Below are 71,394 nucleotides of genomic sequence, written 5' to 3'. Positions count from 1 at the left end.
AATTTCGCGGGCTGCTTGGCCCTGCCCCTAGGAAACCCGCCAGAGTTCCAGAGTGACAGAGTTCCTGAGTTCCTGAGTAAGAGAGAGTGCTTGCACTGCCGCAAAGAGACAGCAGAGTTCTGTTTGGTGATTAGTTTGGTTTAGTTTATGAATCGTTGTTCCTGAATAAAGAATTACAGCTGCCCTGCCCAGCCGTTGTCCCTGCGTCTCTGTTACCCGCCCATGAAGCTAGCCCGGCCGGCTGGAGCCAACGAATTTTAACAACAGAGTGGAGGGTAGAGAGTTACGTTTATTTCTTTTGGAAAGTTTCAGGTTAACTCCTACCTGGCCTAAAGAGCTCTTCTTCCACCTTGGTACCCAGTTCCTATCCTTTTCCAACTGAGCTCGGCGCAAGTTGACTGGTTACAGACAGGACTGAAAAGCGCACAGGTTGAAGGGTTACAAACAGAATCAAAGAGTAGAAACTAATTGGTTACAGAGTCCATCAAGGTGCAAGTACAGAATCCACCGAAGCTCCATTGGCTACAGATAGAATCTGCCGAGATGCATGGATTTGTTAGATACAGAGTCAGTCAGAGTGTGTGGATTTTTTCATTTCAAGTCCAGTCTGACTCCACCTCTCCCGGTCACTACTGTGGATGAGGTGGCAGGAGAGGTTGCTGGCAGCCTGGTGCTAGAGTCCAAGTGGAGCTGTCCTTCTCTTGGACTTGGCTCTTTCCTGCTCTGCTGTGTTGGCTACATCCACCTCTGGATTTGGATCCCCTGCTTTGGACTCTTGGAGTTGAGGGGTGGAGGTGGGGTGCAGAGACATGCTATTGAACAAAAAAGGGTCAGATAATTTGGTTTCAAAGTTCAACTTTGTCACCTACAAAGAAATCTCTGTTTGTTTTAACAAGAGTACTGATTAGCTCTGGTTTGTAGTAGTGCTAGGTATTGAACCTGGAACCTCAGAGCTTCAGGCATGATAATCTTTTGCATAAGAACTTCTGCACCACTGTGTCTTCACTTGTGAAAACAGTCATAACAAACTGACAAGGCTGGCGTTTTGTGAGGTTGAGAGAAAGATGTTTTTTAAAAAATGCATAAGGTCACGTGGTGCAAAGCGCAAGGACTGGTGTAAGGATCCTGGTCGCTTCACGGGTGATGAAGCAGGTCTGCAGGTATCTATCTTTCTCTCCCCTCTCTGTCTTCCCCTCCTCTCTCCATTTCTCTCTATCCTGTCCAACAAGGATGACATCATTAACAACAATAGTAACTACAACAACAATAAAACAAGGGCAACAAAAGGGAAAATAAATAAAAAAATTTTAAAAAAGGAAAAATGCATAAGGTAATAAAAAAAGAATACTCTTGGGGATACAGTACATGGTGATGGGGGAAGATTTAAGTTAGTGGTGAGAGTACTATGAAGACACCTGCCACTAGGAGATAAAAAAATTGAACTCATGTGGCAACAACTGTCTTGTAAACCATTATTTCCCCCAATAGAATGATTTGGAAAAACAATAAATAATAAAAACAAAAGGTAAAAATTTGAAAGAGAAAAAAATACTAGGGGCCAGGTGGTGGTGTACCTGGTATAGTGCACACATTACAGTGCACATAGACCCAGGTTCAAGCCCCTGGTCCATACCTGCAGGGGAAAAGCTTCAGGAGTGGTGCAGTAGGGCTGCAGGGGTGTCTCTATCTCCTTTCTACTCTATCTCCCCCTCTCTCAATTTCTCTCTCTATATCCAATAATAAATGCATTTTAAAAAATTACAGGCATTAAAAAAAGAAATATTTTATCTAACAGTCAAGGTAGTTTGGTCATTTAAAAAAAGGGGAGGGAGAAATATCACTAATAATATAAGTCCCTGGCTAGATGTTTGGTGCATAATAGGTTGTCAAGAAACATTCCCAGACAAAGTTTGTTGGGGCTTATTTAAGTATAAGGAGTAGGGTGAGAGCATGTGGGGACTCCAATGACTTGTTCACTTACTGATGCTCCAAAGGAAGTCAACACTTTGGGGTAGTAAGCTACAAATGGTGTGTCATTCCTCGGAACCCTCCAATCAGGAGTAAGCAGCTGCACTTGTCTCTGGTCTGCACAGGTATCTACAGGTGTTCTTCATTGGCTGTGGCCACTGGGAAGCATCCTCTCTGAAGCCTGTGTAGTTAAATCCACACGTGCTAATGGTTAGTTGGGAAGTGGTCAAGATTTTGTTTCAAGAGGAACTTGAAGAGTATGACAGTTTATGTAAGACATCTGGCACACAGGCCCAGAGAGAGAACATGGAGGGAAGGTAGGGCATAAAAGAGAGAGCTAGAACTGGTACACTGTCTCAAAGTGCCCAGGCATGTTTGCTATTCTATTTTCCTGGGACAAAGTTTAGACAGTGCCCTTTGCTCACAAGGTCTGGGCCATATGGAAGTGACAACCTTTTTTTCTTAATTTTTAACCTTTATTTATTTAATCTATTTTAAATAGAGACAGAGAGAAATTGTGAGGGAAGGGGGAAATAGAGCGGGAAAGAGACAAAGAGACACCTGCAGACCTGCTTCACCACTCGTGAAGCTTTCCTCCTGTAGGTGGGGACAAGGGGCTTGAACATGGATGCTGGGGCACTGTAATGTGTGTGCTTAACCAGGTGCGCCACCGCCTGGCCTCAAGTGACAACCTTTGTGGAGAAGCATCTTCTAACACAGAGGACTGTGCAGTCATGAAACAAAAGTAACTCATCACAAGTAGGAAGTGCTTGGAGAAAAAAATCTTGTAAGGTAAAAATTCTAAAATGTTTATTTATTTAGATAGATATGACCAGTGATAAATTGAGATGGGGTTGGGAGAAGGAGAGAGAAAGGGAGACACCTACAGTTACTGCTCCACCATTCATGAAACTTCTCCTTTGCAGGTGGAGACTGGGGGTTTGAACGTGGGTCCTTGTATTGTACATTATAACATGTGCACTCAACCAGGTACATTGCCGTCTGGCCCTTCAAATTCTAAAGACTAAACATTTTAAAGGCAATAATAGAAGTGATGGAAGAAGAAGATGAAGCTGTGAAAAACCAGAATGAAGGGCACCAAAGTAAAAACCTTGTGATAAGCGGGAAGGTGGACATACGGCTTCCTGGGCCGGCGGGGGGTGGGGGTTGGGGTGGGGGTGGGAGGTGGGATGGGACACAATCTTTGGGTGATGGGAATGGTGTTTATGTACACACCTATTAAACTTTAGTCATATAAATCACTATTTAATTAGTATGAGGGGGGGGAAATTGTATGTCTAACAAAGGGACTTTTCAAAGTTAACCCAATTACCAAATAATGTGATAACAGTAACTATCCATTGTCTTCTTGAACCCTAAGACAGCAGGAACCTCACATTTCCACTATAGAGCCTAAACTTCCCCCAGTCCTGGGACCCTAGGGTAGGGCCCACTTTCCCGTATGCTTCTCCCAATTCTTATCAAATAATATTGTATCCACTGACTGCAGCCTAATCAATGCAAGGAGTGCCACCCCAGCACGCTTCACTTCAGACTGTGTCCAGAGACTTCAGTAGAATGACAACCCTTCAGCTTCATCACTCGGGTGAGACCTTTCCTTTCATAGTATTCTCTAATTCCATCCCAGGTGGTTCACTTCCTAACAAAGTCCCAAAACTTACATATAGACAAGGTTCCAGGAGATAGAGCATATATGTTCACAGGTATCTATAAACTAGGGCAAATATATACCTGAAAGCAGTAGTACACTAGAGTTTGCAGTGAGTACCCCCCAACACTTCATCTCCACTATTCCAACCTTTGGGTTCATGATTCTTCAACAATTTGTTTGGCTTTGTATGTTAACTCTCTTTTCAGCCACTAGGTTCCAGATGCCATCAGGATGCCGGCCAGGCTTCCCTGGACTGAAGACCCTACCAATGTGGCCTGGAGCTCCGCTTCCCCAGAGACCCACCCTACTAGGGAAAGAAAGAGACAGACTGGGAGTATGGATTGAGCAGTCAACACCCATGTTCAGCAGGGTAGCAATCACAGAAGCCAGACCTTCCATCTTCTGCAACCCACAATGACCCTGGGTCCATACTCCCAGAGGGATAGAGAATGGGAAAGCTATTGGGGAGGGGATGGGATATGGAGATTGGGTGGTGGGAATTGTGTGGAGTTGTAGCCCCCCCATCCTATGATTTTGTTAATGTCTCCTTTCTTAAATAAATAAATTAATTTAAAAAAGTAAAAACCAGAATGATATAAATAATAACATGGAAAATAAAACCAATATAAGGAGGTTCAATATCTGACTAATTAAGACTTTCTAGAAAATGGGGGTGAGAGGAGGAATGATTAGTAAATAATAATAATAATAAAATTTCTAGAAGTATAAACCTTGAATTCACATTGGAAGAATCTAGAGAATTTCCAATTTGGTAAATGAAGACACACAGGATTCTCAAATCAGAAAAGCTCTGAGCCTATGGAGGAGTGGGGCACTTGACCTCCCTTCTCTATGACTCTGCACCCCCAGATTCTATAGGAGGAAGACCCTGAAAAGAACTTTCTTTCTCTTTTGCTCCCTTGTTGCCATACTCTTCTGCCCATCCCTCCCTTAGTTGGGCCCAAACCCTTGGCTTGTGCCTTTCCCTGGGCCTCCTTTCCCTGCCCTTGTCCACCAGCACCCTCAGGGTCCCTGCCAGCCAGCCTGTGGGAGAACCCCTTATCTCTACCCATAGAAGGGCCCCATGGATGCAGACAGCTCCATGTGACTGCAACAGGCAGATGTTTCCTGCCCCTCAAAAAACACTGTGTCAGTGCCCACAGGAGCCTCAGAGCTGGCACCTCCTACTGGGCCATGGGTCTCCTCCACCTGCTGCTGCTGCTGTTGCTGGAACTAGCAGGTAAAGTTCCCGTCCCTGCCCAGGAATGGCTGGCATTGTCATGGCAACAGGAATGCATTGGGCCCACAGGAGGGTCTTGAAGTCTCAGTGTTCCTGTGCCAGGCAGTAGTATGGGGAGTGCCCCTTGGCCCAGATTCCCACACCCTTTCTTCCCTAGGCTGGGGATGGGCTGGCAGCCTCCCTGAGATGCTGAAGGCCCCGGAGGGGACCTCCATTCAGGTGCAGTGTCATTACCGGCCCCAGGATGCCAAGGTACGGAAGGTCTGGTGCAGGATCTTGCCAGAGGGGTGCCAGCCGGTAGTGTCCTCCACAGTGGATCGCAGGGTCCCAAAGGGCAGACGCACGTTTCTCACGGACCTGGGGGGCGGCCTGCTCCAGGTGGAGATGGTCAACCTGGAGCAGGAGGATGCCGGGGAGTATGGCTGCATGGTGGAGGGGGCCTCAGGGCCCCAGATCGTGCACACAGTGGCTCTGACAGTGCTCCCTGTGGGTGAGTGACCTTCCTCCCTCCTGCCCTTCAGACCCCTCCAGCTGGTCCTGGGTCCTTGTGGGGTGGGAGTTTCAAAGGAGAGGAATTCTGAGGAGACAAGCTTTGACAAGCTTTTTAGGGAAAGGAAACTAAATTGGTTGAGAAGTTTGAGATAAATCAGCCAGAAAAGGGTCTCCTCTCTTCTGCAAATGAACCTTCCACCCCCCAGGAAATAGGATTCAGTTTTTCCAGCTGTGACCTCCTCCTTCAGTGTCCCCCTCACTCCCAAATATTTGAAACAAAGAATTTTTTATACAGTCCAATTTTTTGTATTTCTGTCATAGTGGGTTTGCTGACTGAAATCGGACTAAATTAATTGTATAAGTCTTCAGTGAGCATCTGATCTGTATTTCACCTCCAGGCACATATGGCCTATGCCTCAACTGCTACTATTTATCCAGTCTTGAAAGTGGAGAGTGTGTCCTTCATGTTTAAGTCAACATTCTCAACCCTGTCTTCAGGGTATTTTACAGTTTTAATTTTCATAACTTATGATTTCCTAGTGCCCAATTATTTATATGCATTTAATTTATTTACTGCAGAGACAGAAAATGGAGAGGGAAGTGGGGATATAGAGAGAAAGAGAGACAGAGAGACACCTGCAACATTGCTGCATCACTCACAAAGCTTCTCCCTTCAAGTGGGGACCAGGGGCTTGAACCTGGGCCCTTCTGCATTGTAACATGTACCATCAACCAGGTGCACCACTGCCCAGCCCTTCTAATGTCTGCCTAACCTTTTATTCAAAGTAAATTTTTTAGAAAGATGAGACAGAGGGAAGGAGGGAGAGACTGAGGGAGAAGGAAAGACACTTTGGCAGAGCAGCACTGCCTGTGAAGCTTCTCCCTGTAGGTGCTCCCCTGAGGTGGCCAGGCACTCAAACCCACGTCCTCATGTATGATAGTAAGTGCACTCTACTTGGTGACCCACCTCTGGGCCCCCTCAAGTACCTTTTAAAGTGTTATTATTTATTTTTTTTTTAGAAAAATAAGATGTTATACACACACACACACACACACACACACACACACAATTTTTTTCTCCCCAGAGCTCTGGCTTTTGGTGATTCAAGAGATTGAACCTGGTACTTTGGAGCCTCCAGCATGAGAGTTTCTTTGCATAACCATTACACTATCTACCCCCACCCTAGAATACATATTTAGAGAAAGTGTATGTGTTCTGGAGAAAGTTAGTTACCTGTGGAGACAGGGGAGGACACAACCTTTCCATGTGGGTACTGACTTCTTTCTTTCCTTAGTCTTCCTTTCTTGCATGATTTGTGTCCAGTTACTAAATAATAAGCTAAGGAAGGCATTTTCCCCATATCTTGGGTTTTTTTCTATTTGTTAATTATGAGGATAGGCTATGCTGCCAGAAGAGTCCCCCTCATCTCACCTCATGTCAGGGTCTATTATTATTACTATAAACATAGTCCTATTGATCCCAAACAACTTCTTTCCCTTTCCTTTCCTTTCCTTTCCTTTCCTTTCCTTTCCTTTCCTTTCCTTTCCTTTCCTTTCCTTTCCTTCCTTCCTTTCTTTCTTTCTTTTTTTTTTCCTTTGCCTCCAGGGTTATTGCTGGGACTCGGTGCCTGCACCATGAATCCACTGCTCTTGGAGGCTATTTTTTTCCCCCTTTGTTGCCCTTGTTGTTTTATCATTGTTGTGGTTTTGTGGTTTTTATTGTTGTTGTTATTACTATCATTGTTGTTGGACAGGACAGAGAGAAATGGACAGAGGAGGGGAGAGATAGACACCTGCAGACCTGCTGCACTGCTCGTGAAGCGACCCCCTGCAGGTGGGGAGCCGGGGGGCTCCAACTGGGATCTTTGCACTGGTCTTTGCACTTCAGGCCATGTGCACTTAATCCACTTAGCTACCACTTGACCCCCCCCCCCTTTCTTTTTTCTTGACACTCTAATGTCTTGTGACTTGAGGTTATAATTGCTAAAATGGAAAGTTGGAAAAATAAACAAATAATAAATAAATAAATATCAGACACAGAGAGAGAGATGCATTGGAGAGAAGGAGTGGAGGGACAGGAACCTGTAATGGGGTAGGTTCTGGGGTGGGTGACAGGTACTCAGGCAGGTTGCACATGGTCTCCAGGGAGGGGGAAGGGTGGAGGCAGCCCCGGTCAGTACTTACTTCAATAGTGGTACAGGAAACAGGACATACAGAGCAAGGTTGGGGCCACAGCATCTTCAGTTCCCTGTGTATTGTTTGGTGGGGGGCAGGATTAGAGAGGGAGTAGAAATGGTGAATCTCTAAGAACAAGGCAGGGCCTTCATCCAGAAGAGTCTAGAAAGGTAGAGCTTGAGTCCCACCACCAGAAATGGAGTCCCTTGTAGGGATGAAGGCAGTCTTGTCACTAAACCAAATCTTAGGTTACAAAGCAAGGCCAGGGCTGCTGGCATTGAACCACATTAGGCCTGAGTGAGAGTGTCTTAGATTCTGAGGGCAGAGCTTGGGGTGGGGCTTACCATGGGCTGGACGCTCAAAGCCTAGTTAGAGACCACTTGATGAGAGTCTGGAATAAGATCACCACTGAGGATCAATCAGAGAAACCTATTCTGGGGCTGGGAGGGGAGTGGGGCTTAGATGACTCAGTAGGTGTCTCCACCTGACCAGGCTGGGGTGTGTATATGTGAATGAGAGAGAGAAAGAGAGAGAGAGAGAGAGAGAGAGAGAGGGAGAGAGAGGCTGTGTTAAAGAGAAATGCAAAGGAGAGGATAGGAGATGGCAGGAGTGGGAATATAAGGAGTGACATTCTTGGAATCCCAGAATGAGGGGATTCCCCCCCAAGAAATATTTCAAGTCTCTTTGTGCTTCATTACATTTTCTTTTTTGACAGGACAGAGAAAAATTGAGAGGAGAGAGGAAGACAGAGAGGGAGAGACATCTGAAATACTGCATCACTACTCATAAAGCTTCCCCACTACAGATGGAGACCAGGGGCTTGAACCTGGGTCCTTGCACGTGGTAACATGAGCGCTTACCTGGGTGCACTACAGCCTGGTCCCTGCTCTTTTGTGTTTCTTATTGAGGGGCTCTTCTTCCTTGGCTCCACTTCTCTACTTTTCAGACCCCCAACAGGCCCTTGGACTCTGCCTATAATGTATGTACTTGTTAAATATTTTGTTCTGACAGAAGTGGCAACACACAGGGTGGACCTTTCAAGCAGTGCCAGCTCCGAGAGACCCAGCATGGATGACATGAGGTACTGACAAGAACTCTATTTGGGTGTCTGGCACAGGGTGGCAGTAGAGATAGGGTTATTCAGAGCCTCAGGACTAATGCTGAGGGAATCCTTCTGTTTGCTCACACCACTGGGGAGCTTCTGATTCAGCAGGTAGACAGACAGACAGTCCTCTGTATCCCAGTTCAGCAGTGGCTGCTTGGTCTCACTGGGTCTTTAAGCAGGACATCCTGGTCCTGTGTTTCTGCACCGCCTGATCCTGCCCTCATCATTCCAACCCCAAAGTCTCCCTCTACCTCCCAGCCATGCCTCACCAAGAATGTATACCATTTGTGCCACTCCCTGCTCGGTGATTCCTTGCCAGTAGCTCTCCACTGGTTTCAGGGCTAAGATCTCCTGTCCTTTTTGTCCCCCAGCATCCCCTTGCTCTGGGGTGCAGTGTTCCTGCTGGGCCTGCTGGTGGCTGCAGTGGTGGTGTTGGCTGTGATGGTCAAAAGGAAAGGTAGGTGGCTGTTGACCCATCAGCCCCAGTGTGTCTCCATGGGTCCTATCACCTAGTCGTAAGAGATGAGGTTAAGAATCTAAGTTGGCTTCCCCTACAAATGGAATTGTCTAGGCTTGTAAGGCCCCCAGACTCTAGAATTTCTAGAACTCAGGGGAGGAAGGCAGGTGTAAAGAGATTCTGAGAGCTGGGTGGTGGTGTACTTGGTTGAGTATATTTATTCAAGCCACCGACCCCCCACCTATAGGGGGGAAGCCTTGTGAGAGATGAAGCAGTGCCACAGGTGTCTCTCTCTCTGTCTCTCTCTCTTTCTCTTCCCCCTCTCAATTTCTGTCTCTATCGTAAATTTAAAGGGGGGGGCGGTAGCAGAGCTGGTTAAGCACACATGGTGCAAAGTACAAAGGCCAGTGTAAGGTTCTGGGCTCCAGCCCCTGGCTCCCCACCTGCAGGGGAGTTGCTTCACAGGCACTGAAGCAGGTCTGCAAGTATCTATCTTTCTCTCCCCTGTCTTCCCCTCCTCTCTCCATTTCTCTCTGTCCTATCCAATAACAACAATAACAAGGGCAACAAAATGGAGAAAATGGCCTCCAGGAGCAGTGGATTCATAGTGTAGGTACCAAGCTCCAACGATAACCTTGGAGGAAAGGTGAGAGGGAAAGAGAGAGAAAGAGGAGAGACTGACTGACTATGAGAACTGGTCTGAGGAAAGATTGTGACTAAAAAGGATCGGGGCACTGACTGGAGGACAGGCGATGGGAAGAAGGGAGTCTCAGCGGGTGGGAGATTGCAGGAGACTACAGGGGGTGCTACAGCCTTGGTGGTGGGAGTGGGGAGGTCTGACCTGGGAAAGAGGTTTCAGAGGTTTCTGGGAGGAGGAAGGGGATAAACTGCATCCATACAGGAAGCTGACTATGCTGTCCCCCAGGGAGCAGATTTGGTTCTTGTGGCCGATTCCAGAACTGCACAGTCTCAAACATGGTGAGAGACCTCCACAAGTCAAGATTCCTCAGATCCTCCACCTGCTGGGCTCACCCAACAAGTTCTAGGACAACAGGGATGGAGAAAGAACTAGGGGCCCAATAGTGACATAAATTTCCTTCTTAGATGTTGTAAACATGACAATAGTCTCCCACCTTCTCAGATTTGGGAAGAAACTTGAGGCTTGGAAATCAGCCAGGTGGAGCCCTCTTGCCTATTGACATGCTCAGGACTAAGGAGATGAGCAGCCCAGGGATGCTTCCTATCAAATGGAACTGGGGCAGAGGGAGGCATCTGTCTTTGTTTGACCTGCTTGCTTTCATTACAGGACCCCTCCTCAGAGGTCCACCACATCAGTGATTCTGGACTGGCCGTAGCTTTGCCCTCGGATATGCCCTATGTCAGGCTTGACTCACCACCTTCCTTTGACAACACAACCTACACCAGCTTTCCACTTGACCCTCCATCAGGAAAATCCCCACCCTCAGTTCTATCCTCATCTCCCCCTCTGCCTCCTAAGGCCTCAATCTGCTCCAGTCCTGTGACACATACCACTACTATCATTTCTGGAGGGGACCAGGGTGGAGGGATCTCCTGTGAGTCAGCCAAGGATCTGCCGAGTAGCCTGGGTCCACCCAGCTAAGCTACTCACCACTCTGCATGGCTTAGAGGCCACCCCTGGCCTTATAAAATCATCCAGCCATCACCAGATCTTAAGGTAGCAGAGTAGCTCAGGGACTTTCGGATTTAATCTAATGTCTTGACTTTCCTGATCTGGAAAGTGACACTTGGATATAACTGAGGTGTCTTGGGAAGCCTTACATACTGGTTCCTCTGCCATTAAACCACTCAGCTAAATAAAAACTAAGTGATTATATATGAATTGATTATATGACTGAAGGAAAAGGAAAGAGTCCGTGTTTGCTATTCACATGGCCTAGGAACTACAGTCAAGTGTAAATGGAAGCCAGTTCAAGCTGGGGGTAGGAGAGCCTAAGGTCTGTGCCAGCTTCCTTCAGAAATGTTTTAATTTGAAAGTAGTTGCCCACATTGAGATGAGAGCTCTCAGTGGAGAGGATGAAGTGCTCGGGAAGCCAATCTTGTTCTAAGCAAGGCACAAAGAGGTATTCACTATCTTTAGGGACCCTAAACTTGGTCTAGACAGCTCAGAGAAGAGACAGACAGGGCTGCTGCTTGGAGCTTCTGCTGTGTAGCCTTGGGGTGCTATTTTCAGGGAACACTGGCAGGATGTGCTGAGCTTCTCCTGATAGAGTTGCAGCTTCAGACAAAACCTAAATTTACTTCTGTTCTTTATGGAGGGAGTTCCCCTAAGATAATGGGGAGTTTCCTGGTGAGAGGCAAAATGGGGGGGGGGGCGGGAAGGGGGGAAGGAGAATGTAGTAGAAGGGCAGAGTAGTCTAAAAAGAAATCACCCAAGGAAAACATACATTGGCTTGAATGTATTATGAACTTTTTAGAACCTAACAAAAATGAAAGTACATTCAAGAGAACAAAGGAAGACAATCAACTGACCAAGAAAACGAGAGGAGGACAGAGGGTAGATAGCATAATGGTTATACAATCAGACTTTCATGCCTGAGACTCCAATGTCCCAGGTTCAATCCCCTATACCACCATAAGCCAGAGCTGAACAATGTTCTGGTTAAAAAAAAAAAAAAGAAAAAGAAAAAGAGAGGGGGAAGGGGAATGTGTTAACTCCATTATCCTTCATGATTGGAAACCAGTGAATACCAGCCAAGGTTAATAATAAAAATAGCCCCAATGCTAAAAAGCACTGACATCCTAAATTTGATAAGGGCCCAGAGAGATAGTTCACCAGGTAGGACATGTTTCTTTGTTATGCACATAGCGTAGGTTTGAGCCCCAACACCACATGGGAATTCCATGGCAGCAGGGGAAGTGCTGTGGTGTCGCTCCCGATCTCTCTCTATCCAAATGAAAACTGGAACAGTGAAAGTGCACATGCATGAGGTCCCTGATTCCACATACACACAGAAATTAACAAATAACTATAAGAAACTTAAGAGTCAAAGAAAAGAAAGGCAGCATGTTGGGTCAATGCCTTTAGGTCAGAACCTTTAGAATCTACCTAAAGGAATTCACAAAAGGAAATTCACATCCCGAGCAAGAATCATGCATTTTATTCAAATAGCTAATTAATTTTAAAGGTAAAGTTAGAATAATAAATAATGAATCCTTTTAAATAAAATTAATGAGACTAAATGTTAGCTAACTTAGTCAAGATGATGAAATATGGAATGACGGGGAAGTAAGTAGTCACAGACAATAAAGAGAAAAAACATGGTGATATTCTGTATGTGTGATGGTGATAGATTGGGAATGACTGCAGAGGAACCTGAAAAAGCCTTTTTGTGGTACATTTCCACATATATGCCCTAAATATACAAAGTCTATAAAATTCAGCAACTAATTTTTAAAATATTTTTTATTTATTTATTTTCTCTTTTGTGGCCTTTTTTAAAAATTGTTGTTGTAGTTATTGTTGTTGATGTCATCGTTGCTGGATAGGACAGAGAGAAATGGAGAGAGGAGAGGAAAACAGAGAGGGGGAGAGAAAGACAGACACCTGCAGACCTGCTTCACCGCCTGTGAAGCGACTCCCCTGCAGGTGGGGAGCCTGGGCTTGAGAACCGGGTTCCTTACGCGGGTCCTTGAGCTTTGCACCACGTGCGCTTAACCTGCTGCGCTACGGCCCAACTCCCAATTAATTTTTTTAAAGAACAGATATCTGAAGAGACTCTTCTCCAAAGATATTATAGATGGACAACAGCACATGAAAGATGTTCATCTCTCACTACTAAGGAAATGCAAATCAAATCAAAATGCAAAATCAAAAAAATCAAAAGAGAATGACTTTCATCCAAAAGACATGAAACAAGAGTTGGAGACGGTATAGAAAGAAGGGAACGCTGACATGACGTTGGTGGGATGGAAATTGATGGTGTCACTATAAACAACAACATATAGAATGTTCAGCCTTTAAAAACAGAGCAACCCAGGCAGTTTCACAGTGGGTGAAGTGTCAGATCATCAGCAAAACATATGCTAGAGTGATGCTCTAGTTTTTTCACTCTCACGCATAACTCTTTAAAAACTTGAAAACAGATATCCATATGACCCAATTATTCCACCTCTGGCTAATTAGCTGGAAAGCACAAAAAGACTAATTTGAGGTGATCTATACATTTCTCTATCATCACAATGTTAGCTACAATAGTCAAGAACTGGAAACAACTGGCAAATAGGTAAAGAAGATATGCTATGTATATATACAGCATGGCTATAAAAAATTAAATTATAACAGCTGAAGACACCACTATCCCATTTTTAATAATGAGTAGAGCAAGAAAAAAACCAAGTAAATAGTAGGCATGAACAACACATAAAGCCAGATCTACCAGACATCTGCACATCACTCCTTAGAAGAACATGCACTCTTCTTAGATGTATGTGCTGTATTTTTTAGGATATGCTATATATTAGACCATATAAGTCTCAATAAATTTTGAATAAAATCATACAAAGTGTATGTCTTGACTATATTGAGTGCAACATTAATAATAAAAGTAAATTTGGGAAATTCACAAATATACAGAATTAAAAACACTACTCATAAATAGTGGGTTAAAGAAGGAAACAGAAGAGAAATTTATAAGTTTGATAAACCTATGGGGGGTACAGTAAAATCTGTGTTTAGAAGAAAATTTATAGTTGTAAACACTGTATTAAAAAATCTCAAATTTTAAATAGCTTGACCTTCTGTATGGGAAAAAAAATAAATGAAATATCAAACTAAGCCCAAAGCAAGCAGAGAAAGGAAATCAGAGCAGAAATAAGTAAAACAAATAACAGAAAAACATTAGGAGCAAAGCCAACAAAGCCAAGAGTTGGTCCTTTGAAAAGATAAACAACACAGATAAACTTAATGAAGGACTGGCCAAGGGGTTGGAGGGCAGAGAGAAAGAAAAAAAGGAAAAAAGAAGACTTATTATTAAAATCAACAATGAAAGTGGAGGATATTTATCAATGACTTTATCACACAAAAAAGATTAAGGAATATACTCTGGACAATTACATTTTAGATAAACTAGGTGGAAGGAGCAAATCCTGCAAAGATAGAAATGGCTGAAATTGACTCAAGAGGAAATAGAAAATCTGAATCAATTAATATTTAATTTGTTTACCTACTACTATAAGAGATTAAGAGAGTTAGTCACTACTTTAGAACAATTCCTACAAAAAAGGAACCCAGTCTCAGTTAATTTCACTAGTGAATTCTACCAAACTATGAAAGAATTTCAAAACCATTTCATTAGTTCTTCCAAAAAAGCAGTAGAGGCAGAAATACTTCCATACTCTAAGACCAATACTAACTTGACACAAAAACTAGAGAAAGATCACAAGAATGTTATAGACCAACAGGATTGTAGATGCAAAAATCCTCAACAAAATCCTAGCAAAACAAACAGAGTAAAAAATAGAGCTAAGAAGGGGGATGGGGGTAGATAGCATAATGGTTATGTAAAGAGACTCTTATGCTTGAGGCTCCAAAATCCCAGGTTCAATACCCCCTGTACCACCATAAACCAGATCTGATCAGTGTTTAAAAAAAAAAAAAAAAAGCACTTCCCCTCTCTGAAAGAGCCAGGCAGGGAGGGAGACAGCTTAGTACATTAGAGCAGACGACTTGCATGCTTGTGGGTACATGTTTAATCCCTGTCATTGCCATCTGCCAGAGGCATGTTGCATCTCAGAAATTTTTAAGAGTACAGAAAGAGGTTAGATGAAAATGGGTGAGAAAAAAAAAAAGGAAGGGGCAATAGTTAAGGGATGAAAAGGAGAGAATAGGGTAGGAGAAGGAAAGGAGAGAAAAGCTAACAAGAAGAGAGAAAGAGCAGCAGCCTGGGAGGTGGTGCGATCAATGGTTAGAGCTTTGGATTCTCAAGCATCAGGTCCTAAATTCAATCCCTGGCATTGTATTTGTCAGTGAGGCTATGGCTCACTTTGTCTCCCCTGTCTTGAGTTAATAAAGTGTTGGCTTGTTTTTTTGTTTGTTTGTTTGTTTGTTTTTTAAGGAAGGAAATGTACAGGCTAGGCCTCCATTTCTTAAACATCTCCCATCATGTCCTTGAAATTCTGACCTTGGCATTTGAGCAAATTATTAAAGACATGGTAGTGGAGAGCTAGCTTACTAGGGACCCAGGAATTCTTAGTAGATAAAAGAATATCCTAGAGAACTTAAGTTAGAATCCCGGCTCCATCATTTTGTGACTGTGTTTCTTGGGTAATACTGGGATATAAACTTACTTCACAGAGTTAAATAAGATTTAAATAATGCAATTCAAGTACTTAGTATAATGACTGGCACAGAATAAGTGAATTAAGTGGTAGCTAGCATAATGTTAGCTAACTGACTATGAACACTAAATGACTGAGTTACAAATCAGTGGGTAGGAAAAGAGATAGCATACTGGTTATGCAAAGAACTTTTATGCCTGAGGCTCTGAGGTTCCAGGTTCAATCTCCTGCACTATCATAAACTAGTGCTGAGCAATGCTCTGTACTTTCTGTGTGTAGCTCTCATTAAAATAAAATGGTAAGTTTCCCAGAGCCCCAACCTACTAGGGAAAGAGAGAGGCAGGCTGGGAGTATGGATTGACCAGTCAATGCCCATGTTCAGCAGGGAAGCAATTACAGAAGCCAGACCTTCCATCTTCTGCATCCCACAATGACCTTAGGTCCATACTCCCAGAGGGATAAAGAATGGGAAAGCTATCAGGGGAGGGGATGGGATATGGAGATCAGGTGGTGGGAATTGTGTGGAGTTGTACCTCTCTTATTCTACGGCTTTGTTAATGTCTCCTTTTTAAAAAAGGACTGGCTTAAGCATCCCAGTTCAAGTCCCTGGCTCCCCACCTGCAGGGGAGCTGCTTCACAAGTGGTGAAACACATCTGCAGGTGTCTATCTTTCTCTCCCCCCTCTGTCTTCCTCTCCTCTCTCTATTTCTCTCTGTCCTATCCAACAATGACATCAACTACAACAACAATAATAGCTACAACAATAAGAAACAACAAGGGCAACAAAAGGGAGAATAAATAAATAAATAAATAAATATGTTACAAAAAAAAATCAGTGGGAAGATCAAGGTCTGTGGAAGAAAGGCCAGATAAAGGCTAAACCTAGCAGCTTCTAAAGAAAGAATACAAGAGAGCTAGAGTTACATACTACTGCCAATTTCAGTTTCATGTGGAGATTTCCCAGTCACAGAGTCAAAAGAGAAATTGATTACCACACATATGTACTTCTCAAAAGATTCCTTGGTTATATTACCACATCTACATTAAAGCTAACAAGGAAGCACTGAAATACTCACACTGTCATCTTCCTTAAGTCATGGCATCTATAGTAGATCTTTCCATCTGCTAGTGGAACAGGTTCATCTCAAAATCTCACAGGCTTCTGGTCTGCCCCTGGCTCTAATTTCTGCCATAGTTATGCTAATGATTCTTATAAGCCAAGAAAGACCAAAGTTTCAGGCTTCAGAAATATAGACTTTTATTCTGATGAAGATATAGTGGTGAATGTAATAGGATATTTAGTATGTACACTATACAGTATCTTAAAAAGGAGGATTTGGGGGCATTTCTTTGTGCTATGTTCAGTAATTGAATCATGGCCCCTTTGGATGACTGCTTTTGTTTGCTTTAACATATATCTCTTGAATTTCTTGAATTCCATATTCTCCTTGGTATCAGTCATGCTGTCAAATTCTGAAAGCAGGAAGAAAGAATTACCACAAGCACCAGTCTCAGCAATTAGCAATTCAACTCAGTCCTCAAAAATAAGGAGATTTGTTAGGTCTCACGGCAGTAAGTTCTTCTTTCCTCTCTTTTTCTTTCCTATATCTTACACTTACCTTTAAGGATATTACAACCTAATGCTTAAGGTATTTTTTCCTCCTTTAGTACTGTTTAGTGATTCCAAGGGGATAATCTAGCAGCTTAACCTGGGATCAAAGAGAAACTTTCTGTATCTAAGGGCTTCTGTAGCCCAAGGGTTATATATGGTAAAATAAAAAGCTGTGAGAAGTTCTATTATCTTTTAACAATGTAAAGAATCCTTGTCTGTCCAGGCTGGGTGAGAAGATAATAATTACCTTTGGAACAAGGGCTAACGCCTTAAATCTGTGTGTTCCTCCTTATTGTGAAGGTATAGCATTTGACTGCTTCAGTAAGTCTCAGGCCAATTTTTTTTTTAAATCTTTCAGACAAGGTTCCAAAAATGAATGCTTACTCTATTCCTAGATGTCCTTCATAGAAATGGTTTTCCTCTAGGAACCCTTCCTTTATCCAAATCGAGCTTATGTCCAAAGGATCACTAATGTTAGTCAAGGACATGGGCTTTCTCTCTTCATAACTCATTACAGAGGCTTTAAGCTGAGAGACCCACTGGTGATAGACAGGGCAGGTGACGCATCGAGAGAAGAACTCCTTGAAGTAGTACTGAAAGGAAAAGAAGGTCCATTAGGCCAGGGATCAGTATATACTTCCCTCTATTCAGTCTACCAGAACCCATAACACCCCCCACTTAGCATTCTCACTCAGGGCTGGGGGAACAGGGCAGGGCTACTGATGGTAAAGTAGGCCCAGCAAGTTGGGTTTTGAGACACAGAGAAAGTGGAGTGTTTTAGGATCAGAGGGCAAAGTTACAGGAAGGTGTTTCAAATTATAGCCTGAAGCAAAGCGATGTCATTGAGAAGGTTTAAATGTTAACATTTCAATGGCAATGGGAAAGTTATGGGATTCAGTCCTGATCTGCGTGCAAGAGTATCTGGGAAGGTACATGAAGTAGGTAGAAGGGGCAGGGAGGAAAAGAGTAAGGGAGTGATGCAAATGGCAGAAGAGTACCACATAGTGTAAGTAACCCGATGAGTTAGGTGTTAGTAGGAGGACTAAAAGCAGAAAAACTCATACCTTGAGGGTCTGGCTATGAGCCTTTAGGGAAATATGCCTTAATAAACACTTTGGCATTTTCTGTAACATTAAAACATGACACTCTAGGAATCGGACAAAGCTATGTGAACCAAACAGTGAGGCGTCTGTTCTTTTCACCAACTGGCAAGCCTTGGAGAAGTGTTGCTTCAACTGGTACCACTGTGAGTCTTGGGCAAACCTAAAGAGAACGAATCACAGCTCTCAGCAATATCCTTTGCTTCCCTACCTATCATGGCTCTTATATTAAACTTGACTTCTTTATGGCTCTAAGATCTGTTGGACAGTTAAAATTGAAGCATTGGAAAGTGGTCAAGACCTTGCTGCTTCTGATCACACAGGGGCAGAGTGGAAAGGAGCTATTATTACACCTTTCCTCACATTGTAAGTCCCTTATCCTCCAGCTAAAGTGACCTGTAAGAGATCTAAAAGGGTCTTCTTTTGAGATCCATACAGTAATAACTGAGACATTGAACAATAATTGTAGGGGGCCAGAAGTTGGCACATCTGGTTGAGTGCACATGTTAAAATGCACAAGGAACTGGGTTCAAGCCCCTGGTACCCACCTGGAGTGGGGGGGGGGGGTCTTCACAAATGGTAAAATAGTGTGTGTCTCTCTCTCCATATCTCTAGTCATGCATGCCTGGAGAAAGTGACTAAGGTTACTACTAAGTCACATGCAAGGAGACTTAAAAGGAGATCATTAGTATTTATTCAGCTTTGCCACGAAATTAAGCACTTAAAAGTAGCCTCAGACTTAATTCTCAACCTATAGGTTTAAACCTGTTAATAGACAAGAAAAGTCCTTCTAAAACAATAGAAGTATTTAGAAGTGGGCTATAGATGTGGAATAGAGCTCCCTAAATAAAGTGAAAAGCTATGACTTTAAATGACTTAGGGTGTCCTTACATTTCTCTCCTTTCCCACAGTCCCTTTGTAAACCTTTGCTGCCCCATATTACCACATGGCCAGAGAGGAGTAGACCCCCAGCATGACATTGTTCTGAGAGGTTAGAATGCAGCTGTGCTCATAGTGTTGAATGAAACGCAGACACTCACTGAAGGGACGATACAGGAATCCTGTGGGCAGAGAAAGTAACCAAGCTAGTTTGAGTTATCAATGGAGGAGCTGGTAGAGTGTATTGTGTGTGTGTGTGTGTGGTGCAGGACGTGGGGGAGGGTGGAAGGGGCAGCAATATCTCAAGCGCAGATAGCTCTGAATTACAACATGGTTGTAGACTTTTAAGAATCCAAGGGCTAGGAGCACAGGCTATGCCCTAGGGGCAGGTTCATGACTCTTTGTTCCAAACCTAGGGCCTCAATGAGGCCTGGATTTCTCAGGAGCACAGCAGAGCCCTACACAAGATTTACCTTCTCCATGGAGCAGCAGGTCTAAGCAAGCAGAATAGAAGCAGGCCAGGCCAAGGACATCATGACCCTGGGAAATGAGCGGCCACTGACTCTCCAGCACATGGACACACAGATCAAATCTGCCAAGAGACAGAGCCACTGGCACCAGTCAGGGAGAAGGGAGGATATTGCAGGAGAGGGGAAACTGCATACTTTTAAAGCAGCCCAAGAGTTCCCAGATGTCATCTCCATGTTTACATAGTTTCTATGCCTGGGTCAGACCTGTTTTGAGTTACAAATCCCTACCTCCCTGCAGAAGGAAAAAAAAAAAAATAGGGGACTAGGTGGTGGCACACCTGGTTGAACACACAGATTATAATCCACAAGGACCCAGGTTCAAGCCCCCAGTCCCCACTTGTAGGGGAGTAGCTTCACAAGTGGTAAAGCAGTGCTATTAAGTCTCTCTCTCTCTCTCTCTCTCCCTATATATATATATATATATATATATATATATATATCCATCCTACTACTCCCTCAACTTCTCTATCTATCCAAAATAAAATCAAAAGGAATGGGTTGGGGAGTAGCATAGTGGTTATGCAAAAGTCCTCCATGCCTGAGGTCCCAGGGTCCCTTATCCAATCACAAACACCACTATAAGCCATAGCTTAGCAGTGTTCTCTCTTTGTATCATTATCTCATTAAAATAAAAAATATTTTTTTAAAAAAGTAGTTGCTGCACTATGCATTTCCTCTTCCTCCCCCTCCCACCCTCCATGACAATGCTTCCTGGAGTGACAAGAAGGGAGAGAGCGAGCCTGCGCTGTAGAAATAGAATATCTGCTTCTCTACTGGGAGATCCTGCCCCCCCCCCCCTTAGGCAACACAAGAGATAGAAAATGATCTTAATACTTCTTTTTTAGAAATGCAGATCTGAAGAGAACGGAGAGAACTAGATTCTCCAAAGCTGGTTTCTTGATGTATCTGCATATCTCTTGAGCTTGAAAGCCTAAGAAAGGTAATAGAGAGCACTGTGTAAGGTTTGAGTCTGAAGCTGGTCTTTCTAAATGCCCTAGGTCCACCAGCCCCAAGCCCCTTTACCCAGCTTGATGGAGTAGTCAAGATAGCCAAGGCAGAGCTTGGTGTAGGCTAAGGCCTGCAAGAGCTGGGCTGTGGCCAATAATCCTTCCCTGGAGAACCAGCACAGGCTGCTTTTCTGAATGGCCATCTTCTCACAGCGTAGCCAGTTTTCCCTGTCACCCATGGTCTGGGAGAACTGGGAGAGGGCCACATAGGTAGAGACAACCTGTGGGGCGACAAACACAGGGCAAAAGATTCCAACTGGACTTTCACAGTACAATTCCATTTTGTCCCTTTCCTGACGAGAACCCACTCTGGTGCCTTATTGTTCACTCAGTCAGGACTCCTTTCTGTGTCCTTGCTACCCCCTCACTCCAGCGGTAAAGACATGATCTTTTTCACTCCTGTATTGCTGGCTTGGTCATTCACACTATCTTTACTTTAAATAATCTACCTTTTCTACTTGCTCCTATCCACCTCCCTTTTCGAGTCCAAGAATTTTCTCTTTAAAGCACTGACCAAACTATATACCACTTCTGTGTTTTCTTTAATGAAGGCCTCTGGTTCTTGTCCTTTAAACTTCAGAACTGCTCCCTTGATCTTTATCATAACCAATGTACATTTGACACAGCAGATGATTCTTCACTTTTAAATTTTGATAAAAGGTGAGAGAGGAAGGAGGGGAGAGAGACGCAGAGAGGAGAAACACCTACAGCACTGCTCTACTGTCTGTGAAGTTTCCCCTTGTGCAGGTGGGGATTAGAGGATCGAATCTGGATTCTGGAGCATGGACACATGTGCGCTCTGCAGGTGTGCCACCACCTGGCCCCAGTGACTCTTCTACAACACTGTCTTCACTTCACATCATGCTCTCTTGGTTTTCCTCCTGTCTCCCTGGCAACTTCATAGTTTCCTTGGCTGGTGTTCCCTTTAGATGCTGAACTCTTGACACTGGGGCTGTTAACTCAGTTCTTTTCTTTCTCGCTGCCTTGGTGTTTTCATCCATTTGCTGGCTTTAAATACCATCTACACACTGATGACTCTCACGTGTCTATTTCCAGTCCAGACTTCTCCTGTCAACTTCACACCATTACAATCAGTTGCCTACTCAACACTGCCACCTGAAGTTACACATGCTCCAAATCTGACTCCCAACCTTCAACCCGTATCTGTTCTATCTGCACAATTCCCCCATTTTAGTTAAAAGTATTTCTGAGGGAGGCAGGTGGTGGCACACCTGGTTATGTGCATACACTATAGTGCACAAGGGCGCAAGTTCAAGCCCCTGGTCCCCACTTGCAGGGGAAAAGCTTCATGAGTGGTGAAGCAGGGCTACAGGTGTCTCTGTCGCTTTTCCTCTCTATCTCCCCTCCCCTCTGAATTCTCTTTGTCTCTATCCAGTAATAAATAAATAAATTTAAAAAATAAAAATAAAAGCATATCTGCCCTTCTAAAAGTCCAGGTTGTATCTTTTATGATCATTCTTGATAATTCCTCCCTTCCATCACATCCCATACTCTCAATATTCCTCCCATACCACTTCCTTTGCCACCGCAACCATCCAAGCTAATCGTCTCCTCCCTGTATAGCCACAGTAGCCTCCTAACGAGCCTCTCTGCTTCCTCTCTGGCCTCTTTCAGATTAGTCTCAATATAGTAGTACTGTGGCTTCTCTTCCCAGAATCTCCCAATGCCCTCCCTCTTTTTTTTTTAGAGTTAAAATCAACCCTTCTCCCTTCCTCCCCGTTTGTGGCCTACAAGGTCTGCACCATCTGTCATCCACTCTTCCCCAGTCTCTGAGTCATCTCTCCCACTCTAGTCACACTGGTTCCTTCACTGTTCCTCAGACAGAGGACATGCTTTGTGAACTGAGTCCACTGCCTGGGCACTCTTCTCCAAAATAAACATGTGGCTTTCTTTCTTTATCTCCTCTATACATTTGCCCATGAGTTACGTGCTCAGTGACACTTTAACCTAACTGTCTTAAACTGTAAGCCTCAGCTCCTAGAATCTCATGTCTTCCTGCCTCCACTTTCTCCACTAGATTGCTTATCATGCAGTATACTAATATGCTTTATTTATCCATTACCTATTTCCCTGGAACAAATGTTAGTGTCTGGCCCATAACAGGCATTCATCAAATATTCTTTTAGCAAATGGATAGAGGAAAAATGTGTAAACATAAAAAATTATGGAGACACATTTCCCTTCCTTCTTTTCCCCCCTAAGTCAGCAATTCTAATTTTTTTTTTAATTATGAGGCTTCTGTATCTGATGAAATCTATGTCCCCTTCTTTACTTTCCACCACTTCCTAAATGCTGAGTGGTAGTTTGTTTTTTCCTCTAGAGCATTACTCAGCTCTCGCTTATGGTAGTATGGGGTACTGAACTTGGGACTTTGGAGCCTCAGGCATGAAAGTCTCTTTGCATAATAATTATGCTATCTAGTCCCACTCCCAAATGCTGTTTGAATACACACAAAATTGTATTATTATTATTATTATTATTATTATTATTTAATTTCTTATCTTTATTTATTTATTAGGTAGAGACAGTCAGGAATCAAGAGGAGAATGGGAGGTAAAGAGGAAGAGACAGAGAGACACCTGCAGCACTACTTCACCACTTGTAAAGCTGTCCCCCTACAGGTGGGGACCGGGGCCTTGAACCTGAGTCCTTGCACATTATAACATGTGTGCCCAACCAGGTGCACCACCACTCACCCCCCTCCCCCACAAAATTTTACATTTAATTTAAGGAGTTCATATATAGCATCCCTCCAGGAAACTCATCTACAAATTGAAAATTAAGAAACATGCTTAAACACATGGCAGTGGTGTCTGCTAAGTCTGATTAAAACCAGCCACTTGTCAAGGCCTCTCCCCCTGGCATTTTAAGTTTCTGCGTCAGGTCCAGAAGTGAAGAAAGGTCTTATTTACCTCGGCTTCATTTACCAACTCCTCAACTAAATTCTTCTGCATGAGAGTGGCAAGGCAGGCAAACCTGCGGCTGCTGGCGGTGGCCTCCAGGTTATAGAGCTGCAGTAGCAGGGAAAGGCAGTGCACCTGCTGCTGGAGAACTGCCAGCTTCTTCTTACTATTGTGAGCAGTTGTTATAAACACAGGGTGGTTAGCATACCCTTAATTTCCAACAGGGTCTAACTCCCCCACTCCACCCCACCCCGTAACAAATCCAAGGGACTCATGCACAGACTTGCAAATTTGGAAATGTTCCTGGGATCCCATGACTTCTAGCCCCACATGCCTTTTAAATTCATTCCTCTTGCCCATGAAAAGTTCAGACACCTTTTTGGTTTAATTTTATTTTTGTTTTTAACTAGAGCATAGCTCAGATTTGGCTTGTGGTGGTGCCAGAGGCTGAATCTTCTGGAGCCTCAGGCATGAATCCTTTTGCATGGCCATTGTGCTAATTCACAGGTGCAGCACCAGCATTTTATTAATTTTTTAAATTATCTTTATTTATTTATTGGATAGAGACAACCAGAAATTGAGAGGGAAGGAGGAGATAGATAGATAGATAGATAGATAGACAGACAGACAGACAGACAGACAGGGACCTGCAGCTCTGCTTCACCACTTGAAAAGCTTTCCCTCTGCAGGTGGGGACCAGAGGGTCCTTGCGCATTGTAACGTGTGCTCAACCAGGTGTATTTTTTGGTTTTTTTAAAAGTCTTTCTCTTTGAATTCCTGTTTTGATTCAATGTAGTACTTATCTATTATTGTAGTTCAGTAATTAGGTATCAATATATTATACGTGAGATTAAATTACTACTTATATGAGCATATATTTATATATAAATATTTATCTGTGTGTACATACACATATCTTTATGTGAGACAGGGTAATGTCGCACTCCAAAACCACAATAAGTCTGCATTCTGCTACATTTAATTGACTCTTTGTGTGTGAGTGTGGGTGTACATGAGTGTGTTTGTGTGGCATGTATGTGTGCCAAGCACACAACACAGTAAGTTAGGAGAACTAGAACTGTCTATTATATGCTTGAAAATAGGAGCTTTAGGTAAGTTTATACAAAACTCTAGACTGGATCCCTGTTAGAAGAAAACAAGGAAAATTTGATCAGGTTTCTCACTTCTCACTGGGGTTGTTTGGTGACTGGCTCAGGGAACAGGAACGCCAATACTTCTCAAGGAATGTTTGGAAAAGGACACCAATCCAGGTCCAAGGGAAATTCCTTTTCAGCAGTCGAAGAGCCTGCCTGGCCAGCTTTTTGGCCAAGGTGATCTGCCCCATGTTGAAACAGACCTGGAGATGAGAAAATGAGAAACAGTAATGTAAATGTGAAGAAGAGTACTATGGGCAGGGCTCTAGAGATAAAACACTAGCTCTTTTATCGTGTGGTGAATGCTTGCGGGCCACAGACATGCTTGAGTGAGCTGAGCAGGAGCAGAGCTGCAGTTGTTTCTCTCTCTCATAAAATAAAAATAAATAAACCTTTAAACAGAGAAGTAGCTTAGTCAGTAGTGTACACTACTTGCATGTATGAGGTCCTGGGTTTGATCCCCATCAATAACATATGCTAGAGAAGTGCTTGGGTCTTTTCCTTCCATACACATGTGAGAATAGAGAAATCAATTTCTCTCTGTCTCTATCCAATAATAAATAAAAATATTTTTTAAATATTAAGAAAAAGAAATAATAGAAGCTTACAGACTGTAATACCAGTCAGTAATTACCAGAAGGAAATAGGGAGAAGGATGCATAAATAGGATAAAAGAAGTAAATTATATGGTGAAGGACAGACCTGTACTTTTAGAAGCATACTCATGTAGTAATATATTACTTAATACAGTATGTACCTATATCAATCCTTTTTTCTCTTATACATATTAATTTCCAATGATACACATCTGAAGCATAATGCAATGTTATTTCAGTACAAGCACAGTAAACACAAAGAAAAAGTAAAAAGAAAAGAAAACAATTATGGTATAACTAACTATACATAGTAGTTGGAATTTGTATCAATTTTCTTCATTATGTTGCAGGTATTCTTTCAGTTTGTACATACTACATATATATTTTGAATTTGTATAACCCACTATCACATTCATCAATGCACACAAAACAAAAAGGTGAAAAATCATAGCATATGCCTCCAGGAGGAAGACCCCAAACTTCAGTGTCAACCCCTGCTCTCACCTCTGACCGGAGAGAGCAGAAAGTGGCCTCCTCAAACTGACAGATCTTCACCTTGTGTTTTTTGAAAAATGAGAATGCTGAAGGCTGGCCCAGAAGACTGCTTGCTTTCCTCAAATAGAAGAAGGCCTCCAAACAAGACAAGGGATGGGGAAACTGGGTTAGGATGCACTGATGCCAGGGCTGTGAAAGTTAACAGTAAGGCTATAATAGTCCTGACCATTGGGAGTCAGAAATGGGGAGCTGGGCTGCAAGAATAGGACTTGGGAGCAGAGTGGACAATGGCTCATATGCATATGTTCTCACTGCCACATTCCCACTACACTTTCTCCCTGAGCCCTCTTCTCCTCCCACCTCTCTTCCACATTCCTCCATTACTCACTCCAGCTTATATGATAGCAGGAAACCTCAAAGTCCTCAAGTGAAAGGGGTCACTTTAGAGGAAGACAGCATAGCTTACTCACCATGTAATTATCTGACAGGTCCAAGGAGGCAGCAGCAGCCTCCAACAGGTAATAAAATGCACAGCTGTTTTTCCCGATGACTAGGCAATGCTGGGTTAGGGGCGAGAGCACTAACTTCAGAATATCCTCACAGTGACAGGGCTTTATGGTCAACTTGGCTTTCTTAGGGCTGGTATATGCCAGTTTTCTGCTTACTTGATCCAGAAACTCTTCCTCTGTTCTTTGTGGAGAGAAGGTGAAGAACTTAGAGAAGTACAAAGTAGCTGCTCTTGTTGGGGTATTATCTCAAAGCCATTTTTTTCTAAGAATCGTTCCTTACTTCATTAATTTTAGGTCTAGCCTTATCCCCTATCACTCTATAAAAATCTGAAAGTCACAGATCTGATACATTCTGATAGAACCCTAATAAGGGGCTGAGGAGATAGCATAACAGTCATGTAAAAAGCTTTCATGCCTGAGACTCCAAGATCCCAGGCTTGATACCCAGCACCATGGTAAGACAAAGCTAAGCCATGTTTTAGTGACCCTATACCATGTATCTCACTAATACAAAACAAACAAAACAAAACAAACAAACAAAAAAACAAAAAAAACGGAACAACCAACCAAAGAAACTCTATTAGGGATTTTTTTGAAACCTAAAGTCAGTCTAAACACCTCGTCAACTAAATGGGGGAAGACTACATGTGAAGAGTAAAGAATGAGTAAAGAGTCCAGTGGGGTCAGATGGTGGCGCACCTGATGGAGCACACCTGCTACAGTGCACAAGGACCTGGGTTCAAGCCCCTGGCCTCCATCTGCAGGGGGAAAGCTTCATGAATGGTGAAGTACGGCTACAGGTGTCTCTCTGTCTCTCTCCCTGTCTATCTCCTACTCCCCTCTTGATTTCTCTGTTTCTACCCAAATAAAATTTTTTAAAGAGTCCAGATGCTTTCCTGGTCTACAGATAAAGTGAGTGCCCCAGTTTAAAGGTCTGTGTGTCCCACCTTCTAGACCTTCCCATGCCCACACTCAGCATCTCCGTCTACCTGTAGTGTTTACTCGTGAAGGCCTTTTGAATTCTGGATGACTTTGTCTGGAACTGAAAAGTATCTATAGAGAGAAAAGGATGGTCATCTGTAATTATCCATGTATACATTAGTGGAGGGCATTTAGAATCCCTGACTATTTTCCCTCTGCGGCTTAGTTAGTAACTTAATTGCCTCTTCCCATTACAAAACTCATAAGTTACAGTTTAATGTTAGCCCTCACATAAAATTGATACTGTAATGGCAACTATTTGATTGAAATAGTAATTCCTTTTATCCTCAGACCACTCAGACCAGTTCCTAATTTCCAGGAGGCAATCAGTATGTGCTAAAGGAATGAGTAAAAAACAAAAAGCAAAACAAAACAAGCCTGATAGCCCAGGAGGTGGCATAGTGAATAAGGAGTTGAATCTCTGGCATTGCATGTGACAGAATGATGTTCTACTGTTCTCTCTCTAATAAGTAAATACATCTTTTAAAAATTTAATATGTCCTGAATAGACATACTGACCAGTGGAATAGAATTGAGAGCCCAGAAATGAGGCCCCACACCTATGGACATCTAATCTTTCACAAAGGTGCCCAGACTATTTCCCCAGACTAAATGGGGAAAGCAGAGTCTCTTCAACAAATGGTGTTGGAAACATGGGGTTGGAACATGCAGAAGAATGAAACTGAATCACTGTATTTCACCAAATACAAAAGTAAATTCCAAGTGGATCAAGGACTTGGATATTAGACCACAAACTATCAGACACTTAGAGGAAAATATTGGCAGAACTCTTTTCCACATACATTTTAAAGACATCTTCAATGAAACGAATCCAATTACAAAGAAGACTAAGGCAAGTATAAACCTATGGGACTACATCAAATTAAAAAGCTTCTGTTTAGCAAAAGAAACCACTACCCAAACCAAGAGACCCCTCATACAATGGAAGAAGATCTTTACATGTCATACATCAGATAAGAGTTTAATAACCAACATATATAAAGAGCTTGCCAAACTCAACAACAAGACAACAAATAACCCCATCCAAAAATGGGGGAGGACTTGGACAGAATATTCACCACAGAAGAGATCCAAAAGGCCAAGAAACACATGAAAAAATGCTCCAAGTCTCTGATTGTCAGAGAAATGCAAATCAAGACAACAATGAGATACCACTTCACTCCTGTGAGAATGTCATACATCAGAAAAGGTAACAGCAGCAAATGCTGGAGAGGGTGTGGGGTCAAAGGAACCCTCCTACACTGCTGGTGGGAATGTCAATTGGTCCAACCTCTGTGGAGAACAGTCTGGAGAACTCTCAGAAGGCTAGAAATGGACCTACCTTATGACCCTGCAATTCCTCTCTCCTGGGGATATATCCTAAGGAACCCAACACATCCATCCAAAAAGATCTGTGTACACATATGTTCTTGGCAGCACAATTTGTAATAGCCAAAACCTGGAAGCAACCTAGATGTCCAACAACAGATGAGTGGCTGAGCAAGTTGTGGTCTATATACACAATGGAATACTACTCAGCTGTAAAAAATGGTGACTTTACTGTTTTCAGCCGATCTTGGATGGACCTTGAAAAATTCATGTTAAGTGAAATAAGTCAGAAACAGAAGGATGAATATGGGATGATCTCACTCTCAGGCAGAAGTTGAAAAACAAGATCAGAAACGAAAACGCAAGTAGAACCTGAAATGGAATTGGCATATCGCACCAAAGTAAAAGAATATGGGGTGGGTGGGTGGGGAGAATACAGGTCCATGAAAGATGATAGTTGACATAGTGGGGGTTGTATTGTTAAATGGGAAACTGGGGAATGTTATGCATGTACAAACTATTGTATTTACTGTTGAATGTAAAACATTAATTCCCCAATAAAGAAATAAATTTAAAAAAATTAATATGTCCATTTGGCATTTCTAACAGTAGAAAACCCTGGGTATATAGTTTACTACCAGATAAGCATGAACCACAGAGTCAAGGCTGGAATAAGAAAATCTTAATAGCAAAAGATGCCATACTTTGCTAAAGTCACAGTGATCAGCAGAGGTTTTCAGTTTTACCCAGCTGCCATTAAGCAGCCACTAGCTGCCAGATTTGAAATTGCTTTTCTGTAGTATCCTTCACACAGATTAAAAAGCAAATATGGAATGATGTTGAGATGTTGCACTATGGCATCTAAGGGAATTGTTCCTTGTAGTGCTGCCGGACTCGTTTCCATAGTTACCTTAGCCTTACTTTGCCTTATTTGGCATTATCAGGTAATCAGAACCAGTCCTTTCACTTAACACAAGTCTTCACTAGCAGTTCTACTGCATTCCTTTTCAGTTCCACCTATGCTTCTGAGTCCTAATAAGTAACCTCTCAACATCATTGCTGTTACTATCTTCTTCCAGAGAGAGTTCTTTTCTACTTATTGCTTTGAATGGCCCCCTTCCTCTCAGTATCCCAACCCCTATATATGCCATTTTTTATCACCTTAACTACATCTTATGGGAATTTTCTACTTAAAATAAATGTATCTCCCCCTGAACCTGAGCATTTCAGAGAACAAAGCTTATTTATCTTATATTCTTAACACCCAGTTACAGTGTTTGATACACATAAGTGTTCGCTATATATGGGATGAAATAATTTTACTAAAACCAATAAAATGTATTGAATACAAGCCAACCATGCACCCAGCATGACCCAGCAGCACTCATACACTCTGTAGAGTTGGAACTGGTTATTTACTTCAATGGTTTTAAGTGACTTATTAAAGGTGGTCAACCAAAAACAAGTATGACTCTAAAAGTCCCTTTTAACACTGAAATTTTATTTTTACTCCTGTTACAAGGACCAATGGCTCTTCTAACTTATCTTTCTCCTTCAGTCTGATTTCATGTTTTGGATGAAGAGCTTGAAAGGTATGAATCTTTATTCATAGGTGCTGTTCACAAGCCTTTTTCTTTTCTGCTCCCCCCACCCCCCGACTTTACCTTGGGGTGAAGGCAGCTGCAACTTGTCTGTGATCACTTGTGTTAGTACAGAGCTATTATCTTTGTAACGATACAGTTGGGAAATTTCCCTAGAGCTCTTAGTAGAACAGATGGCAAAACGGTGGAAGGGGACAAAGTCTCCCCCATGACAGCTCCTACAGCGGCAGGCGAAGTCTCGGAGAAAGCAGGCACATTCAAGGTGCAGGGCTATCTGTTGTGCTTTGGGCCACAGTTCCCAAGCAGCTTCCCGTAACAGAGGCACCCCAAACTCAAGCACCTCTGTTTGAGGTAGGGATACTTCCTCTTGTAGCCTGTGAGAGCCAGCATCTGAAATAATTGGAAAATCTAAGTGAGAGTCTTCAAGTCTTTTTATGCGACCTATCATAAAGCAAACTCCCAAGCACATGCTGCTAGTTTGTAAGGAAATGTTAATCACACCTTTTACCTCTTACTGCTGCCCCCTCACCATGTAAAGAACTTTACACTAGTCTGAGAGTGGTATGGACTATTTATAAAACACAACAGAAAAGAAGTGGTCAGTGGCACAGAAACACAGTAGATTTCTTAGATGGTCTTCTAAAATTGAACGTTTTTACTAAAAATTATTATAGCTGTCAAATCACCAGAAATTTCTGTTCAAATATAAAACTTAGATGATATTTCAAAGTCAAAGCAAATTATTTTTGAATTTCTTTTTTTCTTACTTTCTTCTTTATTTTAGGAAAGGGGACTTTATTAAAGAAAAGTCCTCTTTGGGGTAATCTACTTAAAATTTGTGTCTGATGGTAATACTTTGGTTTAAGATATGCATGTGTGTGTGTGTGTGTGTGTGTGTGTGTGTGTGCGCGCACACACACACACATGTGCATGTAACTGTGTTTAACAAGGGGGTTAAGCATTATGTCAGTTTAAGTAGCATCTCAGAAGCCCAAGGAACAGTCTTGGGGAAGGCAGATACTGTCAGGGCAACAGTCACCTGTTTATAAACACAGTCAAATGCTAGAAATATGTATATAGCCAGTATATGAGTTTTTAAGCAGCAAGATTAAAGCATGGGGCAACTCAGTACACCTGACAATCCAGTGCATGGACTTTCAAGGGAGGATGCCCAGTGTCCTCTATGGCCAGGACTTTACCTCTACCTGGCCTTGTAAAATGAAAGGGCTGAGCCTGCCTGCCCCTACTTAGTGAAGAAGGAAGAAAGGGATCTGGAGGCTCCTGTCCCTTTGAAATGGGCTGAGGCATAACAGTGGAGTAGTAAGATAGTCTACAGGAAGTTGAGGGTCTGGAAAATCCTAGAGAACTGCAGCATGACAGTGCAACTGCAGCATGACATTGGCAACTGCACAATGTTTACCTACTGGGTGCTACTAGTAGGTTCTCTAGAAAGTCTTCATGCGTGAGTAGTGCTTTGGTGTTAATTAGACCTAGTAGCAAAACTAGGTTGTCTAGGATGGCTCGAAAGAGAGGAAGCTCAGGGTTCAACTGGTAGAGAATACGCATTATCATATGCAAGGTTTTGGGTTCAGGCCCCCATTCCCCACCTGCAGGTGGAAAACTTTATGAGCCATGGAAGAGTGCTTCAGGAGTCTCTTCTCTCACCATTTCTCTGTCTCTCACCTTTTTTTTTTTTTTTTTGCCTCCAGGGTTATTGCTGGTGCTTGGTGACTGCACCGTGAATCCATTGCACCTGGAGGCCATTTTTCCCAGTTTTGTTGCCCTGGCTGTTTATTGTTGTTGTTGTTATTATTGTTGTTGTTGGGTAGGACAGAGAGAAATCGAGAGATAGGGAAGACAGACAGGGAGAGAAAGATAGACACCAGCAGACCTGCTTCACTATCCTTGAAGTGGCCCTCCTGCAGGTGGGGAGCCGGGGGCTTGAACTGGGATCCTTACGCCAGTCCTTGTGCTTTGTGCCATGTGCGCTTAACCCACTGAGCCATCACCCAGTCCCCATCTCTCACTTTCTATCAAAAAAGATAGGAATAAATAAAGATGAAAAACAAAAGGCTGCCAGGTACAGTGGAGTCGTGTAGGCACCAAGTCCTAGCAATAACTCTGGTGGCAAAAAAGAGGGGAAAAAGAAAAAGGAAGGAAGGAAGGAAGGAAGGAAGGAAGGAAGGAAGGAAGGAAGGAAGGAAGGAAGGAAGGAGTAGATTATTGAGTTCAATGCTCCTGCTCAGTTCCTCCAGGGAGTTTATTAGATTTCTAGCTCACAGGCAGCACCTTTCAGGTTGCTGTTAATCCTGAGAGCATTTATTTTCTTTTTGCTAAATCTCATCTTTGGTGGAAAGAGATAGCATAATGGTTATGCAGAGAGACTCATGCCTGAGGCTCCAAAGTCCCAGGGTCAATCTCCATCACTACTCCAAGTGATATTGGCCACTACTACTCTAGGAGATGATTAGCCTGGGTGAGGGCTATGGTAAAGTTTTCAGAGTGCTCAGCTAACCACTCCATGGCTGGAAGTACCCATATGTGGTTTATCTGAAGGGCCTTGCCTGCCCCTGAAGGCTCATTCTCATGAGCTACCGCAGAGTAACTTCTTCCACTCACCATACCTTTTCTTCATCCAGATTACATTCACATACTTAATAATTTCACTATGTCAAATGATTTTAGGGGTTGGGTGGCGCACCTGGTTGAGTGAACATGTTACAATACACAAGGACCCTGGTTTGAGCCCCCAGATCCCACTTGTAGGGGGAAAGCTTTGCAAGTGGTGAAGCCGGTGTCTCCCTGTCTCTCTTCCTCTCTATCTCCCCTTCCCTCTCGATTTCTGACGATCTCTATCCAATAAATAAATAAATAAAGATTAAAAAATTAGGGGCCAGGTGTTGGTGCAACAGGTTAGGCGCATGTGGCACCAAGCGCAGGGACTGGCATGAGGATCCCAGTTTGAGCCCCCGGCTCCCTCACCTGTGGGGGGGGTCACTTCACAAGAGGCAGGTCTGCAGGTGTCTATCTTTCTCTCCTCCTCTCTGTCTTTCCCTCCTCTCTCGATTTCTCTCTGTCCTATCCAACAATAACAACAGCAATGGCAACAATGGTAATGGCGACAGTGATGAACAACAAGGGCAACAAGGGGGGGAAAGGATGGCGTCCAAGAGCAGTGGATTCTTGGTGCAGACACTGAGCCCCAGCAATAACCCTAGAGGCAAAAAAAAAAAAAAAAATCCAATGATTTGGTGCTAACAACTTATATTCCAACTCAATGCGAGACATCAAGATTTTCCAGAGTTCTGTCTAGAAATGTCTCAAATCATGTTGGCCTAGACCATGATAAGGTCCACAAAGTAGGAGGGTCACTCAGAAGTATGTTGGTGGTTGCTCAGAACCTAGCATCTGTATCTAGAGTTTTCTGGGTTTCTTTGTTTTTCTTCAGCTGAGACTTCAGTTATCTTAGGAAATGGAGCTGGATCCTGCTTTTTTTTTTTTTTTAAAGCAATAGTTAGGCACCTTTCTCTTGAATGTTCTCTTCTAAGATTGTTTTGCTATCAGTCAGCACCCTCACCAAAGCACCATGTATTTGTGATGGATTACATTTTTGGGGTCTACTAAATTCCCATAATCACAGTGCTTAAGGCAGCACCCCTCAAGCTTCTTCTCTAAGTTGTCTTTCGTTATCTCCTTTAGATGTGCAGTTACGGCATCTTCCCCACAAAAATCTTCTACTGCACAGACATTGCACTGGGTCAGTGCCCACTGCCTGATCTGAGAAGTCACATGAGTAGGGGCAGGGCTGCCCTATCCATGCCCAGGCCTAGGCTACATGTTTTTTGGGTACTCTATACCATAATTCTATATTCGTGTGTGAGGAATTTGAGGTTGAAAACTATATAATGGATATCTTGATTGTTAATGTATTTTCTAAATTAGGAACAGTTTATACTTAAAGAATAATCCACCTAGAGGCCAGTAAATGATCATGGAAATATTTTCTGAGCCATAGGTAAAAACTCAAATGCTTAATACATAGGATTCATCAGGAACTAATATTCTTGAAATTTATATCATTCTGACAAAAAGTACAAGTTATTCATTCACTGTAACCATTGTTCCCTTAATGATTCAAATAATAACCCATTTCTTAGCCACAGCTTTTTTTTTATTGGGGAATAATGGTTTCAGTTTACAGTAAAATACAATAGTTGGCACATCTATAACATTTCTGTTTTCCACATAATACTCTAACCCCCCACCTAGGTCCTCCTTTGCCATCATGTTCCATGACCTGAACCCCCCACCCCACTTCAGCCCCAAAGTAAAGAGTCTTTTACTTTGGCGCAATACACCAAATCCAGTCCATGTTCTGCTTTGTGTTTTCCCTTCTGTTCTTATTTTTTAGCTTCTGCCTATGAGTGAGATCATCCCATATTTATCCTTCTCTATTAACCATAGATTTAAGAGATTATCTTTCTCAACAAAGATACCAGATATCCCCACCCAAGCCTCTCTATTTAAGCCTGAAAATAAAGGAACACCCAGGATTTCCTTACCTGACTTTTTCTTCTCCTCTTTGGTTTGATCAACAGTCTTAATAGAGGATGGCACTATTGTTGGCTTAGCAGAAAGCTCTTGGCTCTTGTTGAACCAGCGGAGCACATGTATATCCACAAGAGCCCTCAGCACCTGAAGTAGCTTATTTTTCTCCCAGTAAGGCAAGAGGTGATGTAACAGATCTATGTGGAAGGAGTGGCCAATGACTGCAGCACACTTCACCAGTAACTGTTCTTCTGGGCTCAGTTGATCTAGTTGGTTTATGGCTATTTCTGCCAGGAAAAAAAATCAGCAGTGAACAAACTTTCTACATGGATAAATATGTAATAGGCTATTTTGTTTATTTTAGATAGATTGAGAGTGAAAGAACACAGCACCAAAGCTTCCTTCAGTGACATGGAGGTCAGGCTCAAACCTGTGTGGAGAACGTGGCAAAATAGCACACTACCAAAGTAAGCTATTTCACTGGCCCTGTAATTGGTTAACTTAAAAAACATTTAAAAGGTTTGCCTTTTGTCCTTCTCTTTTCCACTTAATTTCATTTAAAAATCTCATTTACCATCCATTGTTCAACCAGTAATAACCAGATTTACACCATAATAATTATTTTCCCTATGGTCACCAAAACCTTTTTGCTGGTAGGCCCAGAGCTCGGTTGAATCATTTGCCTATAATAACAATTATCCTCATTTTCATAACTACAGTGACCCCTTTCTTCTTACTTTCTACTAAAGATGGAGGCCAGACTTCCTAGCTCTTTGATAACTGTAAGATCTCAATTAACTTCAGGTCTTTTTAATAAACTGCTCCATTTTCTGATGCACACATTAAAGCATCTGGTAAGTCATCAAACCCCAAATCGTGAAATAACTAAATCTTTTTTTCTTCCTCCACAAGCAACTGGTAGGTCATCCACTTATCTTCCTTCTAAATGTTCTTGCACGTTTCCTTATAAATAATGTAAGTGCAAATAGTTTCTGGGTTGTCAGAAATACCATGACTTTTTTTCTGTACAAAAATGTGTCATATATTGCATCACAGTAAAAGACTCTGGGATGGGTGGGTGGGGGGTTCAGGTCCTGGGACATTATGGCAGAGTAGGACCTAGTGGGATTGAATTGTTATGTGGAAAACCAGGAAATGTTATGCATGTACAAACTATTGTATTTTATTGTCAACTGTAAACCATTAATCCCACAATAAATTTTTAAAAATTTATGTGTCAAAATTTTTTCTGACAACCCAATATTTTCATATGATCACTTGTATTACCTTGATTGTACATCTCAATTTCTTCTCATTTTAATCTCAGTATGAACGTATGAACTAGTGGTACAGTTACATAACTAAAGTACAAATATAATCTAGTTTTAGTTTTTCCTTTAGACCAAGGCTTTATTAACAGCTATCTACGTAGCTTATAAATTTTTTGTATGCTCTACATTGGGTTGTTCTAGCTCTCCCCCCCCCCCCCCCCGCCAAGAAAATTGGATCAGTCCTGCTAGTTTCGTGGGCCGGTTGGTCCCGCCCCAGGGAACCCCGAGAGAGTTCCAGAGTTGCAGAGTTAGAGAGTTCTTGGCGCCGCCGTGGGGAAAGAGGCAGCAGATTTCTGTTTGGTGATTAGTTTGGTTTAGTTTATGAATCGTTGTTCCTGAATAAAGAAATACAGCTTCCCTGCCCAGCTGTATGTCTCTGGTCATCTCTGTTACCCGCCCGTGAAGCTAGCCCAGCCAGCTAGAGCCTCCAAATTTTAACAACATAAATTGATGAATTCTTTATTCTTCCCTATGGACAATGCTGACCCTAGTCACTTTCTAGTTATTTCCCAGGATTCCGATAAAATTAGAATCTCAGAATTACCAGGTGACACTATTTAATTGGAAACTAAATTTAGACTAGAACAATTTGGAATGAGTTATAGATACTTGGTGGTAAGCCACAACTCTGGATTTCTTTGGATACAGTAATTCTTATAATAGGCCATTCTTTTGCCAGGGCCTGGAATTAATATTCAGAGGGCTATATTAAGAGATATAAATTCCTAGCTAGGACATGGAGTTTTGAAATCTCCATGTGCTATGACCTCATTCCAGGACATCCTGGACTATCTCTTGAGACTCAGAATTCCAGTGGAAACAGTTGTGAAGACTCTTGCTGAAGAAAACCACCTGCTAATAGTCTACTAGCATGCATTGTTCCAGATCTATGTCCTCCTCATTCATTTATTTATTTATTTATTTATTTATTGTGGAGTTGGGGCCTTGAATATGTGCAATTTCACCCTGGTAAACTTTTTCATTTAGATAGAGAAGGACAAAGAGAAAGACACAAGGAAAGATACTACAGCTTCCCCCATGCTATAACACCTCTTGAGCTACGTGCATGTCAAAACAGGTACCATGCCCAGTGAGTTATCTCTTTGGCCCCATTTATATGTTTCAAAGTTAGCAAAGCCAGTGCCAAGTGTGGACTGTCATAGCTGTAGGAATGTAAATATCTAAATGAACCTAAAACCTCCAGAGAAAGTAACTTTTAATAGTTAACTATGCATTAAATACTACAGACCATGACTAATTTACTACTCAACTTATCCCATGCTTATCCTTGTAAGAGATAAGAATAAGGCCTAGATAGAAGAACAGAAAAGGGAAACTAAAAGCAGGATCTGATTAAATCTAGAGCAGGGCACCAAAGTAAAAACGCTGTAGTGAAGGGGAGGGTGGCCATTGGGCTTCCCAGTGGGGCGGGGAGGGGCGGGGCGGGAGGGGGAACAGGAGGGACCGGGGTGGGTGGTTGGGATGGAACACAGTCTTTTGGTGGTGGGAATGGTGTTTATATACACTCCTATTAAATTGTAGACATACAAACCACTATTTAATTAATATGAGAGGGGAAAAATTGATCATATGTCTAGAACTTCTTAAAACACAGACAAAAACCAAAAAGAATAAGGCCTAGATAAATAATTTATTTAAGGTCCCATAAGAGTCATTAAGTAGAGGAGTTGATGGTACCTAGGTTTCTAACTCCAGATTTCTGCATTACACTATAATGTTGCCCTATGCTTCTATTTCATGAGCATGTCTTATATTTTCAGCAAGGGCATACCTGATGTGAAGATGTTTATTCATATTAATGAAGAGGGCTTGATATAGTACTCTTTCAAACAAACACTTAAATAGACCATTAAAAAATAATCTCTCATTTGACTATGCCCATCTCCCCTCTAGTTCTGATGATTTTTTAAATTTTTTATCTCAATGGTCACTATCAACTTACTTTGCACTCTTTCTGTTAAACATTGTCTCTTCATTAGCACCACTGAATTACCTTATATCTCAGCAGCATTACCTTCTTTGACTGTTGCCCCCTTCAGCACAGAAATATGCACAAAGGAAAACTCAAGACATAATTTTTATCAAATGACTGGTAAACTTTTCCAGGTCACTAATCCCAAAGAGGATAGATAGCCTCACTTAAATTTAAGCAGATGAGAGGTAGGTGGTATAGTGGGTAAAGTGCAAGACTTGCATGAGTGAGGAACTTAGCTTGATTCCCAGCACCAGATATGCCAAAACTATGCTCTAGTTCTCTAACATTAAGAATCAAAATAAATGTGCATTTTTTGTTTGTTTGTTTGTTTTGTTTTCATCTCTAGTGCTTCACCACTCTGGGATGACCTTTTTTTTTTTTTCTCTTTCCCCCAGATAGAGACAGAGAGACACCATTGAAACGTCTTTCAATGAAGCAGAGGCCAGGCTCAAACCTGGGTTGCACACATGGCCAAGTAGCATACTAAATGAACTATTTTTTCCAGCTTAAAAAAAAAAAAGGCATAGTTCAAGTGGCATCATAAGTCTCCAAAGAGCTCTTGAGGTAGTACCATAAAGTGTTTCTGGAAGACAGGTTTCTATTTTCAGAAGAAAATGAAGCTAGCACAATGACAAAGCTACACTATATCACCCACTTGAGTTTTTCAATGAACCTGCCTTTTAACAATGGTGGGAGAAGCACTGTATCCAAGTTCACATCATCTTTGACTGTACAGACATAAAGTTCCCGGTCTTCAGAGCCAGCAGGAGAAATACTATACATTGTGGATTTCATGGCATTGGCTGTAAGGCAAAGAAAATATGACTGAGGTAAATACCATTATATTACTGATAGTGTTAAAAGCACAAAATATAAAACATTAGTCAAGATACAAAGGATGTAGAAATATATCCTTTAAAATGATTTGGCCCACCCACCCTACCTGTTCTCTTAGAAACTGACATTTTCTATACTATATAGTATCTAATATTCTCACTTTTCCTGCTTATTTTCAACAGGTCTCACTTCTATTATATCACAGCTTTAGGATATGTCAGTATGTATATGTGTGTATATAAATATACACATAAGTATTATTCCCTCCTTTCCTATCTCCCATCCCTTATCCAAATCCTCAAGTCACTATTCTCATCAGTAATCTATAATTCTTTTCTTTCTTTCTTTCTTTCTTTCTTTCTTTCTTTCTTTCTTTCTTTCACCAGAGCATTAATCAGTTCTGGTTTATGGTGGTACAGGGGATTGAACCTGTGATTTCACAGCCTCAAGCATGACAGTCTCTTTGCATAAGCATTATGCTATCTGCCCACACCCCAGTAATTAATTCTTTCCTAGTCTCTTGTGTTGATAAATCCTCTCCAGTAAACTCATATTTAAAACTCTTGTTTTTCTAACCCAATTCCTAGGTTGTTGAAGCTATAGCAGGTTGTTCTGATTTAAAGATCTTGCAACTGGGTATTTAGTGCTTTCACTACAACTAAATATCATTGGTACAGTATCCTTAACCAGAAAGATGTAATTGTGCATTTATAGTATCAGCAACCAGGTGGCGACATATTGAAGAAAATCTAGTAGTGACACCAGGTTAGAAAGTCAGAAAGCTTTGCTCAACAATTTGTTTGGCTTCGTATGTTAACTCTCTTTTCAGTCACCAGGTTCCAGATGTCATCAGGATGCTGGCCAGGCTTCCCTGGACTGAAGACCCCACCAATGTGTCCTGGAGCTCAGCTTCCCCAGAGACCCACCCTACTACGGAAAGAGAGAGGCAGACTGGGAGTATGGACCGACGTCCATGTTCAGCGGGGAAGCAATTACAGAAGCCAGACCTTCCACCTTCTGCAACCCACAACGACCCTGGGTCCATGCTCCCAGAGGGATAGAGAATGGGAAAGCTATCAGGGGAGGGGGTGGGATATGGAGATTGGGTGGTGGGAATTGTGTGGAATTGTACCCCTCCTACCCTATGGTTTTGTTAATTAATCCTTTCTTAAATAAATAAATAAAAAGAAGTCAGAAAGTTAAGCATACCTGAGAGAGTTTCCCACTTGCTGTTTTCCTTCTCCTTCTTTTGGTAGTCATGAAAAAGCAATATATCCTTAGAGAGAAGATCCTGACATAGGACCTCACAGTAGAGGGGGTTTCCAAAGCACCTGCGGAGAAGGTAGCTGGAGAGAGGTAAGTAGGGGACTGCTGACTAAAAATGTCCACATGAAAAAAGCCAAGCATAGGGTATTTCATACTGAGGAGTAGTTTTTTTTTGTTTTGTTTTGTTTTGTTTTTTCAAACATCAACTCTTGATGATAAATACAAACAGGGAGGAAGTAGCACAGAGATATCGTCAAAATTCAGATTGGCTCTGAAATGCATTTTGGCAGTAACTTTTCTTTAACTATTCTGTTTCTGTTAACTAAAAGAAAGTTACCCTTCCTAAAAGGCCTGGCAAAAAATGGACTGGACCACATATAATGAAAATATTAAACAAGCTTTCCAAGTCCTAACTGTCTTGTGAAAATCTAGGTGGGTATCCCAGGTAAGCAGCCTTTTACTGGCTTAGCTAAGAGACTGGACACCCTGAAATCTAGTCTTGGTCTTCTCCCCATCATAGTTACAAATGCCATTTCCCCCCACAATTCTGATGAGACCTGAGTTGTCTCACTTATATAATGACACTGGTTCCTCCCTTAATGAAGAGCCCAGCCACTCACATCTGCAGCTCTTGGGGGATGCTCACCACCCCCAGTTCCCAACATGCCATTCTCAACAGTGAGGTTGCTGCCAACGCCGAGATGGGTACGAGGATAGCTTGAGGGCTCTGCAGGATGTTCTGGGCCCAGCTACACAGGGTGTAGGTAGGGGTCAATGTCATCACCATGATGATGGGCACACTGGAGAGCAATGCCTCCAAAAACTCCCAAGAAGCTGTATCCATGTACTGGGCTTCGTCAATGAGGAAAATCAGTGGTGTTTCCCTCACTGCCTAGAAATAACAGCAAAGAAGTAATGACAACCTCTGGTTAGAAATGGAGTCATCTCATTTTCAATCCTACTATAGATTTCCTATCAACAATTTAGAAACAATATCAACACAGACTGGAATTTTCAGAGTAAGATATATACTAAGTCCATATAACATTTTACTTTGTAAATACAAATTGTGACTTAAATATCTACTTAAGGAAAAAAATATGTTTGAGTTTCTTTGGGCAAGAAAATATCCTAACTAATAACTGAAATAAGCATCAAAATATTATCTAAATCATACTCAAAGTTTTTAATCTCATCATGGCAAAGGTTTCAAACTGTGAGAAAATCAGTAATTTTCCTCAAATCACAGTGCACCAGATGAGAGAAAAAGAAAAGAGTTCTGCCAACATGCAGAAGAATGAAACATTTCACCAGACACAAAAGCAAATTCCAAATGGATCAAGGACCTGGATCTTAGACCAGAAACTATCAAATACTTATAGGAAAATATTGGAAGAACTCTTTTCTGTCTAAATTTTATAGGCACCTTTAGTGATACAAATCCAATTGTAAGGAAGACTAAAACAAAAATAAACCAATGGGACTACAACAAATTAAAATACAAATAGCAAAAGAAGCTACCACCCAAAGAGACCTCTTAAAGAATTTCTATTTATTTACTATTTTCATTTTTTTTCTTTACAGGGGGAATTAATGATTTACAGTCAATAGTAAAATAAAGTACTTTGTACATGTGTAACATTTCTCAGTTTTCCATGTAGCAATCTAACCCCATCTAGTGCACCAAGTTGCAAAGGCTATCATGATGCCATCCAGACTTTCCTGGGCAGATGACCTCATTAATGTGTCCTGGAGCTCTGCTTCCCCAGAGCCCTGCCCCATTAGGGAAAGAGAGAGGCAGGCTGGGACCTCTCAACACCCATGTTCAGAGGGGAAGCAATTACAGAAGCCAGACCTTCCACCTTCTGCATCCCACAATGACCTTGGGTCCATACTCCCAGAGGGTTAGAGAATAGGAAAGCTATCAGGGGAGGGGATGGGATACAGAGTTCTGGTGGTGGGAATTGTGTGGAGTTGTACCCCTCTTATCCTATGGCTTTGTCAATGCTTCCTTTTTATAAACAAAAAATATATAAAAAATTAAAAATAAATAATTTTAAAAAATTTAAAAATAGGAAAGCTATCAAGGGAGGGGATTGGATATGGAGTTCTGGTGGTGGGAATTGTGTGGAATTGTACCCCTCTTATCCTATGGTCTTGTCAATATTTCCATTTTATAAATAAAAATTTTAAAAATTTGTCCAAAAAAATACAATCAAAATAAATAAATAAATAAATGAATAAATAAATAAAAATTGACTAGTTAATTTCAGATTGGTTTCCAAAATGGCTACATCAGTTTTGAGAAAGATTATATCAGTTTCTCCTCACATAAATGTTTGATTTCATAACACTGGGTTGGAGTCTGAAATTTTTTTTTTAAATATTTATTTTGTTTATTTATTCCCTTTTGTTGCCCTTGTTGTTTTATTCTTATAGTTATTATTGTTGTTGTTGTTGTTGTTGTTGGATAGGAGAGAGAGAAATGGAGAGAGGAGGGGAATACAGAGAGGAGGAGAGAAAGATAGACACCTGCAGACCTGCTTCACCGCTTGTGAAGCGACTCCCCTGTAGGTGGGGAGCCGGGGTTTGAACCGGGATCCTTATGCTGGTCCTTGTGCTTTGCACCATGAAAATTTTTATAGTTAAAAGATACTATAGCTTTCTGTTTGCAATTAAAAATCACTGCTTTAAACTAAGTTTCTAAAATTACAGTAAGAAACAGAATTAAAAAATTAGTAAGAGATCTTGTATACTGTGCTATAGGATGGATTTCAAGGTTAAAGATAACTACATTGAAGATATCAACAAATAGGTCAAGGGATGTGTAAATCAATTGGTGTGGATATATTAAAATGAGCATAGGAGTTGTGGATATAACTCAGTGGTAGTATAACATCTCATACATGTAAGGCCCTGAGTTCAATCCCTAACACAAATAAAATAAGCATAACCATCTCCACATATTGAGAATCAATGGTATGTAGCAAAAGTACCCACCTTCTGAAGCACTTGAAAAAAACATGCTTTAATCTTCTTTTGCCTTGTCAGGTCATCCATGTGTAATACTTTAAATGATAAGGGAAACTGACCAGGAAAAGTATTCATACATTAGCATTCAGAAGGACAATCTAACAGACAATTTCTCTAAATGAAATAGAAAATGCTTCAATTTTGTATGAGAATAAGTTTCAACAGGATTGGGCTTAGAGTTGTAAATGCTAATGTAATATTAATATGTAGTTCAAGGGCTAAAATTGAAAGTCCACAAGTAATTAGAAAGAAAAGCTCCTTTCCATACAAGATTATCAAACTCTTAACAGGCTATGACTAAGGAATCAAATGACAGGATGAACTTGGTAATGTTACTTTGAATAGTTGTAGTACACCATTATGCCATACACACACTGGAATGAACCATACATAAGATATGTCAAAAAGAAGGTAATGGGCATCTAACATTGTTTCCTGAGCTAGACTGAGGCACATGAATTACTACAGACCCGAGAGTCAAAGGGGAAAATACTGAATCACTATGGCAGAACCCTAGGCACCACTTGTATTAGCACAAGGTTTGCTAAGGAGCTGGATAAATGCTAGTGCACACATTCTCTATTTTTACATTCTCTATTTTTAAGTAAATGCAATGTCCTGCAGGCTTGATAGATTAGAAGTGATGGAAGATGAATATGTGGAATTGTAGACTAGTGAATTCTCATAATACTCACTAATGATTATCACATAAACCCTACTCAAAGCTTTTGATATTCAGATCCTGGCTCAAGTAATAGATTCCACTGCTAGGAAACAGGAAGAATAAAACTCCACAACCAGCTTGAAAACATGTATACAGTTACTGAGAGTATTTGACTGGTTAAGGATAATTTCAAAAGATCTTCACATTTACAATGTCATCTTTTAACATTGCCTCCTTTAAAATCTATGCAAAAGTCACATAAGGTACTATTATCATCATTTCACAAGTGAAAATAATGGAGCTCACAGTGGGTAGGTAATTTGTTCGAGGATATACAGCCACCTAGTGTCTCAATCAGAGTCTACACTCCTCAAAAATGACAAAGTGTGGGTTTTGATGTCAAAGGGGATTTCAAATATGGATCTTGCCCCAGTTAACTATGTATAGGGCCTAAGGGCATTAGATTAGAAAACAATCTGGGTTCAATCACCCACAAAAAATAACCCCAGTAACCCAATTCAGAGAACCACTTTCTCATTACCTTCACAAAGAAGAAGTCATTAAAAAGGCAGTGCAGCTGCTCCTCTACTATCCCACGGAGTTGTTTGTGTAGGCACTCTTGCCGGCAGTAGGCTGGGCATGTATCAAGGTCAAAGAAGATGGCCATGAGGGTCTGGATGGCATAGAGGCTCTTCTTGGAATCTGCTTCCTCCAGCTTCAATGGCAACACCCTAGTGAATGTTAGCTATGGTCATGAACATCTCCTAGTCCATAGATTACTAACTTTATCATCCCAAGGATGCTGAATCTAGAGAAAAAAGAGCCTTACCAACTAGAGAAAGGAGTCCTAAGAGAACCAGAAACTAAGTCAGAAAGCAAGAGTCTTTACCTGTACTCTTCTTTCTGGGCCAGGAAGTTTATTTCATCCAACAGCTGACTTTTTCCACAACCTTTCCCACCTTCATACAAAACTGCTTGTCCCTTCTTCTGGTGCAAACATCCCTGCTGCGCCATTAGGAAGGCTTGCAGTTCTTTCTCACGATCTATGGAGAGACACTTGTTTGCTTTTTAGTAAATGCTTTATTTAAATTAGCTTGTAAAGGTTCCATCTAGAATGATTTTCCCTGTAACTTCCCAGAACCCTTAGGTGAATCTCATTCTTCAGGGTTCACATGTCTTTCCATAAAATCTTTTAGACTATATGGAAATGTGTATAGAGATCGGGAGTTTTGCTCCAGAGTCTAATAATTAGGCACCACCTGGCATGGTGCTATTAATTAAGATTTCTGCAAAGATTTTCATAACAGTAATTTAGTCTGCAAAGCCTGTCACTGTTATATAAGGATAACAGACTGACAGCTATCGAGAAAAAAAACAGAAAAATAGGAACTATATAGTATAGATGGCAACAGTCTCAGCACCATCTTCACTATCTAAGAAGATAAGAAATTTTCCTCTAAATATATCCACAGAAAGCTGGTCAGGTCTCAACAGCTCAATTCTAACTGACAAACTTGCTTACTTAGCATTGATATTTCTTGGTAAAATGACAGGATTTCCACTTGATATTTTTTTCAGCACTGTTCAGCTCTGGCTTGTGGTAGTAAAAGGATTGAACTCTAAACCCCAAAGCCTCAGGCATGAAAGTCTCTTTCTTTTCTTTTCTTTTTTTTTTGCATAACCATTATGCTAACTCTCCCAACGTCCACCTGAAATTTACATATTCAGCACAGAAAGGAAATATCAAGGCCTCTGCAAAATTAACATAAATTCAGTGGTGCTATTCTTTTTTGTTGTTGTTTAAGTCTTAAATTATTTTAAAGTCATACTTAGTATCTACCAGTATGGGGAAAAATGAAGAATAGAAGGAAACTCACCTAACAAGGGGTGATTTTTATGCCTCTCCTTGGCCACGTGTCTCTTCCCAAACATTCTAGGGGAAAAGTAAAAAAGAGACTGCGTCTATTAAAAATAGACTGGAATAGATAAAACATATCTCAAAATAGATAAGGAAAAATTATCCTCGTAAGCAAGTACTTTCACATAACTGAGGAAATACATAATTTTATATGAGAGTTTTTAAAATGTTTTTATGAGAAGTATTATTTATTCCAGACTCAAGGAATACATGGCAAAGTAAACAAAGAATAAAAGAACATCCAAATTTAGTATCCTGAGATGAGAAGATAGTATAATGGTTATATAAAACTTGATGCCTTTCATGGTTCAGTCCCTGGCATCAATTATAAACAAGAGCTGAGCAATATTTTAGTTTAAAATAATTAGTTAGCATTATTTTCCTGTTGCTTAACAAGAAATTCATAGGCCAAGCAGCAGCACACCTGGTTGAAAACACACATCACTATGCACAGGGAACCAGGCTCAAGTCCCCAGTCCTTATCAGTAAGCAGGAAGCTTCATAAGTGGTGAAACAATCTTGAAGGTGTCTCTCTTTCTATTTCCCCTCTCAATTTATGTCATATTAAATAAAGTAGACAAATAAACTTTAAAAAATCAAGGAACTTGCTAAGTGCTGGACATAAAAGATGTCAGACATCACATTTCCAATTATCTCTCTTATTCCAGTATACAAGTACTATTGTTACATGCACCTGGTTACTCCTGTACTCTGATTCTGAATCAGAAATACTGATTATCCCTATACCCTCATTCTCAAAAGAGACTGGAGTGAACTAGCACATAAATGTCACTCACATACATCTTCTATGGCCAAGGTATTCATACATATTCCCTGGGTTGGAGATGTTCTTCATCATTTTCTCTGGGAGTTGCTTGAAGTTATAAGCAGGTAACATAGATCGTAGATATGTTACCTCATCACAGGACACCAAACCTGGATATGCAGTTATCATTCTCGCCACAAGACTCACTTTTGGGCCAATAACTGTGTCAGAGAGACAGATGGGCAAAAAGAAGGATGGAAAATGTTTAGGTCACCTTCTCTAAGCTTCATCCTAAAAGTCACAGAGCTAAAGTTCAATGTCCTATTCTACCTGTATATTCATGTCTTGCTACTGCTCCAACCACTCCACAGAATACAGGTCCACTGGTTATACTGACAGAAACCAGCCTGGGGATTAGAAAAGCAGTAACAGTAACTATGTGGTTAGAATCCTTCAAGTCAAGTGTTATATTTAGATTTGCCACTCCTTATAGTCAAGCCTAGTTTTAGATCTCAAAGTGGAAAAGACAAGAAGCTACTATCAGCCATCACATGAGGGGTACAAAGCACTGAATATAAGGGAGATAACCACAATAGTCCTCATAATTCCAAGAGTTTTAATTAAGGAGTTATTATTAGCAAAAAGGATAAAAATTCTTTATATTTCTCAGATAATTTATACATGCCTCCTGAAATAATTTTAAATTGATTGCTATCATCTGATTCATAATTAATAGCAAACATGTCAGGTACATAGAGCATATACTTTAACTCCATTTGACCAAAGAAAAAAAAAACTGAAGGAGTTACTCTTCCAGAATTATACTGCAAAAGTCAATAGCAGGACCACAATAAGAATCCAGGCCTTCTGACTCCTAGACCAATATTCATTCTGTTATAACATGCTGCCTCAGATAGAACCCCAAAGTGAAAACAGGTACATAGATGTCACAACCAGGTTACTGGATCAAATGATAAAAATGCCAGAATAAAGGAATAATCAAAATGTCAGGCAGCTCACAGGAGCCTTTCTGAAGCAAATCAATCTTTCAAATAAATTTAATGAGTAATACTTTCATTCATGCATCCATCCATTCAATGAACAATGGTGAATATATACAGTAGAAAAATAATGGGATAAGTACTTAAAATGTCCTTGTGCTGGGGAGACAGCATAATGGCTATGCAAAAAGACTTTCATGCCTGAGGCACCAAAGAGCCCAGGTTCAATCTCCAGCAACCATAAACCAGAGCTGAGTGATGCTCTGGAGGAAAAAAAAAGGTGAAGAAAGAAAAGAAAAGAAGGGTCTTGCTTGGAGAAGTTCATTTGGAGATGTGAATGGAGGGAATGAGGGAGATAAAGAGACAGAATTATAAGTTAGCAAGACAAATAGTAACAAACAGAAGGGATGCACAAACCCAGAGAGTAATTCTAAAGGAGAAATGAAAAGCAGTCACAACCCTAACCTTGTTTCCTAGGCCATCAAAGTTCTCCTGTACTCATTCCCCTTAGGACAGAATTGAAGACTCTTACTATTCATTCACTGGGGCCATTGCCTTGGGGGCATGAAAAAGACGCCTAATACAAGAACCAAGCAGCTGGATTTGCTGTCACACCAAGAACAGTACTAGAGATCTCCTACAGTTCATGATGCATTTTTGTCCACAGTGCCCTTTTCACCACTTAATTTTCCCACTTTCTCAACCTGGTTCAAATCCATCTCCTTAGTAAAAACTGTTCTGGGCAGAGAGCTCATCCAGTATGGTACAAGCTTTGCCATGCACAAGGCCCTGGGTTCCAGCTTTGCCACCACATAGGAGCACCATCGCAGTAAGGGAAACTCTATGGGTGACAGAACAGTGCTCTGCTGTCTTTCCTCCTTCTCTATCTAGGACAGAAAGAATAAAGAACATTGGCTCAGAGGCATGGGCTCAGAAGAAGTGCTTTTTGAGGCCTAGCACAGGGAAAACAAAAACAAAAACAAAAAACAATAAACAACAATAAAACCCCTAAAAATTTCTGGTACCCCTGGGGAGAATTAACTACTTCTTCCCATTGCACTGTCATTATAGCTACCATAACATTTTATTCTTGCATTTAAATTTCAGTGTACCTCAGTTACTTGTTTACTTAACTGAGTAGAAAGCATCTTTGCATATCCATCACATTTAGCATAGTCCCTGACTCATGCTAATGCTAAATGCTTGCTGAATGAATTTACTTATGCATATGAAAAGACTCAGCTTTCACAGCATTATGAAAAGAAAGCAAATATAATTTTTCTCTTTTTTTTTTTTGCCTCCAGGGTTATTGCTGGGGCTTGGTGCCTGCACTACGAATCCACCACTGCTCCTGGTGGCCAGTTTTTCCTTCTCTCTCTCTCTTCCTCTCCCCTCCCTCCCTGTTCCTTAATTGGATAGGACAGAGAGAAGGGAGAGATACAGGGGGGAAAAAGGAAGACAGACTCCCCCAGACCTGCTTTGCCACTTGTGAATCATCCCCCAAGCAGGTGGGGAGCCAGGTGCTCGAACCCAGATCCTTGCACAGGTCCTTGCACATAGTACTATGTGTGCTTAACCAGATGCCTCACTACCTGGCCCCCTATTGTTTGTTTTTCATGATTTTTTTTTCTTGTATCCTTTATTGACTTCACAATTCCCTTTTGTTCCTCCTTTTAGTCCATGTTCTTTCCTTCCTTCTAAAATTTTCCATCAACTACTACACAGTTTCACTCATATGTGGAATCTAGAGAACTAACTGAACTTGCAAAAAGAAAACAAAAAACAAAAAACAAAAAAAAAAAAAAAAAAGGAAAAGGAAAAGGAAAAAATAAAAGAAAAAGGGAAAACCAGAAGCAAACTATTTCTAAGACTTTGTGAAACTATGGTGGTTATCTTTGGGAGGTGAATGGGTGGAGACACAAAAATTTGGTGGCTGGTACATTTTTGAACCCTGTAACCTTACAATCTTATAACCCACTATTAATCATCACACATACACATATTTTTCTCCATTAGGCATTATGTTAAGTGAGGTAAGCCAAAAAGAGAAAGATAAATATGAGATGATCTCACTTATAGGTGGAACTTAGGAAACAAGGATAGAGAGGGAAGATATTATTTGAAATGTGGACTGGGTGGGATGTATTGCATCAAAGTAAAGGACTCTGGGGAAGGAGGGGGTGGGAAGGGGTGAGAGAGCCTTAAGAGAGTCTAGGAGCATGATGACAGAAAAGGACCTAATTTGGGGCGGGGAAGTGAAAGTGTTCTGCAACATCTGTCATGGGGGGGGGGGGTGAGAAATTTGAGAGAGAGAGGGAGAGAGAGTTTATCAGACAGTACTCCCCAAATCTCAAGAATACCCTAGAGAAATCTTCATAATCCAGAGAAGCCATTGATCAATCAAATGGGCTCTGAGATCATGTTTCTTCTATAAGTGAAGTCCTCAGCTGAAGGTTACTTTTCATAAAGGGGAACTTAGGAGATGACCCATGGTGAAGACATTCATGTGAAAAAGGTAACATAGGGTATTGTTTCAGGTCTGGTGAGGCTGAAATGAAGCAGAAAGGCAGGCACAAACAAAAGTACCTACTTCCATACTATACAGACTTATCAGAATTTAGCGCTATACACTGAAATTTCTGGTGAAGAAGGAAAGCCTCAGAAACTAATTAGAGTAGCATTCCCAAAATATGCTTCTCAGAACACTACTTCTTTTGGGACTTATAGGTCTTTTGGGGGATGTGTTTGGTAGTCAAGTAAATCTGAGAAATGTTGCGCAAAATAAAACATAACAAATTACTGAGATTACTTTGATACTAATGTGTATTGTGAAGCACCAAGAAGGAAATATAATTTTCATCACTTCCCAAACGTATTTCATGGAAAATTACTTTCTATAGGAGACTAATAGTTTATTAGACACACTTTGGGAAATTACTGATCTGCAAGGAAAAAGCAAAACATAACAAAACAAAAACAATATCAAGTTATTTTGGCTGATCAACATAACTTTTGGATCTTAGTTTCCTAAATTATAAAGGTAATTTTAGATGAACTCTAAAATCCTACCTAGTTCTAGTACCTACTCCATTTTAAACTAAGTAAGACTAAAAGAAATCATGAAGCGTCAATGTGATCCACCACATCAACAAAAGCAAGACCAAAAACCACATGGTCATATCAATAGATGCAGAGAAAGCCTTTGACAAAATCCAACATCCCTTAATGATCAAAGCATTACAAAAAATAGGAATAGATGGAAAATTCCTGAAGATAGTGGAGTCTATATATAGCAAACCTACAGCCAACATCATACTCAGTGGTGAAAAACTGGAAGCATTTCCACTCAGATCAGGTACTAGACAGGGATGCTCACTATCACCATTACTATTCAACATAGTGTTGGAAGCTCTTGCCATAGCAATCAGGCAGGAGCAAGGAATTAAAGGCATACAGATTGGAAGAGAAGAAGTCAAACTTTCCCTATTTGCAGATGACATGACAGTATACATAGAAAAACCTAAGGAATCCAGCAAGAAGCTTTTGGAAATCATCAGGCAATACAGTAAGGTGTCAGGCTATAAAATTAACATTCAAAAGTCAATGGCATTCCTCTATGCAAACACTAAGTTAGAAGAAATTGAAATCCGGAAATCAATTCCTTTTACTATAGCAACAAAAACAATAAAATATCTAGGAGTAAATCTAGACTTGTATACTGAAAATTATGAGTCACTACTCAAGGAAATTGAAAAAGACACAAAGAAGTGGAAAGATATTCCATGTTCATGGGTTGGAAGAATTAACATCATCAAAATGAACATACTACCCAGAGCCATCTACAAATTTAATGCTATCCCCATCAAGATCCCAAGCACATTTCTTAAGAGAATAGAACAAATGCTACAAATGTTTATCTGGAACCAGAAAAGATCTAGAATTGCCAAAACAATCTTGAGAAAAAAGAACAGAACCAGAGGCATCACACTCCCAGATTTCAAACTGTATTATTATAGGGCCATTGTCATCAAAACTGCTTGGTACTGGAACATGAATAGACATACTGACCAGTGGAATAGAATTGAGAGCCCAGAAATGAGGCCCAACACCTATGGACATCTAATCTTTGACAAAGGTGCCCAGACTATTAAATGGGGAAAGCAGAGTCTCTTCAACAAATGGTGTTGGAAACATGGGGTTGGAACATGCAGAAGAATGAAACTGAATCACTGTATTTCACCAAATACAAAAGTAAATTCCAAGTGGATCAAGGACTTGGATGTTAGACCACAAACTATCAGATACTTAGAGGAAAATATTGGCAGAACTCTTTTCCACATACATTTTAAAGACACCTTCAATGAAACGAATCCAATTACAAAGAAGACTAAGGCAAGTATAAACCTATGGGACTACATCAAATTAAAAAGCATCTGTATAGCAAAAGAAACCTCTACCCAAACCAAGAGACCCCTCACAGAATGGGAGAAGATCTTTACATGCCATACATCAGACAAGAGGTTAATAACCAACATATAAAAAGAGCTTGCCAGACTCAACAACAAGACAACAAATAACCACATCCAAAAATGGGTGAGGACTTGGACAGAATATTCACCACAGAAGAGATCCAAAAGGCTGAGAAACACATGAAAAAATGCTCCAAATCTCTGATTGTCAGAGAAATGCAAATCAAGACAACAATGAGATATCACTTCACTCCTGTGAGAATGTCATACATCAGAAAAGGTAACAGCAGCAAATGCTGGAGAGGGTGTGGGGTCAAAGGAACCTTCCTACACTGCTGGTGGGAATGTCAATTGGTCCAGCCTCTGTGGAGAACAGTCTGGAGAACTCTCAGAAGGCTAGAAATGGACCTACCCTATGACCCTGCAATTCCTCTCCTGGGGATATATCCTAAGGAACCCAACACATCCATCCAAAAAGATCTGTGTACACATATGTTCTTGGCAGCACAATTTGTAATAGCCAAAACCTGGAAGCAACCCACGTGTCCAACAACAGATGAGTGGCTGAGCAAGTTGTGGTATATATACACAATGGAATACTACTCAGCTGTAAAAAATGGTGACTTTACTGTTTTCAGCTGATCTTGGATGGACCTTGAAAAAACCATGTTAAGTGAAATAAGTCAGAAACAGAAGGATGAATATGGGATGATCTCACTCTCAGGCAGAAGTTGAAAAAAAAGATCAGAAACAAAAACACAAATAGAACCTGAACTGGAATTGGCATATCGCACCAAAGTAAAAGACTCTGGGTGGGGAGAATACAGGTCCATGAAGGATAATAGAGGACCTAGTGGGGGTTGTATTGTTAAATGGGAAACTGGAGAATGTTATGCACATACAAACTATTGTATTTACTGTTGAATGTAAAACATTAATTCCCCAATAATGAAATAATAAAAAAAGAAAGAAATCATGAAGCCGAAGAGTCATAGGAGTAAGGGCATTGTAAGAGCCTCTAAACACCAAAGAAATGACTATTTCATTCAGGCGTAAGAGCCTACCTAGGGCAGGACCTTTGAAAGTCAGAGGTCATGCAAAATTAATAGCAGAGGGTTGGGAGATAGCTTACCCTGTAGAGCACATACTTTATCATGACTGAGGCCCAAGGTTTGAGCCTCTATCTCTCACATGGGAGCATCTGCACAGGGGAAACTTCACAAGTGGTGAAGCAGTGCTGTGTTGTATCTCTTCTTTCTCCTTCTCTGTTTTTCACCCCCATTTGGAAAAAAAAAAGAAAGAAAAAGAAAGAGAGAAAGAACGAGGGAAAGGAAGAAAGAGGGAAAGAGAGAAAGAAGGAAAATCAAAGAAAAAAAAAGGAGCATAGTGACAGTGGTGAAATAAATCACACAGTTTTGAAGTCCTATTAAAGACCTGGTGGGGGGAAAAAATAAGAACAGTATAGGCCAGCACCAGGAGTAACTTAAAATGATTATACTGGCACTAAAACTAGGAAGTAATAGGAGTACTTTTCACCAAACCTGGAAGAAATGTCAACACATATCTGCCTTTGGCTAATGAGTATCTGCAAAGCCAGTGAGCATCTTTCATATTCGTAAAACAAGGAGTTTGATCAGATGAATCTCCAAATTTCTTTCAGTACTACAATTTGATGAGCATGACTATTATATCACATTTGTAGCATATGGTATACATTTGGGAGAGTATTTGCATTTTTATAAGAGGCAGCTATAGGGCAATAAAGAGCCCAGAATGGAGTACAGAAGATTTGGGCTTCATTCCCACCTCTGCTATATGCTAGTAACTTCTCTTCGTGACTTTAGTTTCTTCATGTGGTAAAGGAGCAATACATTTTCTGACACTGGTAGCACATACTAAAGTAGTCTATAAATGTTAAACAAAGCACCATATAATCTTGTTCATCTTGAAGAAGTATAGCATATCTTTTTCTGTTGTTTTTACTGCATTGGGGTTATCGCTGGGGCTATATGCTAGCCCTAGGAATCTACCACTTCTGGTGGCCCTTTTTCCCCCATTTTATTTATTATGACAGAAATTGAGAAGGGAGGGAAGGATACAGGGAGAGGGAGAGGGAAAGGGAGAGGGAAAAGCCTGCAGCCCTGCTTCACTATTTGTGGAGTGTGCCCCCTGCAGGTGAGGAGTGGGAGCTGGAACCTTGAGCTCAGGTCCTTGGACATGATACTGTGGGTGCTCAACCAGCTGTGCTACTGTTCACTGTCAACCCTGCTAATAAATCGTTAACTTGGTATTATTATTATTAGAAATACTTTGCTTTCTAAATACATGCTCATATAGTCTTCCCTATCCCCATGGTGTTTTAGTGGGGAAAAGGGTTATTTAAAAGATTCTGGGACAGGGCAGTAATGCACCGGGGTTGAGTACACCCATTACCATATGCAAGGGTCCTGGTTTAAGTCCCTGGTTCCCATTTGCGAGGGGCGGGGGGGGGGGGGGGGGGGGGGGTTCACAAGTGGCGAAGCTGTGCTGCAAGTCTTTCACTCTCTTTCTGTCGGCCCTCCCTCCACCCCAATTTCTCTTAGTCCTATCATAGAAAAAAAAAAGAGGGGGAGCAGTTTGATTCAGTGCTGGTACAGAGTTCCAGTGATAACCCAATGGTAATAATAATAATAAAATAAATAAAAGGTAAATCCCTTCTAATCCACATTGTCAAACTACAGCCAATGGAAAAATAAATGTTACTATATCTACTAGGATTTGGATTCAGCAGAAGGTGGGAAGTTGAGAAGAGGAGGATATGAAGAAGAAAGACTACTTCTGTATGAATTCCAGAAAAATCACTGGTATTGGGAAAGACCAAGAGTGAAAGCCTATTGCACCAAAGTAAAAGACTCTGGGGTGGGTGGGTGGGGAGAATACAGATCCAAGAAGGATGACAGAGGACCTAGTGGGGGTTGTATTGTTATATGGAAAACTGGGAAATGTTATGCATGTACAAACTATTGTATTTACTGTTGAATGTAAAACATTAATCCCCCAATAAAGAAATTTTTTTAAAAAAAGTGAAAGTCAAGATGGAGTATATCAACTAGCGGAAGTCCCCTTCTGTCTGGGAAACTGCTCTATAACATCTCGTCCCTATGCGTGCCTTCCCAACCTCCCCCACATCCAGGCAACTTTTGTTCCACATTCCTGCCCCATACGGATATAGTATTTGTATTCATTTACACCTTTACTTATTTATAAGCAGTACCCCTGAATTTTGATATGTATTTTCTGTTCTTTCCTAACCGTCTCACTTTATGTAAACTTACTTTAATTTTCTCCAGATACAGAATATTTAATTCTGTACCTATATATATTTCTAAATCAATCTTGTTTTCTTACTTCCTTTAGCATGTTTCCTCCCCCATTTAGGCAGATTTTGGGTGCCCTTAACCTCTACTTCTTGTTACTGCTTCCTACCCTGCCTGAAGAGCCCCCAGAGCCTGAGGAGCTCCTCTCTGCCCCACCTTCCTCCTCACTTGGTCTCAGCAAGATTCTCCCAGCAGAAGCTGAAGATACTGAAGGAACTCTCCAGGGCATGTGCACATTCATCAGGCTTCTTATCCCCAGGAAGGCCAAAAACACAGAGGAACATGCAACCCTGGGGCAGATGACAAAGAAAGAGAAAAGAACTTTATCTGGGGAAAATATGACTTGCTTCAACTGAATCAATGCCCATGAATGAAACCTGATGCTTTTCTAAAAGCTCTCCTGGTAGACACACAGTGCTCTATATAATATTTATGACATTAACACCCTAGGCCACTACCATATGGACATGAAGAAGAAGAAGAAAAAAAAAAACCTTTGTTGAACAATTCAAACAATATTTCAAATAAGAAAATTCATGTCTAGAACTTTTCTAAAGTTCCCTCCCTCCCTCCTTCCCTTCCTTCTTTCCTTGTAGTACTGCTCAGTTCTGGCTATGGTAACACAAGGAATTAAACCCAGTATCTTGGAGTCTCAAGCACAAGTCTGATGCTTTACCAATGATACTAACTCCACACACTCCCTTGCCCTCTCCCACCTTCTTTTTTCTTTCCCTCCTGTCTTTCTTTCTTTCTTTCTTTCTTTCTTTCTTTCTTTCTTTCTTTCTTTCTTTCCATTTAATTTCAGGGCCAGGTGATAGTGTACCCTGTAGAGGCTACATGTTACCTTAAGCAAGGACCCCAGTTCAAGTGCCCAGTTTCCACCTGCAGTGGGGGAAGCTTCATGAGAAGTACAGCAGGCTGCAGGAATCTCTCTTTCTCCCCTCCCACCCTATTTCTCAGTTTCTATCATAATTAAAAGAAAGAAAGAAAAATGGCTGCTAGGGCTGGCAAATTCATCGTTCAGGCAATGAGCTCTAGTGATAATCCTGGTGGCAAAACCAAACAAATTCACCAAAGTAAAAGACTCTGGGGTGGGTGGGTGGGGAGAATACAGGTCCAAGAAGGATGACAGAGGACCTAGTGGGGGTTGTATTGTTATATGGGAAACTGGGGAATGTTATGTATGTACAAACTATTGTATTTACTGTTGAATGTAAAACATTAATTCCCCAATAAAGAAATTAAAAAAAAAAAACTTCAAAAAAAAGTGAACAAATACACTCATAAAAAAAGAAAAAGTTCCATTTCTGTGCAAGGACCTGGGTTTGAACCTCTGGTCTCTCCCTGTTGGGGAGAAGTTTCAGAAGTGTTGCAGGTGTCTTTCTCTCTAACTCCTTCTTTCTGCTCAATTTCTCTCTGACTCTATCAATAAAAGATATGGGGGGAAAAGTTAATTTCTAAGACTGGCAAAACTGCTCACCTCAATAGTTCATCTGCTTTGCCATGCATGCCAGTTTTTTTTATTGTTGTACTTATTGCTTTTTACTGATATCATCATTGTTGGATAGGACAAAGAGAAATGGAGAGAGGAGGGGGAAGACAGAGAGGGGGAGAGAAGGACAGACACCTGCAGACCTGCTTCACTGCCTGTGAAGAGATTCCCCTGCAGGTGGGGAGCCGGGGGCTCGAACCGGGATCCTTATGCCAGTCCTTGCCCTTTGTTTTACCTGTGCTTAACCCACTGCACTACTGCCTGACTCCCGCATGCCAGTTTTGAGTCAGATCCCTACCTCATTGGGGGAAGTCTCTGCCTCAGACTCTATCTGAAAGTTAGCCCAGCATGGTAAAGTTTAGACAGTGACAAAGAAAACAAAAAAGATAGAAAAAAGAAATTCTAGTATATATTTTGAGCCAAGTCTATCTGCTCTTGTTTTCTTCACCTAGAATGTCAAGTATTAAGATACTGTTCTTTTCTAAGTTCCTTATTTATCTGAGGAATGTACTGGGCTGGCTATGTTTAATTTATTAATTGGGCCAGAAAAAATATTCTTTAGACATTCACAAGAAATTTTAAAAAGTAACTGAGGCAGGGGAGATAATAAAATGGTTATGACTGAAGCTCCAAAGTCCCAGGATCAATCTCCTGCATCACCATAAGCCAGAGCTGAGCAGTGCTCTGGGGGGGAAAATGATAAAAGAAAAGGAAAAGGTAGAGGAAGAGGAAGAGGAAAAGGAAAAGGAAAGGAGGAGCAACTGAATGTTTTAGAGTCTTAGAATCTTAAGTTCTAATACATGTCATCACAGTAACTAGTAGAGATTAGGAAATATGCCGACATTACAGTGGGAAACAAGAGAAAAACTGGATCAATGTAAATGTACATTTATCTATACAAACATATACACAAAAAGGATATATTCAATTATACTGAAAATTCTATTAACTACAACATCCCATTCCTTAGTGATCACTAAAGTTCTATGTGATATAGCTTACTATAAAACAAGTAGTAGAAAATCCAATTTCCACTTACGTTATGTGAGACGGAAACAGATAATACAAGATTATTATTCTTCACTCATCTTGAATGCTGATAGGTCAGATTCCCTGTACTTACTTTCTCAAACATAAAAATCCGGCTTAGCTGGCCACCTCCTTTCTCTATAACTGTGGAGATGTACAAGGCAGCCTCCTGGATAAGATGACATAAGTGCAGCATCCATGCTGTCTTGTGGAACTCTAGGCTGACCAAAACCATAGTCACTGTACGGAATTCAGATATATATTCCACAGGTTGACCTTCATCAATCTACAAAGACACAGTGAGTTACCTTGACTTTAACACTCAGTATCATGTTTATGTACTCCAAGTCTATATTCCATTATAGTATGAGGAAAATAACTTACGGATGTCAGACAAAAACTAAAAATTCAAGCTCTAGAGGTATAGAAGATATATAAGTCTTTGGAATTAACACTCTTTGACTTAAAACTTAAATGGCTGGTAAAATCCGTTAGGCTTTTGATGTTGTTGCTTTGATGGGTTCAATTCTATTAGTTTTTATATTATTTACTAAGGGACTGAGATTAATATAGACACAACCAATGCATATTTATCAAACAAATGCTCTATACCCTGTTCACATTATACCAGCTTCTTGAAGGATAATCTAAATAGCAAATACGGCTGTTGTTTTCTAGGACTGAGAAATCTAAGGTTCTTTTAAAAAACATTTTAATTAATTAATAATTAACTGGGAAGACACAGAAATTGAGAGGAAGGAGAAAGATAAGAGGAAAGAAAGAGAAAGAGATAGTCAAGACACCTGCAGCACTGCTCTACTGCTCAGGAAGCTTACCCCTGCAGGTAGGGAAGAGGGGCTTGAACTTAGGTCCCTGCACATTACAACATGCACATTCTATGGAGTGCACCACTGCCCAGCCCTGAGAAATTTCAAGTTCTAAGACATGTCATCAAAGCAACTGGTATAGGTGAGGAAATAATCTGGCATTATAATGAAGGAACAGGAGAAAAACTGGATCAATATGAATGTACACTTATTTTTACACACATATACACAATCTACACGATGATTCAAGAAGTTGGAAATAACCTTTTTCAAAAGGTTTTTCATTATGTGTTTCCGAAGGGTTTCTTCAAGTGTGGAATCTGGATCTAACTCCAGAGCAGTTCTTAGAGTATCTGAAAAAAAGAAAACATACAAAATTCTATACTAGCTAGAAAATTAATCATACTATTTGGGGTTAAAATAGAGAGGAGAAAGTAACTTACCAACACTTGTCCGGTAATGTGGTAGATAATCAAGACATTTGTCAAAATGTTCATCAAAATCAAATGGGTCAATGATCCGCATATCTCGTAACTAAAGAAAGGAAACTGTTTAATCCTGTGCCCACCAACCAATGGAGGGGGCTGAGGACGCTACCACTGTTGTTATTGTTTATCTTTTCCAGTCTTAACTATTCTGCCACATCTATGTTCCTGGAAGAACATCCCCTCCTCCCACCACCATAGATCTAAAGGTTGTTGTTTTGGTCCGACAACAATATGAACACCAGAGAACTCCATGTGTAGTAGGAAGATCTGTTCAGGACATGTAATGGACAGAATGAGTTTCTTACCTTCACAGCTTCATCCTCCCTCATGATTTCCACTTCAAACATGTACTGCTCACAGAGCTTCCAGCAATTCCAGGACAAAACAATTTCATTTGCCTGAGCCAAACGCTGAGCTAACTGGACATCATCTACATCCCGCCCAATCACCAAGAGGTACCGGTGCTGCTTATCACCAACAATAACCTGGGAAATTCGACCTGCAGATAGACCTATCCGGAAGAGGGGAGGGGAGAGGGAGAGAGATAGTAAACAGGCACATTTGATTGAAGAACTATGCAAAGCACAGTGTCTGGAACTCCCAACATTGCTCTTTGTATCATGCTAATCAAGTCATTTCCCATAGTTGCACAAGTATTAGTTAAGCTCACCTTAAAAAAATAATACCCATGCCCTAGATTTCCTTCTGTCTTAAGTACACTGAGAGATAAATATTGAAACAAGCCTAGGTTGTATAGGTGAAGAAATAAGAGTTTGTAGGTCTCTAAGTACCCTATCTCTAACCTGCGGTTCTAATGGACAATTAGGTCCATGGTAGAGAACTCAGGGAGGAGAAAAAATGTTAATGCTCAAAAGTTACTACCATTAGGGGTTGGATGGTGGCGCACCTGGTTGAGTGCACATAGTACAATACACAAGGACTCGGGTTGGAGCCTCCAGTCCCTAGCTGCAGGTGGAAAGCTTTGTGGTAGTCAAGTAGTGCTGCAGATGTCTCTCTCCCTCTATTTCCCCCACCGTCTCAATTTCCAATGGTTTCTATCCAATACATTTGGATAAAAACATTTTTAATTAATAAAAAAACTTTAAAAAGAGTTACTACCTATAACATACCATCCTTCTTTACCTGTAGTCAGGAATGAGTGATCAAGTAATCAGCATTTTACTAGTCCTTGACTTCACTATACACTCTTATTCTACCTTTCATGCTCTTGGCAGTCATTGTTAAAGAATACATTTCACTTAGCATTATTTAAAAGTGCAACCAATAATAAATCAAAATACTGTATTCAATAATCCTATACAGACGACACTGTATACATAATCAGGTACATATGAGCAGGAGATGCTGAATAAGGACAAGAAGGCTCTCAAAGTGTGGAAGCAGCTTAAAGGTCCATCAACAGATGACTTGGTAAAGAAGTTATGGGATATATATTCCATAAAATACTACTCAGATTTTAAAAAAAGAACACTATTGTGTCCTTTGAGACTAAATAGATGGTTTTGGAGGTGATTATGCCTAGCAAAATAAGAAATGAAGGGACTACTGAAGGGTCTCACTCTTCTGTGGAATCTAGAGAACACATGAAATTGTAAAAAGAAATAAAAGAAGAAAACAGAAGCAAACAAGCTATTTCTTTTTTTTTAAGATTTTTAAAAATATTTATTTCCTTTCGTTGCCCTTGTTTTATTGTTGTAGTTATTATTACTGTTGTTATTGTTGTTGGATAGGACAGAGAGAAATAGAGAGAGGAAGAGAAGACAGAGAGGGGAAGAGAAAAATAGACACCTGCAGACCTACTTCACCACCTGTGAAGCAACTCCCCTGCAGGTGGGGAGCCAGGGGCTTGAACCAGGATCCTTGTGCTATCCTTGCGCTTTGGGCCACCTGTACTTAACCTGCTGAACCACCGTCCGACTCCTGCAAACTATTTCTGACTTTGTGAGAACTATAGCAGTTATCTCTGAGAGGTAGGAGGGTGGGAGGGGGCGGTCACAGAACTTTGGTGGTGGGTACAGTGTGGAACTATACCCTGTAATCTTAAAATCTTGTGATCCACTATTAATCATAAATTAAAAATGGGAGGAGGGGTAGAAGTTGACCCAGAGCAGTGAAGCCCAGTGACCACACACACACACACACACACACACACACACACACACACACACACCATTTCTATATGACAGAAGTTGCAAATACTCTTTCCCAGTTTATTTGAATTTTACAGTGTTTATTTTTAATTGGAATATTCTTTTAGTAGGTACTACCTATCTTTAGTTGTAGGTCCTGGCCTTCTCTGGTATGGTAAATCCCAAATTTCTCCTGAATCTCCAGACTGCATTTTGCCACCAGGGTAATGATGTCACTTAGTTGATTCTTTTCCACTGTCCAGAGTGCCAGGAGCACATTCCCTGCAAAGACAGAAGACAGGCTGACAGAGGCTGATTCACTTAGTCCTCTAAAATGCAGAAGGTGTCATACAAGGAAGGTGTCAGGCAATGTTTCTTGGTCCATACATTTTCCAGGGTAGAGCATTGCCGAAGATCCTTAAAACCATTCAACATATAAAAACATAACTAGTAAGGCCCAGGAAATGGTGCAGTGAACAAAGTGTTAAATTTTCGAGTATGAAGCTCTGAGTTCAATCTCTGGCATTGCATGTGCTAGAGTAATATTTTGGTTCTTTCTCATGTATAAATAAATATATTATAAAAAATAAGTAGTAATTGTGGTTTGGGAGGTGGTGCATTGAGAAAATTTTGGACTCTCAAGCATGAGATCCTGAGTTGCACCCTAGCATCATCTGTGCTACAGTGATGCTCAGGTTTTCTCTCAAATAAATAAATAAATAAATATAAAAATCATAATTAGGTAGAGACTAAAGTGTTCCTAAAGTTTAAGTATACTTTTGGCAATCTTCCTTCTATCAATATACTAACAGAAGAAGAAAGTACTAGCAGAGTTATTCATACATGGTAGACTCCTATTCAAACCTATTTTATACTGATTTATTCTAAGTTTAAAAAATAGGAATTCAGGGGGCTGGGTGGTAGCGCAGCAATTAAGCTCACTCGCATGGTATGAAGTGCAAGGACCAGAGTAAGGAAATGCTGGTTGGAGCACCCAGCTCCCCACCTGTAGGGAAAGTTGCTTCATGGGTGGTGAAGTGGGTCTGCAGGTGTCTATCTTTCTCTCCCCATCTCTGTCTTCCTCTCCTCTCTCAATTTCTCTCTGTTGTATCCAACAACAACAACAAAAAAAAAAAAAAAAAGGAAAATTATGGCCTCTAGCAGCAGTGGGTTCGTAGTGCAGGCACTGAGCCCCAGCAATAACCCTGGAGGCAAAAAAAAAAAAAAAAGAATTTCAAAATTTATATAGTACTGTAAACCAATGGTAAAACAGTATCATTTTAACTTAAAGAAAAAGGTCAACTCTGTAATATATAGTAGTTTATGGTTGTAAGAATTTTCTAGACAGAAGAATCTTCACCTTCACTCTTCTTTAACTTACAGTAAGCTTCTGCTACTAATGGTCAAGTGCCTTGTGGTTTTTCCCACAAAGGCTTGACTTCCCTGACATTAAATCTTAACAAAATTTAAATCACCTGTGAGTTTAATATGGGCAAGGCTTTCCTATTAGATTAGGAGATCCTTTGAGGCAGACTGTCTTCTTCATCTTTGGTTCCCTACAGCTCAGTATCTACTAATAGTAGTCAAATTCTACCTATTGCCCTCCTTATTTGCAGTCTTTTACTCAAAACTTAAAATACCTGTAATATTCAGGATATCCCCTCCAAAGCACAGCACATCTGAAATTGAATAAGGGAGAGAAAAATACATCAAAATCAGAGAAATAACAGACCATGGCATGGTCAAAATAACAGCCTACTGAATTTCCCCTTTCTTTTTTTAATCATTTATTTTTATTGGCTAGGACAGAGAGAAATTGAGGGGGGGGAGAGGGTGAGAAAGACAGAGAGACACTTGCAACAATACTTCATCACTTTTGAAGCTTCCCCTCTCCAAGTGGGGAGTGGTGGCTCAAGCCAGGGTCCTTGTCCATTGTAATTTATTTTCTCAACCAGGTGTGCCACCATCCCTCCTGTTACCCCCCATATCTTATCTATTTGTTCACTCTGAGGCTCAGGTTCCTTCTCTTTCCCATCATTTGTCCCACTTGAATAGACAAAACAGCAACAAAAACTTTAACTCTAAAAAAAGAAATCTGGCGTTGGGGAAAAATAGAAACATTCTAAAAAGAAGGACTCCTGTTCTCTTCAAAGTCACTGCCCTCCCACTTGTACTTTTTAAAATATATTTATTTTCCCTTTTGTTGCCATTGTTGTTTTTCATTGTTGTTGTAGTTAAGTATCGTTGTTGTTATTGATGTCGTCTTTGTTAGATAGGACTGAGAGAAATGGAGAGAGGAGGGGAAGACAGAGAGGGGGAGAGAAGGATAGACACCTGCAGACCTGCTTCACCACCGGTGAAGCGACTCCCCTGCAGGTGGGGAGCGGGGGGCTCGAACTGGGATCCTTAAGCCTGTCCTTGCACTTTGCGCCACTTGTGCTTAACCCGCTGCACTACAGCCCGACTCACTTGTACTTTGTATCCTAGCCCCAATCACCCTTTCAAGAACTTTACTTCTTACCTTATTCTTTCTCTAAGGAATAATTGTTGTGAGTATCACAAAAAACAAACCTAACCAACCTACTCTTGCTGTACCAGCATCTCCAGCTATTTACTCCATTTTCTCAATAATAATAATAACCTCAAATGTTAGCCATGTCCTTGCATTATTCACAATAGCTAGAGTGGAAGCAGCCTAAATGCTCATCTACAGATTTGTGGATAAAGAAATTATGGTGGGGTCAGGTGGTGGCGCAGTGGGTTAAGCACATGTGGCGCAAAGCACAAGGACCGGCGTAAGGATCCCAGTTCGAGCCCCCAGCTCCCCTCATGCAGGGGAGTCGCTCCACAGGTGGTGAAGCAGGTCTGCAGGTGTCTATCTTTATCTCCCCCTCTCTGTCTTCCCTTCCTCTCTCCATTTTTCTCTGTCCTAACAACGAACAACATCAACAATGGCAATAATAATAACCACAACGAGGCTACAACAACAAGGGCAACAAAAAAGGGGGCAAAAATGGCCTCCAGGAGTGGTGGATTCATGGTGCAGGCACCGAGCCCAGCAATAACCCTGGAGGAAAAAAAAAGAAATTATGGGGTACATACTCATGGAATACTAACCTGCAATCAAAAAAGATGATTATTTTGTCTTTTGGGACAAAATGGATGAAGCCTGAGGGTAATTATGCTTATTAAAGTAAGAGGTAAAAGACAAATATTTAACGGTTTCACTTATGTGTGGAATCTAGAGAAATGAACAGCATGAAAAAACAAACAGAAGTAAACAAACTATCTCTAAGACTGAAAACTATGGTTATCATTGGTAGTGGGTGCCATCCGGAACTATACTCTGTAATCTTGTAAATCACTATTTATCATACAAAAAATAGCTTGAGAAAAAACAAACATACAAAAAAATAAAGTTAACATAAAAATTCTCTCCATTTATCTGATTCACTCTAACTCTTCTCTACTGTTCTCTTTCAGCTTGCTCCACTATGATTTCTGTCTCCAACACATCAAGATCATTAACAGCATTCACTTAGCGAAGTGCAACACTTTTCTTTTTTTTTTTTTTTTGCCTCCAGGATTATTGCTGGGGCTTGGTGCCAGCACTACAAATCCACTGTTCCTGGAGGCCATTTTTTCCATTAAATAAAAGTTTACAGGCTAGGACAGAGAGAAATTAAGAGGAGGGGAAGACAGAGAGGGGGAGAGAAAGACACCTGCAGACCTGCTTCACTGCTTGTGAAGCGAGCCCCACCCCCTGCAGTTGAGGAGTCAGGGACTCGAACCTGTATCCTTGCATGGTCCTTGTGCTTGCTACTAAGTGCAGTTAACCTGGTGCATCACCGCCTGGCCCCCCTCACTATATATTAAAAATTATGTATCTAATTTTATTTATTTATATTGGATAGGATAGAGAGAAATTGAGAGGAGAGGAGGAGATAGAAAGGGAGAGAGGGGGCCCAGGCGGTGGCGCACCTGGTTGAGCACACATGTTATAATGTGCGAGGACCCCGGCTTTAGCCCCTGGTCCTCACCTGCAGGGGGAAAACTTTGCAAATGGTGAAGCAGTGCTACAGGTTTCTCTCTCTCTCCCTCCTCTCTATCTACCCTTCCCTATCAATTTCTGGCTGTTTCTATCTACTAAATAAATAAAGATTACAAAAGATAAATTAGGGGGTTGGGCTATAGCTCAGCGGGTTAAGCGCACATGGTGCGAAACTCAAGGACCAGTGTAAGGATCCCGGTTTGAGCGGTTAGAGCCCCCCCCCACACCTGCAGGGGGGTCACTTCACAAGCAGCGAAGCAGGTCTGCAGGTGTCTCTCTTTCTCTCCCCCTCTCTGTCTTCCCCTCCTCTCTCCATTTCTCTCTGTCCTATCCAACAACATCAATACCAACAATAATAAAAACAAGGGCAACAACAAAAAAGGAAAATGAATTTAAAAATTAAAAAGATTTTTAAAAAGATAAATTTAAAAAGAAAGGGAGAGAGACACCTGCAACAGTGTTTCACCACTTGTGAAGCTTCCCCCCTGCAAGTGGGGTGTGGGAGCTCAAACACCGGTCCTTGTGCACTGCAATGTGTGTGTGCCTCCAAGCAGGTGCACCACCACTTGGCCCCTACCTCACTGTACTTGACACCTTTTATTTTCAACTCGGCTAGCTACAGATTTATTTTTCTAGACATTTACATCCGCTTTGGCTTTAGGAACAAGACAATATCCTAGTTTGCTGGATAGTTGCAGTATCTTTTTGTAGGTCCTTTCTCCTAAATTGTTAATTCTCCCCTGGAATTCCTCAAGCCTTAGTCACGGCCCTTTCTCTTTATAGTCTCCCCACACAGACTCAATCAGTTAACTTTAGGTATCACTTGTATGTCATCAACTCACTTTTTTTTTTTACCTGTAATAGAGATAGATCTTTTGAGCTTCAGGCTCAGTAGTAACTAACTTTATTTCTATATTTGAATGAGTTATTATCTCAAGCATTTAGGCCCCTTAATTTTCTTTTGCACACCTAGCCTTACCCATTCAGTTTCGTGATTTCGCATTAATTCAGTTATGAAAGACAAAAAGCTCGAGTACCTATTCTCACATCACTTCCCACTGAAAGTCAACATATCAGCAAACCCTGTCTGTTGAACCTGCAAAAAAAATTTAAACCGGAAGCCAGGCAGTAGTGGAGCAGTTTAAGCACACAAGGTGTGAAGCGCAAGGACCCGTGTAAGGATCCCAGTTCGAGCCCCCGGCTTCCCACCTGCAGGGAAGGTCAATTCACAGGTGGTGAAGCTGGTCTGCAGGTGTCTATCTTTCTCTCCCCCTCTTCTCTCCATTTCTCTCTGTCCTATCCAACAACAATGATAATAACAACAACAGTACTACTAACAAGGGCAACAAAAGGGGAAAAAATAGCCTCTAGGAGCAGTGAATTCATAGCGCAAGCACCGAGCCCCAGCAATAACACTAGAGGAAAAAAAAATTAAACTGACCAATCTCTATACAGTTCCACAGTCCAATCTTTAGAACAATGGTTTTAATTTTGACTGTACATTGGATTTCCCTGTAAAACTAATAAAAAAAAAAAAGGAGTCGGGCGGTAGTGCAGTGGGTTAAGTGCACATGGTGCGAAGCACAAGGACTGGAGTAAGGATCTGGGTTCTAGCCCCCGGCTCCCCACCTGCTGGGAAGTTGCTTCACAAGCAGTGAAGCAGGTCTGCAGGAGTCTATCTTTCTCTCCCCCTCTCTGTCTTCCCCTCCTCTCTCCATCTCTCTCTGTCCTATCCAACAACAATAATAACTACAACAATAATGAAAAACAACAATGGCAACAAAAGGGAAAATAAATATATTTTAAAAATCCTTATTCTTGAGAATACCCCTGAGATATTCTGATTTAGCTGGCCCAGGGTAAAGCCTAGACACAAGTATTTTTTTTTTTTATTTATTCCTTTTGTTGCCCTTGTTGTTTTATTGTTGTAGTTATTATTGTTGTTGTCGTCGTTGTTGGATAGGACAGAGAGAAATGGAGAGAGGAGGGGAAGACAGAGAGGGGGAGAGAAAGACAGACACCTGCAGACCTGCTTCACCGCCTGTGAAGCGACTCCCCTGCAGGTGGGGAGCCGGGGTTCGAACCGGGATCCTTATACCGGTCCTTGTGCTTTGCGCCACCTGCGCTTAACCCGCTGCACTACAGCCCGACTCCCACAAGTATTTTTAAAAGCTTTCCAAGAAGTTTTCTAGCCCAAATTGAAAACTGTTACCCTAGACCAAATTACATCATTTCTCCACAAATGCTGTTTTTCCTAGCTTCCATTTTTATTACTTAGCTTCTATCAACTCCTATAATCAATTTTCCTGGAGACAGCCAAGGTGTTTAAAAAACTGTAAACCAGATCACATTACTCCCCTGCTAGGCCTTATCAAGCTTCTTTTTGTATAAAAGTATGTAATCCAAATTCCTTACTATGCTTCACAGAGCTTGATCATCTCCAATCTCACTTCAAGCTACTCTTTTGATCAGCAAGCTGCTCCTCAGTTCTTCTTTTTCTCTCTCTCAGTTCTTAATACAGCAGTCTATCAACTCAGAATATCTGTATTTGGTATTCTTCTGCCCAAAATGCTTTATCTGAGCTCTTTACATGTTCCTCTCATTTTCTGTCTCATATAATACCCAGAGGGGCCTCCTGTGACCACCCTAACATGGAATTCTCCTTGCCCTACAATTAATTATTATCTGTCTTTCCTATTAAACAGAAACTCTTTGAGGACTGGCTCTGTATTATTTCCCCCTGTATTTCTAGAATTCACTAATTCCTGGTATTACAATATGTAATAATGACTTTCTTCTTCTTTCATCCAAACTTCATGAGAAAAGATCTGAAAGACTTTCTACTTGTTCCTCAGAAAGGAGAGATGAGTCAAATAATCAAGTGCTTGAAGGAAGTGCCACAAAGTAATTATCCTAATCAATCTCAAAATGACAGGCATAACTGTATGATGCATTGACCCGAAGGCAGAGAATATTACATAATTACTAAAAAGTATAGGTATAGAGTGATTTCTGTTACGTAGGCCTAACTATATCAAAAACTCTTTTAAAAAGGTTTTCGCCCACCAGCAGGGAGAAATTCCATGAGTGGTGAAGCAGTGCTGCAGGTGTCTCTCTTACTCTATCTCCCGGTTCCCTCTCAGTTTCTCTTTCTGTATCCAAAATAAGTAAATAAATGAATATTTTTTACAAGAGGCTTTTCTACCCCTGGACCTCCTACAGCACATACATTGCTTACTGCACAAATGTGTGCCTCCCCACCCCCATTTAGACAAATATCCACAGGCCTGACACATGGTAGAGGATAAAACTCATTCCTACTTTATAGGATTACAATGCAGTAATAAAATGAGAACACATTTTGAGAGTTACATCTAATACATACACATGAACCACGTTACTGTTATAAGCGACAACCCGAGGAATTCTTTATTTGGAAATAAAATACAAATGTGCAAAGTGAAAATTAAGATTGCTTTTTGGTGAGTCAAGCGCCACAGCTCTTGGCTCCCCTACAATGGTCACTCACGCTCCACGATGTCACTGATGTAATAACTGAAGATGTGGGCCAGCTTGTCCATGTCATGTTCCGACTTGCAAGTCAGGCTGAACCTGTCCATTAATGCGGTAAACCCTGACCAACAAAACAAAAAGCACTGTTTAAACTGCGAATCCTAACAGGTTAGGCTTTTCCCAATAGGCTCAACATGCCCGAATTAGGGCCCTTCTTTCCTTTATGCATTAGGTCAAGGACCTTTGAGATGCGTAATTCCATCTTCTTCTAAAGTAATGTTACTTAGAAAGCAGCCTGTGTCGTGCTGGTTGCTGGGAATCCAGAGAACAACTCTTTTTCATTTACTTATTTTTATTTACTTACACTTTAATGAGCGAGAAACAAGATTGCTCAGCTCAGTCTAAAGGAGGTGCCGGGGACAGAACCTGGGACGCGGGAGCCTCAAGCATGACCGTCTTCTGCATAAGCACCAAGCACCATGCTGTCTCCCCAGCACCCTAAGCAACTCCTTTCCAGTGTCCAGGAGCTGCAGATGATGGACACTCACCAGTAAGCGGTTTTTGTTTGTTTTTTTTCTTAGTCATCCACCCTTTCTAAGGCTCTCTGGCCAAGTAAAACTATACGGTCCCCTTCTTGGTGAGGGATGGAGAAACCAGTGATGAATGGAATGGATTCAAACGCTACGGAGACCTCATGATGAGCACAGGCACCTTCTACCCCTCATCTTCATCCTACGACGGACCCCATAAACAGGAGTGATAGGAACAACTGTCACAGCAGCAGCTAGACCTCTTAAGTTCTAGAACATTGGCGAGCATCACAGGCATGGACGGACCCCCGCCCCCTCCAAAAACAAAACAAATCAATCAGCTAAGCCAACAGAGTAGCTGGGCAAGACAGAGTGCTTGCTGGGAGACGCTTGGGGCAGGGAGACCGTCTCCACAGACGTCCTCCAGCCCCGCAGGGGAAGCTGTTTCCGGCGGTGGCGGCGGCAGCGGACAGCTCACAACGGCCGGGGCCTCCCGGAGCCCAGACCCAACGGCCATCCCTCCTGCAGGTCGGGAGAGCTAAGCGCCGCCCCTCACCCGTCACGTGGACGCCGAGGAGGACGCCCTGGGCCGTGGCGAGCTCAGGTTCCGGTCCCCGGGGCTTCCTGAAGACCAGAAGATCGGGAAGCAGCGCCGCCAACCGGGCCTTCACTGACCCCAGAGGCGGCGCCGCCACCCGCTCGCCGGTCGCCATGACGGCGGCGGCGGGGTTACCTGGAGTTACGGGACGCTGGATTCTCCACGTGGTGACCAATCATCACCGACTGCGTCTATAGAAACCCTACCCACCAGCCAATCAGTGAGGGAACCCTAGAGCACTACCAATCGAAAGGGGCTGGGCGTCGGTGGTAGTTTCCCACCCACCTACACTAGTAGCACTGGCTTCCGGTTAGAAGAGGAGGGAAGTTGTGCAGGGCGTTCAAACAAGCAAGTCAACTGCCTGCAAGCTAGCATAACCTAAGCGCTCTATTTTGCCATGCACCCAATAGGGTTGGAATCCGGTTTCAACGCACTGTAGGAAGCCTCTGGTACTGTGGTGATGAAGAGGTGAACACACACACACACACACACAAAAAAAAAACACACACTTAATTTTGAAACGTAAACGTAAGAGGTGATTGAAGATTCTTCCACAGCAAAACTGATCTGGAATAAATATCAACAGGTGGTATTTGTCTATTGCTGGAGCAAACATTTTGTTCACCTCTGAATTTATAGGGGCAAGTTCTACCAGCAACTGATTAAAGCAAACGTAATTTTACTTTTTTAAACACTGTTAAGACTAAGGCTGTCTCACACCATTAGTTTTTCCATAATTGTTTCTTAAACTATTTTATTAAAGAGCTACAGAGAGAAAAATAAGAGAACAGGGTACTGCTCAACTTTGGTTTATAGTGGTGCTGTAAATTGAATCTGAGGCCCCAGAGGCTCAGGCATGAATGTCTTTTGCACAACCATTATGCAGTCTCCTAAACTCGAGTTTTTTTCTTAGTTGTTAAAGAGGGTTTCTTCTATGTCTTGGTTACCAGAACAAATCTTGTTTCTACTGAGTGTTCCCTGTGACTTCTTTTCTTGCATCTGATTCTGAATTGTGTGATCACGGTGAATCCAGTCCTGCAAAAGATTAGGTTTGGCACCACTGGTCACTTCTATCAGGAACATCACCACAAGCCCTCTGGTGGGCCTTCCCAGGACCTTGCCCTCACCATAAAGCAGCTATGGTAGGGACTGACCCAGTCTCCAGCCACTCAAGGAAAACTGGTCCTGAAACTAGTGCAGCCTGCAGTGTTTGCAGCTGTGACCATGAGCTGCAAGCTCAAAGCAAGAGGGACTCAGATGCTACCCATACTCTGCTGCTAAATAAAAACATATATGGGCTGTGGCTCAGGTGGATGGAGGTAGTTAATTTTATCCACAGAATTTTTCAAGACTGGGAGCTACTCTCTGCTCTAATCCAAATTTCTAG

The 71,394-nt window shown here is 41.3% G+C and overlaps 2 protein-coding genes across 8 annotated transcripts; one reads left to right on the top strand and one right to left on the bottom strand.

The window, feature by feature from the left end:
- Positions 1-4,806: 4,806 nt before the first annotated feature.
- On the top strand, positions 4,807-10,964 carry TREML1 (triggering receptor expressed on myeloid cells like 1). 2 transcript variants are annotated; one of them, XM_007529767.3, is made up of 6 exons: positions 4,807-4,880; positions 5,038-5,370; positions 8,559-8,628; positions 9,024-9,109; positions 10,035-10,087; positions 10,416-10,964. In XM_007529767.3, the coding sequence occupies exons 1-6, from the start codon at positions 4,835-4,837 to the stop codon at positions 10,728-10,730; spliced, it is 903 nt and encodes a 300-aa protein (XP_007529829.2). In that variant the 5' UTR covers positions 4,807-4,834; the 3' UTR covers positions 10,731-10,964. The 2 variants fall into 2 exon arrangements, with proteins under 2 accessions (XP_007529829.2, XP_060045761.1); XM_060189778.1 differs by lacking the exon at positions 10,035-10,087 and having other exon boundaries at positions 4,809-4,880; positions 10,416-10,588.
- A 5,696-nt stretch (positions 10,965-16,660) lies between these two features.
- LOC103119482 (adenylate cyclase type 10-like) lies at positions 16,661-70,160 on the bottom strand. Of its 6 annotated transcripts, XM_060189755.1 has the most exons (33): positions 69,966-70,091; positions 69,428-69,611; positions 68,896-69,000; positions 62,956-62,994; positions 61,454-61,597; positions 59,471-59,676; positions 59,121-59,211; positions 58,942-59,030; positions 57,945-58,136; positions 55,498-55,619; positions 46,834-46,910; positions 46,535-46,724; positions 45,697-45,752; positions 44,709-44,862; positions 44,361-44,550; positions 43,123-43,209; positions 40,743-41,014; positions 40,066-40,202; positions 38,697-38,822; positions 34,707-34,979; positions 30,208-30,534; positions 27,223-27,286; positions 26,195-26,414; positions 25,734-25,913; positions 24,664-24,836; positions 23,489-23,645; positions 20,572-20,776; positions 20,383-20,479; positions 19,492-19,610; positions 19,083-19,200; positions 18,104-18,302; positions 17,424-17,632; positions 16,661-16,900 (listed from the first exon to the last, which is right to left on the bottom strand). In XM_060189755.1, the coding sequence occupies exons 2-33, from the start codon at positions 69,462-69,464 to the stop codon at positions 16,894-16,896; spliced, it is 4,662 nt and encodes a 1,553-aa protein (XP_060045738.1). In that variant the 5' UTR covers positions 69,465-69,611; positions 69,966-70,091; the 3' UTR covers positions 16,661-16,893. The 6 variants fall into 6 exon arrangements, with proteins under 6 accessions (XP_060045738.1, XP_060045736.1, XP_060045737.1 ...); XM_060189753.1 differs by lacking the exon at positions 69,428-69,611 and having other exon boundaries at positions 69,966-70,160; XM_060189754.1 differs by lacking the exon at positions 69,428-69,611 and having other exon boundaries at positions 25,734-25,859; positions 69,966-70,160.
- Between the last annotated feature and the right edge of the window lie 1,234 nt (positions 70,161-71,394).

This window comes from Erinaceus europaeus, chromosome 4 (assembly GCF_950295315.1).
Source record: "Erinaceus europaeus chromosome 4, mEriEur2.1, whole genome shotgun sequence".
NCBI lineage: Eukaryota > Metazoa > Chordata > Mammalia > Eulipotyphla > Erinaceidae > Erinaceus > Erinaceus europaeus.
Note: the sequence above shows the minus strand (reverse complement) of the source record. Positions and strands in the feature narration are given on the sequence as shown.

Coding starts and splice junctions, on each gene's coding strand:
- TREML1 (XM_007529767.3), top strand. CDS start 4,835: ATGGGTCTCCTCCACCTGCTGCTGCTGCTGTTGCTGGAACTAGCAG. Junction 4,881..5,037: donor GCTGTTGCTGGAACTAGCAG/GTAAAGTTCCCG, acceptor TTTCTTCCCTAG/GCTGGGGATGGGCTGGCAGC. Junction 5,371..8,558: donor TCTGACAGTGCTCCCTGTGG/GTGAGTGACCTT, acceptor TTGTTCTGACAG/AAGTGGCAACACACAGGGTG.
- LOC103119482 (XM_060189753.1), bottom strand. CDS start 70,122: ATGGCGACCGGCGAGCGGGTGGCGGCGCCGCCTCTGGGGTCAGTGAAG. Junction 58,137..58,941: donor TGAAAAACCTTTTGAAAAAG/GTTATTTCCAAC, acceptor GTGTCTTTGTAG/ATTGATGAAGGTCAACCTGT. Junction 27,287..30,207: donor GCAGCTGCCTTCACCCCAAG/GTAAAGTCGGGG, acceptor TTCTCTCTATAG/ATACTTTTCAGTTCCAGACA.